At 43.5% G+C, this 72,089-nt stretch overlaps 2 protein-coding genes and 1 long non-coding RNA gene across 8 annotated transcripts; all 3 read right to left on the reverse strand.

Moving 5' to 3' along the window:
* Positions 1-424: 424 nt before the first annotated feature.
* LOC148865224 (uncharacterized) lies at positions 425-3,097 on the reverse strand. Its single transcript, XR_016110283.1, has 3 exons — positions 2,807-3,097; positions 2,629-2,723; positions 425-1,248 (listed from the first exon to the last, which is right to left on the reverse strand). It is a non-coding gene; the product is annotated as an uncharacterized LOC148865224 (long non-coding RNA).
* A 19,778-nt stretch (positions 3,098-22,875) lies between these two features.
* LOC148865225 (uncharacterized) lies at positions 22,876-28,124 on the reverse strand. The gene is made up of 2 exons (XM_088981635.1): positions 27,749-28,124; positions 22,876-25,041 (listed from the first exon to the last, which is right to left on the reverse strand). The coding sequence occupies exon 2, from the start codon at positions 24,789-24,791 to the stop codon at positions 23,013-23,015; it is 1,779 nt and encodes a 592-aa protein (XP_088837761.1). The 5' UTR covers positions 24,792-25,041; positions 27,749-28,124; the 3' UTR covers positions 22,876-23,012.
* Positions 28,125-63,531: 35,407 nt separating this feature from the next.
* LOC148865226 (putative F-box protein PP2-B12) lies at positions 63,532-70,936 on the reverse strand. 6 transcript variants are annotated; one of them, XR_016110160.1, is made up of 5 exons: positions 70,464-70,810; positions 70,219-70,337; positions 69,634-70,154; positions 63,858-64,459; positions 63,532-63,751 (listed from the first exon to the last, which is right to left on the reverse strand). XR_016110160.1 is itself a non-coding variant. In XM_088979115.1 (4 exons), the coding sequence occupies exons 1-4, from the start codon at positions 70,737-70,739 to the stop codon at positions 64,434-64,436; spliced, it is 942 nt and encodes a 313-aa protein (XP_088835241.1). In that variant the 5' UTR covers positions 70,740-70,822; the 3' UTR covers positions 63,532-64,433. The 6 variants fall into 6 exon arrangements, 4 of the variants coding, with proteins under 4 accessions (XP_088835241.1, XP_088835244.1, XP_088835243.1 ...); XR_016110162.1 differs by having other exon boundaries at positions 70,243-70,337; positions 70,464-70,795; XM_088979115.1 differs by having other exon boundaries at positions 63,532-64,459; positions 70,464-70,822.
* Positions 70,937-72,089: the final 1,153 nt, after the last annotated feature.

Here is a 72,089-nt window from a genome sequence, read left to right on the forward strand (position 1 = left end):
CCTATCCACACCTACTCACACATCACTACAGCTGCATATTGAGAACATCTCTTTATCTACATGTTCATGCTTTAAGATCCATGTAGAACATATGTTCCTTTTGTCAAACACATATTTTATGATTAAAGAATCTGAGGGGCAAGGGACTCTCAAATGAGTTAAATAACTTCTGCTATAACTAAGTTTTTTTACTCATTATTCCCACTCACTTTTATCTACGATTGTCTCTTGTTTTGCATTGGAAAAACCGTGGCTAATGAGGATCTGGTGATTCTGATACATATTACTCTTCCTTTAATAAGACATTTGAAAATATTCCCTTTTTATGGTATGTTTTACATGGGAAATTTAGTTTATATTTTTTGAAGAAGATAAAGAAAATTTTGAATTAATCATAGAAAGATGGGGAGCCTTCAAAACCTGTATATCAAGGACCTATTCATGGCACCCAAAAGCATATATAGAAAACATAAAATAATCAGTTAATTACAAAAAAAGGTATCGGGCTCAACCAAAGGCCCTGAAATCCCATTGTATGGATTACTCAAAAAACAAAGCCTAGTGTATGGATAGCTAGGATGTAAGTATTCCAATAGTGTTTCTCAATACTAACTCTGTTGATTGGCTTCTGTCCTTGAAAATTTTGCTATTGCTTCATTTTCGGATAAAAAAATTCTGCTAATGCTTTCTTGCCACATGGACCATGTGACTGTCAAGGGGGTAGTCCTCTTGAAAGTGGACACCTTCTGCTTAGGCCTTTTAATTTCTAGCACTTCAAATGATCCATGATAGAGTATGATAAACACCAGGAGACCCCAAAAAGTTTTATGCAGTGGGACCATATTTGTGTAGAAAATCTTCAGTCGAGCAGCAAAGTATTTATCATTTCCTCCATAGAGTCACAACTCACAAAGAGTGCATGTAGTGGAATCTAGGGTCATGCCTCTTCTAACCAGTCTGTTCCTAATAGGACATTTTCCCATATTGCACTTCAGATGAAGAAAGCAATTTCGGATGCAGCTACAGTTTTCCAGATGGATTTTGTGGAGAAACCATTTATGATTTATCACTGGGCCTTGGATCATGTTGAAAAATGAGAAAGCACCAGATGGGTCACCAGTCAGGGGTATTTGGATTCACATTACCTAAAGCTCTCACTTTAAGCGATCCACAAAACACCAAGAAGCAATAGCCTAGCCTTGAGCCTTCAACCAAGAAAAATTACACTGGAGTGTGGGTTTTGACTACCTTAAGCAAACAAAACAGAAATTAGTTAGGTTCATATGACCATTGCAAAGAGGTTAAAGGATTGAATCTGCGTACAATTGACCTGGCTTGGGCCTACTATAAGTGACAGAGATCAAGTAAGATATTCAAGTAGTTTTGGGGCTTGATCTGTGGTTATGGCCCAAACCTGTTAATAATTAATCTCCTTGACGTGACACTATGGCAGGACTAAAATGAATACATGATCTCCAAATTAAAATATACAATATACAAATCATACACAACAATTAAGCAAAACAGAGCAAAATGACATATTAGAAATTGCAGGCTACATTGCATTTGCATGCTCTTCACTAAGGGGAGTTGAAGATAAGTTTGTTGTTGGAAAAACCATAGAAGGCCTCAAAGTCTCAAACCTCAACACTTGCAATAACTTTCAACTAAGGGCATAACAATAATAAACATCCTTGTTATGTGGGTTAGCACTTAGCACATCTCATTGCACTCCAATATTAAACATCATGATTTTAAATAAAATTAAAATCTCTATGTGATAGATTCACAAAATCCCCTAAAACTCCTAGCATATCTCACAACACTCCAATATCATATAAATCATATAAAAATCAATAAATAAATAAACAACCACAAGTCAGATTCTTGAACCCGCTAAAACTCCTTGCCATGTGGATTAGCACATTCCATGACATTCCAAATATTAAAAAAGATGGACAAAATTAAACAAATAAAACTAATAAATAAACAATAGATGAATGGGCTTTTTTTGTGCCTGAAACAGAATAGCTACCACCTTATCATGGTTATAGATGAAGGGTGCAAGGAAAGGCCATTTGACAAGTGAAATCCTCTAGATTTGAGGTCTAGATTTTAAACGATCCAGAGTAAGAATACTATCAACAACAACCAGCATTGGGCTTTTTTCTTTTTGTTTGGTAGGGAGACTAAAAGAGAAATCTCTTCTTCTTCAGCAAGTTAAAGTTAGACTCTACCTGTTAATTAATATTATTGATTTAAAGTTTTTGTAACGCCAGGTGATTTGTCTTTTCTGGTTGTAGCTTGGCCATCCAAAGCATTCATCAGAAGAGGAAGGAGGTTATGATAGATGATTCCTAGGGCTACAAGCTCTATCAAATACTTCCATCGAATTATACAGGGAAATGCATATTGAAAACAAGGAGAATTCCTTTAGAATGTAGGCATTCACAGAAACCCTTGATCAATCCATATAAAATTACACAATCTCACGAAAAGAAATTGATAATGAAATCAAAACCCAACTCCGTAAAAGCTGACACAAAACAAGAAGCAACATTCGAATATAGTGCGATCAAACAAGCACAATGAAAAAACAGAAGAATCGATAAGGAAATCAAAGCGAACCTGTGCAATGTTAATGATTAACTGTCGGAACCTTGGGTGCAACCTGGCCTCCTCGAGCCTTGTGGCTGGGATTGATTTCGAATATAGGCTGGGATCTGCAATAAAGAGAGCAGATCAATGAGAGAGTGTGTGTGTGTGAGTGAGAGGGAAAACTGAGAGGGGGTGAGAGAGAGATTACTGGATATTCGGCGGAGAAGTAGCGGCACTGGCGAGAGAGCTAACGGAGTAGACGAAGAACGGAGCAGAGAGACACGCGAGACAGACAGGGTAGAGTGAGAGGAGTTTACGTCGATGATAGAACCGATGAGTTTTACATCGATAATTTTGATGTATAATTTACATCGATTATCGGTGAAAAGTGGAGTTTTACACCGATTTTCGGTATAAAATTACGTGCTTACCAAACATATGTAAAATCGAACCGGGGTGTAAAGTTTACCCCGGTTCGATTTTCCACCCAAACAAACGCAGCCTAATAAAAGACTTTTATGTAAATCAAATTATTGCTTTTTGAAAATTTAAAAGAAAATGAAGGGTAAAATAGTCATAAGATATGTTTAAGTTCATTTTAAAACCACAACGTATCTTTATGTCAATTTTTGAAAATTGAAGATATGTTTAAGTCTTTCACGAAATGTCTTTGTCATATAGAACTTTCAAATTCGAGGAATTTCAGATCTATCTAGTGTAGTGAGTATCACCATCGTCTCTTACCTCAATATTTGGTCTGCCCATATCACCATACCTCTCATTGTTTCAAACCCTCTTTCAAATTTTTTGTTTTTTTTTTAATTTTATATTTTTTTAATTCCACATTATTACCCATTAAACCAATAAGGAAATCACATAAGCTTAACTATTTTTAACAACCATAAAGAAAGAGTGATTTCCTTTTTTAATGTTTAGCCAAGTGTCACCACTTTCCCCTACTTCCTCCTAAATTGATTCTAATTCCTATTTATCTCCTAAATTATCTCTAACTCATATTTATCTCTTAAATTATCTCTAATTTAGTAGAGAGATTCTCTCGTAAATTATCTCTAATTCCTATTTATCCTCTCCCCCATTTGTTATCTATATCTATTTAAAGAAAGTTTCAATTAAGAAATTCAGGACTATTTAAATGTTATAGTATGAAAACTTGGTGACAACATTGTTGTACGAGAAAGAAACAATGAAGCTAGAAGAAGTTACTGTATCTCTTCTATCCAATGAGGTTAGGAGGAAGACCAAGTATGAGAGCATGCAAGACTCGTATTGGTTACGCTAGGAACGGATCAAAAAGGAAGGTTGTTTTAGAAGGGATATGAGAGTAGCATGTCTAAATCTAAGGCTAGGAAAAAGAGCAAGATACAATGTTATAGATGCAAGGAATTTGGTTACATGAAGAAAGATTGTCCTGCACAAAAAAGGAATGGGGATGAATCTAGAAACATGGCAATTGCATCTAATAATGATGGAGGCGTTCTCATAGTCTCTGAATGTATGTGCAATTTTTCTCCAAATGAGTGGGTTTTAAATTCTGGATGTTCTATGCATATTTGCTCTAGAAAGGAATATTTTGACACATTTCAAGAGAGGAAGACAAGTGTTGCCTCCTTGGGTGATGGATCTACGTGTAACATTGCGAGTGTTGGGACAATGAAATCAAAATGTTTGATGGAGTGGTTTGCACTTTGACTGGTGTGGCGTATGTCCCAAAAATGTGGAGGAATCTAATATCACTTGGTCAGTTAAACTCCAATGAATGCAATATTTTTGCTATAGTTAAAGCCATGAAAATCATACGCGGTAGTATAGTCCTGATGAAGGGAGAAAAATGCTAGGGTTTGTATCATCTAGTTGGGAGTACAATGACTCCCACCACGACAGGATGTTGGAAATGGAATAAGTAAGGTAGTGTGGCCACACGGAGGGTCTCTTTTGCGAATAGAGTGGAGACAACTACTGCAAGTTTCCAAGGTATAGGTGATGGTGAGAGGATGGTGAGAGGAAGGATCAAGGTCCCTCTCTGAAGTTAACTAGGATTATTAGCTTTGGTACAGTTACACAAGTACATTAGCCATTTTGTTTGGATCAAATGGAGTCAGGACCGAATGATTCATGTTATGTGTAGGTGGTGGTATTTTACAAGGCCAATGGATGCTTGCGGTATTTGTAAACAGGTGGAGGCACAAATAGTATATCTCTAAGGTGGTTGAAAAATAAGTGAAGCTGAAGATTATTGGGATTGTGTCTTATTTTTACAACAGTTGGATTAATTTTAATCTAACGGTTGGGGTTGTCTCTCTTTAGGTTAAAGAGGTTTACATATAAAAGCTTTCTTTTGAATGTAGGGTTAAGGCTTTTTTGGAGAGAACATGTGAGAGAAAAATACATAGTGCTATTGGTGTGAGAGTGGGTTTTTTTTTCTCTTGTTTTTGTTCGTCGGGTTGAGAGGAAAGAGAGAACAGGTGTACAAGGGTTAAGTGTTGGTTTGGGTTATAAGCCACAAAGTACTTATATTGTTTCTCAGTTTTCTTTCATAATGAAGAACATGTTTCATCTCACTCGTGAACACAGGTAGTAAGGCCGAATAACGTAAATCTTTGTGTTCTTTGTGGTGCTTATTTTTATTTGTCTTTGCTTGGATTTCATCATATTTTGTTGTTATTAGATTTCTTGTGGTTGTTGTGAGGCCCTAAACAAAGTGATATCAGAGCTCACAAGTTAGTGTTTACAATGTGTTTGTAAAATTGCTTAAGAGATAATGGCATCAAAAGGTACTGGTTCTTAGTTATAGATTTAGAGGTTTAATGGCAAAGGTAGCTTTACCCTATGGAAAAGAAGGGTAAAGAATGTCCTAGTTCAACAAGGCTTGGCTAGAGCATTGAAGGGAAATGATGAGAAGTCAGCAGACATGAAAGATGTTGATTGGGAGGACATCATGTCAAGGTGTGTTAGTACAATTCAATTGTTCATAGCTGATAATGTTATGGAGGAAGATTTTGTACTGGAATTGTGGGATAAGCTAGAGAAGCTTTATTTGGGAAAAAATTTAACTACAAAACTATAATTGAAGCAGTAGTTGTATGGGCTAGATGGAAGAAGGTGGGAATCTCCTAGAGTACCTAAAAGTATTCAATAGTATCTTGGATCAACTAGGGAAAGTTGATGTCAATGTGGAAGAAGAGGACATGGCTCTTTTGCTTCTTACCTCACTTATTGAATTGTATGAAAACTTGGTGACAACATTGTTGTATGAGAAAGATAAAATGGAGCGGGAAGAAGTTACTGCATCTCTTCTATCCAATTAGGTTAGGAGGAAGCCCAAGTACGAGGGCAAGCAAGACTCTATGTTGGTTACGTTGGGAACGGATTGAAAAAGAAGGTTGTTTGACAGGGGATCTAAGAGCGGCAAGCTTAAATCCAAGGTTAGGAAAAAGAGAAAAATGCATTGTTATAGATACAAGGAATTTGGTCATATGAAAAGAGATTGTCCTACACGAAAAAGGAGTGGGGATGAATTTGGAAGTGTGGCAATTGCACTTGATAATGATGGAGACATTCTCACAATCTCCAAATGTATGTGCAAATTTTCTCCAACCATAGATTCGGTCCAATCTGGTTCGAATGGGTCTAGGATTTGATTTTTAATTCAAGAAAATGATCTGAAATTAATTACTAACCAAAGACAAACAGAAATCAGTAACAAGGCTGTTCGCACATCTCCCAACCTGCAAAACAGATGTTAGATCACAGCTTGTAGTTTCATAAACTACAAATCACAAATAGCGATTTCCTTATCAGTGAATTCTCCTTCTCTCGCGCAGCCATCTTCAATCATGAAATAAAATAAATAGAAAAACCCTAATTTTCTATTAATATTACATTAGATCGAATTCATATATATTCAGTCAAGAAAATTAAAAATAATTAATTACAGAACAAAAGTAATAGAACTGCAAAATCGCAGATATCCTGCGCCAGTAAAGAATTCGATCTCCTTTGTACGAACAACCCATAAATCAAGAAAATTATAAAGAACAATTCTAAATAAATTTTAGATTTATAAAGAATTAATTTTAGATCATTCACCCTTGATCTGGGAAACAAATTCCCAGAAAAACCACAATCTGCGCAAATCGGGTAGAACGCCTTCTGTCCATTTGCGCAGGTTCATATCCGATTTATTTCGGTTCAAGATTTGAACCATGGCTCTGATACCACTGAAGGGATGAGAGATCCATCATATGGATATCCGAACCCTACAAGGGAGGGTCTCTTTTAGGGATAGAGTGGAGACAAGTGCTGTAAGTTTCCAATGTATAGATGATGGTAAGAGGAAGATTCCTGTTGGAAGAGAGGAAGGATCGAAGTCCCTCTCTGAAGTTAATTAGGATTGTTAGCTTGGGTACAGTTATACAAGTACATTGGTCATTTTGTTTGAATCAAGTGGATTCAGGACCGAATGATTCATGTTATGTGTAACTGGTGGTATTTTATAAGGCTAATGGAGGTTTGCAGTATTTGCAAATAGGTGGAGGCACAAGTAGCATATCTCTAAGGTGGTTGAAAAATAAGCCAAGGCGGAGATTATTGGGATTGTGTATTATTTTTATAACCATTGGATTAATTTTAATCTAACGATTGGTATAATCCCTCTTTAGGTTAAAAAGGTTTTACATATAAAAGCTTTCTTTTGTATGTAGGGTTAAGGCTTTTTTGGAGAGAAAGTATGAGAGAAAAATACAAAGTGCTCTTGGTGTGAGAGTTGTTTTTTTTTTCTTGTTTTTGTTCTTTGGGTTGAGAGGAAAGGGAGAACAGGTGTATAAGGGTTAAGGGTTGGTTTGGGCTGCAAGTCGCAAGGTACTTGTATTGTTTCTCAGTTTTCTTTCATAGTAAAAAATAGGTTTCTTATTTTCTATGGATGTAGGCAGTAAGGCCGAACCACGTAAATTTTTGTGTTCTTTTTGGTGCTTGTTTTTATTTGTCTTTGGTTGGATTTCATCATTTTTTTGTTGCTATTAGATTTCTCATGGTTGCTATTTTAAATACCTTGTGATTTTATATTGTGGGTGATTGTTGTAAGGCCCCAATACCAAGATTGTGCTCAAAACATAAGTTTAGATTTGAGTTTCATAGTCTTGATTTAAGGTAATCTCTCTTGATTTTTTAACACATTTCACTTTATAGTTTTTTCTTCACTATTCTATTAATAATTATTATTAAGTATCAGAATGAACAATTAAGAATTATATGATAAGATTTCTTAAAGCATAATTTAAAGGCATCAAATGACTCCAATGTAAAGAGTAACTTGAAGGATGGTTTAATTTTTGAGGTTGTTAGCAATAGCACTTGATGGAGCGCGATCCGACTGGTCTTAGCTGTCCACTGCCTTGCTTCCGAACGGGGTAGCAGGGATCCTGAAATGGAAGAGATGGGAAAGCTCCGGGGGGAACCCGGTGTAGAGGCTCCGAAGCTCAAGTTAGAATCCTTCAAAAGCAAGGTAATACCAGATAGCGCAAAGTTTGCATACCTCCGTTGTGGGGGGGCAGGGGGCTCTTATAGTCACTTCGTGTACTCGTCCCGAGGCCCTTGTCAGATCGGGTATGATTACCACTACGCTTGTCAACTCGGCCGTCGTCCCTTCTGCTGAGACAGAACCGTCACTGCCTAACCGTCTAACTGGAGATGGCGGCATCAGTGGCGGTGGCAGGTGGCCGTTTAGAGTGCTGCTGCCAAACGTCAGATCCCAAGTCAGTCAGGCGTGGCGCCCTCGGGCACGGACTTCCCTGGTGTCAGGCATGGTACGACTTGTTTGGCTTTGGTGCCCAGAAGATGATGCGAAGTGCTGAGCGAGGCGGTCTTGAGCTCGGAGGTATCCCGAACTGTTACAAGGTGGGTCAGTTCGGCGAAGTCTATCCCGAGCTGTTACAAGGTGGGTCAGTTCGGCGAAGTGTATCCCGAGCTGTTACAAGGCGGCAGTTCGGCGAAGTCTATCCCGAGCTGTTACAAGGTGGGTTAGTTCGGCGGTCTATCCCGAACTGTTACAAGGTGGCAGTTCGGCGAAGTCTATCCCGAGCTGTTACAAGGTGGCAGTTCGGCGAAGTCTATCCCGAGCTGTTACAAGGTGGGTTAGTTCGGCGAAGTGTGTCCCCTTGTTCCCGCCTAGGCTTGGCCCCTTTTGCCGAGCTGTCGTTTCTGCCACGTGTCTCATAATAAAGAGGTCGGGCCAAATCTTCCTTCATCAATTGCCCCCCACTCCTTGCACCGAGGGCCTTGCCATGGTGCGAGGAGTTTTCACGAGGTGGTTGTAGATTTGTCCCGTCCTTCAAACCTTCACTGTATGAGACGCTTTTGCTAGGGTTTTTTCAGTTTTCGAGAAGGCTGGAAATGTGCTTACTCAAGAACGCTGGTGGTTGTGACCGTGCGTTTTAAATTTCAAACCAACTCGCGCCGCTGGGACGTGACAGCGGGTCATTTCAAAAAGGCACACCACTGCTGTACGTGCGCCATTGACTGTCAGGGAGGCGTGCGGTGCGTCAGCTTCGAAAAGATGCGTGTCGAAGCGACGTCGGTTTCAAAAAAATGTGCTGACATTTCGCTTTTTTCGGAAAGACGTGCGCCAATCACGTCTCGACTTTAAGGGTTGTGCGGTTGGTAAGAACGTGGGCCGTTGGATCGTCTTCAGTCAGCACGGTCGATTCTTGGTTACTGTAGCTATAAATAGTGGGGGACCCCGGTTGGTTTGTCACTTCTGCGGTTTGTCTATCGAGTTCGCGTCCAACCTTTCAACTCGCGTCTAAGTCTTTTCCAGCTCGCGTCAAGGCTAGTTGTACAGTCTTCACGGTTCTTTGGCTTTGTTCTTCAAACTTTCCGGTGAGTACTTTCTTGAATCTATCTTTTCCCCAATGTCTAGCTTTGATAGCTCAGACGATTCTTCGAGTAGGGCCGACGTAGGTTCCACCAACCGAGCCGTGTCCCCAGACTGCCTCAGTGATCCTGAGGTGGAGCTTGAAGACTATGAACCAGTGGGCCGAGTTGCTTCGAGCAGTTTGGCGTCTACCTCCCGCCGAGGTCGGATGCTAGACAGGTTTGGTCCTTCGACCATGACGCCTGAGGGACTTCAATCCATACTTCTGTCTTACAATCTTCCTGGGGGGTACACATATTTCATTCCTTCGGGTAGCTTTCCTTGGGAACACGGTCCCGACGAGATCGTGATTTTTTGAGAGCAGCTCGCTGCAGGGTTGGGACTTCCTTTCCATCCCCTTCTCGTCGAAGTCATAAACCACTTCGGTGTTACCATTGGCCAGCTTCATCCGAACTCTATTCAGAACCTGGTGGGGACAATATCCCTTTTTTGCGAGTAGAACTTCCCCTTGGACTTAGAGATATTCTCCTCTATCTTGATGCTCAAGAGACAGGCGGGTCCTCTTCCTGGAGGGAGACGGGCGTATTACCTTACTCCTCGCCAGGGTTTTAAGCTTCTGCACGATCTTCCTAACAAGGTCCCGGCGTGGAAGCGGGACTACTTCGGCGTGCGAAGTGCACAAGGATGGCCCTTTCAGACCGGGTGGGGTGAGGCCGCTCCCGATTTGGGCGTAACTCTTGATAAAGAGACGGTGAAGGGTCTTTGGCAGTGGGCACGGCAAGGCTTAAAGTGCCACCACTACTTAACGGAGGCTAAGCTTTTTGCAGTCGGCCTAAGTTCGGGTAGGTTTCTGGCTATGCGGCTTTTTTTTTTTTTTGATGTCGAACTCGTTTCTGTAGGTGTGATGGATGCGGAGAGAACTCGCGGCGGGCGTTTGTTCCAAGGTATGAAGAGGAGGAAGCGGGTCGCCAAGCGAACTCGTAACGAGCTGCCCCTGGATGAGGAGCCCCAAGCCCCAGACCATACGACAGAGGATCTGCCCAGGGAGCCCGAAGTGACTCTACCGGTGCACGAGACTGTCGGGGCGCCTTTCGCTGAAACCACTCATACGGGCGCTCCTGCGTACTCAAGTGCTCCTCACTCCGGGTCTGCTCATACGCGGGCTGGGCCCTCAGGCTCGGGAGCTCAAGGGGAGTTTAGGAGCGTGTTGATGCCGAACTACGCTCTTCAGAAGAGTAGGGACGCTACTTTCCCCGAGGAGGTCGCGGCGTGGACCGATCTTCCCTTGAATCAGGTCGCTTGCCGCGCCATAACACATGCCATGGTGGTAAGTAAGATTCTGTCTTATTTAATTCCGTTGCTTCTGTTGTCTTTTTGCTCACTTGTTTCTTTTGGTAGGTGAATTCTTCGATTCATGCCTTGGCGGCCCAAGTGGAGAGGAGCTCGCAACAGGCACGAGCTGCTGAGGCTGCTGCTCATGCTGCTGAAGAAGCCTTCCGTGCTGCAGAGGCAAATACCCGGGCTGCTGAGGCAGCTGCTTATGCTGCTGAAAAGGCTGCTCGCGTCGCGATGGCCAGACAGGCGAGGTCTCAGCGTGACGCCGAGGCCATGGGGGTAGTTGTCAAGCACATGGCGGACTTGAAGTTGGATTTGCAGCATCAAGTCGAGTATCTTCAGGAGGACATTAGGGAGAGAACACAGATTTTTTCCCAAGGCATTGAAGACGCCAAAAAGAAGGCAGTTGAAGACTACATTGCCTCCCCGCGTTTTGACGATCTGATGGTGGACTCTTACAGGAGGGGGTTCAAGTTGAGCCGGTGGATGATCCGAAATACATACCCCGACCTCGATGTAAGTGCCATAACCACTTCGCGCATAACTCAGGAGATGGCCAATGCTGCCGATGGCGAGCCAGACTCTGAAGGAGAGGCAGGGCCTTCGGGTGTTGTTGAAGTGCCTTCCGATTGCGAAGAAGTGGCTCCGGGCATGTAAATTTTTTTTTTTTTGCCAATGTACTGTTTCTTGCAATGGAGTCTTTTTCCCCTTGCTCATCTTCCCCGAGCTGTTTCTTTGCCGGGTTTTTAAATTTCCGTGGCCTTTTATGCCGTAAACTGATTTTTGCCGAGCTGATAATGTGCTGAAGTTCCTCGGATTGCCTTATGGCACATGGCCTGATTTCGTCCACTTCGCTAGGTGGTTTATAGGTAGTATCGCCTCAAGTTCACGATGTTCCAAGTTCGGGGTACTCGTTTGCCTTCCAAGGTTTCGAGTTCGTATGCGCCCCCGAGCGCTGTTTTTACTTTTATAGGGCCCTTCCCAATTAGGTCCAAGCTTGCCGACGTCGGGTTCGGGCACCATAATCTTCCGGAGGACCAGGTCGCCGACTCGGAAGCTTCGTCACTTTACTCTGCTATTGTAGTAGCGAGCTACCTGCTGCTGGTATGCTGCTGTTCGGAAGTGCGCGAGGTCCCTTACCTCGTCCAGTAGGTCGAGGTTGGTGCGTAACTCGTCTCCGTTCGTCCGATCGTCGTATGTTTCTAATCGCAACGTTGGTATTTCGATTTCCGTCGGGATCACCGCTTTAGTGCCGTAGGTGAGGTTGAAGGGGGTTTCTCCCGTGGCTGCTTTTTCGGTCGTTCGGTGAGCCCATAAGACACTTGGTAGCTCTTCGGCCCACAATCCCTTAGTTCGATCCAGACGTGCTTTCAGTCCGCGCAGGATGGCTCTGTTCATTACTTCCGTCTGATCGTTTGCTTGTGGGTGCGCGACTGACGTGAAATTTTGCCGAATCCCCATGTCCTGGCACCACTCTTGGAACTTGATATCCTCGAACTGTTTGCCGTTGTCGGAAATTAGAACCCGAGGTAATCCGAACCGACATACTATGTTCTTCCAAAAGAAGTTCTGTATGTTTCGGGCCATAACAATTGCCAGAGGTTCGGCTTCTATCCACTTCGTAAAATAATCTACCGCAACAACTAAGAATTTTCTTCCGCCTGTTGCTGGTGGGAATGGCCCAAGGAGGTCGATGCCCCATTGTGCAAAGGGCCACGGGCTGGCGAGGTATTTGAGGTCGGAGGCAGGTTGATGGTGGATGTTAGCATGCTTCTGACACTTGTCGCATTTTCTGACGAGCTCGACAGCTTCTGCCTTCATCGTTGGCCAGTAGTATCCTTGTCGAAGTGCCTTTTGGGTGAGTGCTCTGCCCCCCAAGTGTCCGCCACACAGGCCTTCATGAGTGTCGCGGAGTACAAACTCGGCTTCGGTAGGTCGCAGGCACCGCAAATAGGGGAGCGTGTATGACCGTCGGTATAACCGTTCGTCTATTATGACATATTTGGCCGCCTGGCGCTGCACCCTCTTGGCGGCATTGCATTCTACAGGGAGGGTTCTGTCTATCGGGAAGCTCGCAAGTGGATCGATCCAGCTCGGCTCTGCTTCTAAGATGGGAGCGACCTCCTCTGTCCCCCCGAGAATACTAGGCCGAGGTAAGTCCTCTATGTACACAGTTCTCATATTGTTGTGACTCGTGCTGGCTAACCGGGACAGGGCGTCGGCCTCAGTGTTTTCGGACCTCGGGATTTGCCTGATGATGTGTGACCGGAAGTTGAGCAGGGCTTCTTTTACTTTGGCCAAATATGCGATCATGGAGAGATCGCGTGCTTCGTATTCGCCGGTAACTTGGTTTACCACGAGCTGAGAATCGTTGCAGATGACCAAGTGTTTTGCCTTAACCTTTCGCGCTAGGTCCAGCCTGGCGATTAGCGCTTCGTACTCTGCCTCGTTGTTGGATGCCGTGAACTCAAAGCGTAGCGCGTACTCTACTTTTGTGCCGCTCGGGCTGCACAAGACTATTCCAGCTCCGCTGCCTTGCCGGTTCGAGGAACCATCCACGTGAAGGATCCAGGGCTCCTCATCCCAATTCGCTCTTCGCCTGATCAGGAGAGAGGCCACACTGGGTGCTACTTCACGGGGTTCAAACTCTATGGGCTCAGGAGCTCCGGGTTCGCCGCAAATGGGGACCTCGGGCTCGACCTGTGGAGCTTCGTGGCTGAAAGTGCACTCGGCGATAAAATCTGCCAAAGCTTGGGCCTTGATAGCGGTTCTCGGTTTGTACTGGAGGTCGTACTCGCTGAGTTCGATGGCCCATTTCGTCAGTCGACCGGAGACTTCGGGTTTGAGTAAAACTTGTCTAAGAGGTTTGTCAGTTAGGACGATGATGGTGTGAGCCTGGAAGTACGGGCGGAGTTTCCGAGCTGCTATTACTAGGGCATATGCTAGTTTTTCTATCTCCGAGTACCTTGCCTCTGCTCCCTACAAAATTTTACTGACATAATATATGGGTCGTTGGACCCGGTCTGTTTCCTTTATTAGTACCGAACTGACCGCCTCGTCGCTCGCCGAGAGGTACAGTTGTAAAACCTCGCCCACCTCGGGCCGGGCTAAGGTTGGTATACTAGCGAGGTAACCTTTTAGTTCGTCGAACGCGAACTGGCAGTCCTGGGTCCATTCGAACCCTTTGCCTTTGACTGCCTTGAAGAAGGGTAGGCAACGGTCTGCTGACTTTGATAAGAAGCGGCTTAGAGCGGCTATGCGGCCGTTTAGCCTCTGAACCTCTTTTACTTTCCGAGGTGGTTTCATATCTAGAATGGCTTTTATTTTGTCCGGGTTGGCCTCAATACCGCGCCGATTGATAATGTAGCCTAGGAACTTGCCTGAGGTGACGCCGAAGACACACTTGTTGGGGTTCAACTTCATGCTAAAGTGACACAGGATTTGGAAAACAGAATCTAAGTCTTCTATTAACTCTTGTGAAAACTGAGTTTTGGCGACCATGTCGTCTACATAGCACTCTATCTTCGTACCAATCAGGGGCCGAACTCGGTTATGAAGCTAGTTTTTTCCTCATCGGATGGGTCCATCCTAACTTGGTTGTAGCCCGAGTAGGCGTCCAGGAAGCTTAGCAACTCGTTTCCCGAGGTCGAGTCCACTAGGCAGTCAATTCTGGGGAGGGGGAAGCAATCTTTCGGGCAGGCTCGGTTCAGGTCAGTATAGTCGACGCACATGCGCCACTTGCCGCTTGCCTTTTTTACCAACACCGGGTTGGCCACCCAGATCGGGTAGTGGACTTCCCTTATGAAGTTTGCTGCGAGGAGCTTCTCAACCTCCTTGTCGACCGCTCTCCAGCATTCTGGGGCTAAGTTGCGTTTCTTCTGTCTAACGGGTCTGACTACAGGGTTAGTATTAAGTTTGTGAGTTATCAGTTCGGGGCTAATGCCGGGCACGTCGTCCGCGGACCAGGCAAAAATATCTAAATTTTGAATTAAAAAACTCACCAGTTCGGCTCGTAGGGGGTCTTCGATGGAAGCTCCGATGCTTAGTGTGCGAGCTGGGTCCGTAGCTGAAGTCGGGATTGCGACTGTTTCCTCCATGGGCGAAGCTCGCTCCTCACCTTGCTCCGCCGGCCGCTCCAGCTCGAGGTCGTCGGCCGCCTTGGTTTTTCCCTTTAGGGCGGCAACGTAGCACTTGCGGGACTCGAGCTGGTCGCCCCGCGCTACCCCTATACCGAAGTCCGTAGGGAACTTCATGGCCAAATAGTAGGTGGAGACCGTCGCCCGTAGGACATGCGTGATCGGCCGCCCTATTATGGCATTGTATGGGGAGGGGGTCGCGACTACCAGGAAATCATGGTTGAGTCTGACCGCACAAGGCCATGTGCCAACTTCCACAAGGACAGTTATTTTCCCGAGGGGCCTAACTTCCTCTCCGTTGAAACCTACCAGGGGAGTGTTCGCGGGCTTCAGCTCGCTCCTCTTTAACTGCAGCTGGTCAAATGCCGATTTGAAGAGGATGTCCGCTGAGCTGCCCGAATCTATGAGTACGCGCCTGACCTCGAAATCGCTGATCCTTAGCTTAATGACAAGCGCGTCATCATGGGGGTAGTGGACTCCTCGTGCGTCGTCCTCCGTGAAAAAGATTGGCTCTTCGATCTTTGGTCTCTTTGGGGGGTTCGTTTCTTCGAGGGCCGCTTCACGAACTGAAGTCCGGGCTGCTGCCGAGGTACACCCCACTACCACCGATCCTCCCACTATTACATGGATGGTTCCCCGAACTGGCCTCTCTTCCAGAGGCTGCTTCTGCAACGGTTCGGCAGGTCTGTTGCTAGACTCGGGTGCATCCCTTTCATGCTCCCCTTGCCGACCTGCTTTATTATTGTTGTGTTGTACAAAGTTTCTCAAGTATTCGCGACGGATGAGTCCCTCTATCTCGTCCCGGAGGTTATTACACTGTTAGGTGCTATGACCATGGTCTCTATGGAAACTACAATACAAATTCTTGTTTCTATCGTTCGGATTTCCCTTCAGGCGAGGTGGCCACTTAACGTACGGAGCGCCCTTGGTCGTCATTAAGATCTCTATCTGCCTCGTGTTCAACGGCGTGTAGTCCGTCCGAACTGCTAGGGGGCCCGGAAGGACTGGTTCGGCTTCGGCTCTCGGGTCGGGTTTTTTCTACTCACCGGGTTGGAGAGCTCGCCTTCTCTCTTTCTTTTCTCGTTCCCGCCTTCAGTTCGTTGGTTGATCTCTTCCTCTGTCCTCATGAACTTATCCGCGAGTTTGAGGAATTCGGCCACGGTCGCAGGCTGGTTGGCCACCATGTGCCATTTGAACTCTTTGTGCGTCACCCCTCTTTTGGCCGCCGCGAGCTGCACTGCGGGGTCCAACTGTGGTATTTGCAAGCATGCCTCGTTGAACCGCTTGATGTAGCCCCGAATAGATTCTCCTTCTCTTTGGACCACTCCGAAGATGCTTTCCTCTGTTCTGGGGCACCGTCGGCTGGTGACTAAGTGTGTGGTGAAGACTTGCACGAACTGGGCCCAGCACTTTATCGACCCAAGGGCCAGGTTCCTGTACCAAGTGCGGGCCACCCCCCTGAGGGTGGTGGTAAAGGCCACGCACATGCACGATTCGCTAGCCCTGGCGAGGTGCATTTGCGACTGAAAGGCGTCAACGTGGTCGTTGGGGTTGAAGGACCCGTCGTACTTGTCCAGAGGTGGGAGTTTGAAGTCTCTGGGTAAGGGGACCGCCAGGAGTTCCGATGCGAGGGGGGAAGGAACGGAGAGAGTCGGGGTAGCACCTACCTCGTCCGAGCTCGTGGCTTTGCCTCTGAGTTCCGACAAGGTGCGGGTGGTGGTTTGGCGACTTCGCCGGCGCCTTCTCCGTTGAGCGGGCCTTGTGCTGGCGCTGCTGGCCTCCGTGTTACCGAGCTCGATGTGCCCGGAATGCTGGTAGTCCGCCGCCAGGGCACTGAATCGATTTTCAGTGAGCGGGAGCTCGGGCTTGGAGCGCCGGGGTGCCGACCTCGCGGGCGAGGTTCCCGACCCACCCGCGGGTTGCGAGGCGGGGATGACATTTTTCTCTCTTCGGCCTGGGGACGAGGCCTGGCTGTTGGGGTGGTTTTGGGGCCGAGAGGCCTTCGCCTGGCGGGGGCGCCCATCCTGCGGGGAGGCCTTGACCGGCCTCGGAGCGGGGTGGCGAGGTGGAAGTAGTGGTTGGTTCAGTGGCAGTTGGGGGAACTGCTGTTGATAGTGATACTGGGAGATGTTGTGCAGCACTTGGTGCTGGTGAAGCTGGTGTTGCTGGAACTATTACATTTGGGCTTGCATTGCCCGCATGCACTGCATCAGGTCCTCCAATCGGTCTTAGCTAGCTGCCAGGGGGACGGCAGTTGGTTCAGTGAAAGTTGTCTCAATGGGGAGAGGAAAGGGGACGTTTGTGGTAGGAGGGTTTACGGGTTCCACTGCTTGTGGCGTGTTCAGGATGGGGATCCCATCCGCCGAAAGGGGGATGGTGAACTGTCCAACGCACACTACGGGGACCTGAAGTTGCTCCCCGGTGGCGTTTGTCTCCGTGCCGCGTCCGGTGTTGCTGGAAGAGGCCATGAGTGTTGGGTTTTTTGAAGAAGAAAGGGGGTATCGAAGTTTGGAGGGAGGCTTTTTGAAGTGTTTTCCCACAGACGGCGCCAATTGATGGAGCGCGATCCGGCTGGTCTTAGTTGTCTGCTGCCTTGCTTCCGAACGGGGTAGCAGGGATCCTGAAATGGAAGAGATGGGAAAGCTCCGGGGGCAACCCGGTGTAGAGGCTCCGAAGCTCAAGTTAGAATCCTTCAAAAGCAAGGTAATACCAGATAGCGCAAAGTTTGCATACCTCCGTTGTCGGGGGGCAGGGGGCTCTTATAGTCACTTCGTGTACTCGTCCCGAGGCCCTTGTCAGATCGGGTATGATTACCCTTGCGCTTGTCAACTCGGCCGTCGTCCCTTCTACTGAGACAGAACCGTCACTGCCTAACCGTCTAACTGGAGATGGCGGCGTCAGTGGCGGTGGCAGGTGGCCGTTTAGAGTGCTGCTACCAAACGTCAGATCCCAAGTCAGTCAGGTATGGTGCTCTCGGGCACGGACTTCCCTGGTGTCAGGCATGGTACGACTTGTTTGGCTTTGGTGCCCAGAAGATGATGCGAAGTGCTGAGCGAGGCGGTCTTGAGCTCAGAGGTATCCCGAACTGTTACAAGGTGGGTCAGTTCGGCGAAGTCTATCCCGAGCTGTTACAAGGTGGCAATTCGGCAAAGTCTATCCCGAGCTGTTACAAGGTGGGTCAGTTCGGCGAAGTCTATCCCGAGCTGTTACAAGGCGGCAGTTCGGCGAAGTCTATCCCGAGCTGTTACAAGGTGGGTTAGTTCGGCGGTCTATCCCGAACTGTTACAAGGTGGCAGTTCGGTGAAGTCTATCCCGAGCTGTTACAAGGTGGCAGTTCGGCGAAGTTTATCCCGAGCTGTTACAAGGTGGGTTAGTTCGACGAAGTGTGTCCCCTTGTTCCCGCCTATGCTTGGCCCCTTTTGCCGAGCTGTCGTTTCTGCCATGTGTCTCATAATAAAGAGGTCGGGCCAAATCTTCCTTCATCATCACTTAAAGCTATGGATATGCATGGTTAGTATTTTTATTTCATAAATCTAATATTTGTGTTTCATTGACACAAAAACAAGATTTGGAATCCAATACATGTTCAATAGTCTATAATCTTTGAAAACAAAATTTGACTAAGGGACCAAATTGCCCTGATTTATGGAAAATGAATTATGGAATGGATAAATTTTACCAAAATTTGATGGGGGTCTCAAAGGAAGCACCTCGAAATAGGGTTTGGTGTTTTTAAGAAATGGGATCAATGGGTTAACCTATTGTTTTTTCTTTTTTTTTTTTTTTGTGTGTGTGTTTTATGTTGTTTCTTCTATCTCCTTTTGTTTGTTTGTATGACTGGTGAACCCTCATCGCCCTTTATAATGTATCCCTTTTTTCCTTTTTAATAAAAATTTCTTGTTAATTTCATCATCATCATCCATGCATGCCATATCCCAACTACATGGGGTTAGCTACAAGAATCCTGTTTTGCCAATCCACTCCATTTAAAGCCATATCCACTGTTAAATTATTAATGCTTAAATCATTTTAAACTACTTCTACCCATGTCCTTATTGATCTACCCTAAGCTCTTCTAGCCCCTTCAGTGGTCTTCTATGCAATGCTTTCTTTTTTTATGTATTATTAAAAAAATAGCCTGACTTACAAGACAAAAAGGAAAATATAGACTCACAAGACACATTTATACAGAAGTATGTATATTAAAATAGTTCATTTTTTATGGATGGAGTTGGACTACAAGACATGTCCAATAGTTAACTTGGAAGACAAAAACATGGAGTTAGACGCACCTTTCTAAAAACATATATATACTTTTAAAATAGTTCATGTTTTGAATTCTAATATTACACATCTACAAAAGAACAGTTTTAATTAAAATGTTGCATTTGTTACTATGTAACATTTGATATGAAAAGTGGCATTTGTCTTGTATATTAACTTTTCATTTGGCTGCATTTGGTAAGAGTGCAAATGCAAATATATATGGTTAATGAAAATGCAAACTTGGGTTTGTTTTATTGATAAATGTTGTATTCTTACCAAACATATTTGGTTGTAATGGGTATAAATACGAATTCTAAGACTAGAATCTATCCTTTTAGATTGAGCAATTTTGAATGTAAAAGTTTGCTTCTATTTTGAATGGGAGCAAACTTTACTCCCATTTTGAATGCAAATATGTCAGAAAAACAAATTTACTTTTATTTTCAGTACAAAAGTGCATCCTTATCAAATGCTTGCAAAACTGAACTGGTGCAAATTTGCTTTAGTTCAATGTTAGCATTCTTTGCAAATAGCTTTATGTCAAATAAATAATAAGCAAATACCACTTAGATTAAAAGGAAATTTTCATAAAACAATTGTAAGACCAGCTATGTTGTATGAAATAGAGTGTTGGACAGTCAAGAAACAACATGTCCAAAAAATGAATATGGAAAACATGCATATGTTGAAATGAATGAGTTGAAGTCATGCGAAGATACTATGAGTAGCTGTAATAAGTAATACAATGAGAAAAAATAGACTAAGGGTCCATTTGGTTCGTAGTCGGAATTGGAATCGAAATCCTCTGGAATCGGAATTGGAATGGTCCATTCCCATAGTCTGTTTGGTTCAAACAGGAATAGGAATGGGAATTAAAATCAGTAGGAATAGGATTTCATTCCCAAGGGAGGAGCAGGGAATGGCCATTCCCTCAAATGGCGGAATGCCATTCCAGCAGGAATGGGAATGGGATTTTGATTCTGTCCAACCAAACAGTTGGAATCGGAATAGCCCATTCTGATTCCGATTCCAAACCCATATTACTACAAACCAAACAGACCCTAAGATGGTTTGGTCACATAGAAGACCTTTGATAACACTCATAAGAAGTGATTTGTTACAAGTTGCAGGTAGAGGTGGAAAGTGGGCCGTGCCATGGCCCGGCACAGCCCAAGCCCACGTGGGCCCGTGCCGTGCCATGGGCCAAGCCTTGGCCTAAGTCGGGCCATGGACTGGGCCAAAGTTATTTTTGTCTATTTATTTAAAAAAAAGTGAAAAAAACTTAAAATTTTAATTTTATATGAATTTTGATGTATACAATTGCTTATATATACGATAATTAAATAAATTGGTACAATAAAATAAAAAAATATTTATTTTATTAATATATTATATACTATATCTTATTATATAATTATAATTTATATAATATATTATATATTATATATAAATATTATGTATATATATAAATATATATAAATAGTATATATGAGTTGTGCTGGTCCATAGGCGGCATGGTCCGCTTGATCGTGTCGTGCCATGCCAGCCTGTGGACTTCAAACCCCAGGCCCAGCACGACACGAACCATCATGTCAAGCCTAGCATAGCCTATGGGCTATTGTGTCGAGCCACGGGTGGCCTGGCTCGATTTACACCTCTAGTTGTAGGGGCTAGAAGGATAAGGAACTAAGAATAGACAGAAAGGGACATGGGTCAAAGCAATAAGAATGATTTAAACACTAATAATTTAGTATGGCTTATAGTATTGATTAGAATGGAATGGTGAAATAAGATTCATGGTGGTGACCCCATATGGTTGGGATAAGGCTTAGATGATAATGATGAAAAAGCTAGGAGATAAAGACATGTCATGTATATGTGTCCCCTCAAGAATTTGTTAACTATCAGAATCTAACACATGTCTGATGTGGACATAGTCCATTTAGAAGAGTCCATGCAACGCTACCTGATATTAATCTCAAAAGAGTCTTGTGTTCAAGATGCTCTTTAAATATCGAAGTATAAATCAATGCCTAAGGAAATTTTGGTTCATACCAATGATTTAACAGGCACGCCTAGGCGCACAAGCAAGGCATATTTTAGCATAGGCACCTCGCCTAGGTCTAGGCACAGCTTTTTCAAAAGGTGCATGCCTAGTGCGCCTTGCGCCTCAGCCCACACGTGCGCCTTTTGAAAATTTGATGCTTTTTTTATTTTTCTTTTTGTGCTTAGCAGTTGGGGCAGGGGCTCCGACTTCGGATCCCCATGCTACGTCCCCCGAGGCAAGCCCAATCAAGTCAACGTTAGGTCTTAAGTTCTTAGTTCCCACACAAAAAAAAATAATGATTTTATAGTTTTAATTGCTTTTTAAGAAGATATTTTATTAGGATGAATGAATGAACAACATTGCCTCGAGGGTTTGGCACAAATGCGGCTTGTAGAATCAGGAATGTAATATTTTTTTAAATTATTTTATTATTTTATTTTATTTTTTTTACACCTTGCTTTAAAAGGCACATGCCTCTCCTTACGCCGGTTCGACTATGATATGGAAAATATAATATATCTGAAAATTTTCTGACCAATCAACTGAAATCACAAATGTGGTAATCAATCAGGTGTTATTTATCAAAATTCATGGGTGGTTTTGATTGGTTAAAACTCTTCCCATGCCATAACTTTTCTGCATCATAGATTTTCCCCCTTACGCCTCAGGCACAAATTGACACCTGCGCCTTGCATTTTTAAAACACTGGTTCATACTAATAAAGATGGTTAAGTGGATTCGGTAAATGAACTAATGGAAGAACTGAGGGAAGAGCCTGCTGAGAACAAGGTAGTGTTGGATGAAGTGTATAAAATAAGCAAGCGGATATCAATAAGTTGGTCAGAAAAGTAATTGAGGTCAGTAAGAAGTTGGTTTTGAATGCCAGGAAGGTGTTAGAATTAATAATTATACATATATAAACTAAGTTTCTGATGTTTAATCAGGAAGCAAGGGGTTTGAGACTTACAGAGGCTTTCATTTGAAGGTGCAAGGATAAGGTCTGTTTTCAGAGTAGATTTTTGTCTTGAGAGCTAGAGTGTAACAATATTAGGGGCCGTGGTTGAAGATGCTAGGTAAAGGACTGTTCTCAGAGTGATTAGGTCAGTTGGTAGGGAGAGGGGGTTGTAATTTGGCTTGCTCTTCTTATCGTTTTGTTGTTTGGATGTATGAAGGGTTGATAGAACAAGGTGGTTTGCTTCTCTCTGTATGGTGATATCTTATCACCTGATATTGTACTTTTTTTTTTTAGGCTCAAAACCTTGCTGTACATATTTTGTATTAGTACTCTTTTCAAACTGAGCCAAATAATGAATTTTCCTTTTCTATCTAAATAATCACAAACCATAATGATACTATAGAGCACTCAATGTTGATAATTACCTACAGGTAAATACTGCGCCATTGTCGCTGATAATTTCTCCTAGTTACAAAGAACCAGACTTGCTTTGTTCTGGTTATAAAGTGCTCCTTCTAAACTTTCCTGCAGAAAACAAGCCACAATAACAAGTGGATGCAAGTACGAAACAGAGGCGGCTCCAGTTGCAAAATTGAAAGACAAAGATTGTCACCAGGACAATGATCACAAGCAGTTGGAACCTTGCAAATGGAAGAAATCCTAAACCACAAGAAATAATTAAAACAATGTAAGAATTACAAACCACACTATTAACTCTATTGCCATTGGGAAATGGTAAGAAAAAAGAATACAAACTTCCCCAAATAGCAAATTCTAAATAGAGTATCAAACTTGCATTGTACATTTCTTTTGAGAATGTCCTAACATATGGCAACGACCACATTGAACAACCCTCTTTGGGCGCTTAAAGCTCTCTATCCGAAGAACTTTCTTTTTAGGTCGGCCAGGTGGGCGACGAGTCCTGGGTGGGCGGATTATGATATCAACTTTGGCACCTCCACCCTCAGTTCCCTCACCAGGATCTTTCCAGGTACTCTTGTCTGGAATAGGATTTATCAATTGAGAATAGGCTTCACGATAGCTTGCTACTGTGAAACAAGGCTCAGCAAATAGATGAGCATTTTGCCCACAGGATATGAGAGCAGCAACAGCATGTGCACATGGTAAACCATAAAGCTGCCATCGACGACATGAACACTGCCGGCTACGTATATCCACAATGTTTGTCCGCTCAGTAGACACAATCTCAAATTCCACTTCATTTGCACGAAGCACTTGATAACAACGAGAATCAGCAATAGCTTCTAAAATTCGCTTCTCAGCAGATGGTACAAGAATTGAGTTCCAGGTCATGCCTATGTTACGTCGCTCAGTGAACCAAGATGTCAACTGATGACGGATATGCTCCATCATCTGTACAATAGGAAGTTCATGACCTTCTAGGGCCCAGTTGTACAACAGCTCTGTGACACCCAAGGTAAAATGACCATAGCGTACGCCTTCAAAATATGCTACTGCCCAAAGTTGAGGAGGAAATCGCTGAAACCATTGCATAACATCTGGTGAAATCTCTACCATCTCATTGATTTTGGCTTCAAATTCAGCAGCAGTGAGGGCATAAACAGCATTCCAGAATATGTTCACCAACTTTGTATTCTTAAACTCATCACGGAAATTTTCACTCACATGTCGCAGACAAAATCCATGACAAGCACTTGGAAAATGTGTTTCTACTGCTTCTACCATGCCTTTTATTCTCTCTGATAATATTGTAAGTCGGGGCATATTATCAGTATTTACTCCAAGAAGTTTCCGCAACTCCGACAAGAACCACATCCAATTTTCATCACTCTCCATATCAACTATGGCAAATGCCAATGGAAACAATGCGTCATCAGCATCAATTGCTGCAGCACAAAGTAAAGTACCCAGGTACTTCCCTTTCAGATGTGCTCTGTCAAGTTCCAATAGTGGCCTGCATGCATTTATAAATCCATAGATTGATGCTCTGTAAGAAATAAAGAGCCGTTGGAAGCAATTCTCTTGGCCAGTAGCAAACACTAATGCAATACTTCCTGGGTTCATTCTTCTGATTTGCTCACAGTACACAGGAAGAAGGCTATATCCTTCCTCAAAGGTTCCATGAACTGCAGCCATGCTGCGTTCCTTTCCACGCCAAGCTTGCATATAAGAAACAGCAACTCCATGTTGTTCACGAATGTCTTGCAATATTTCCTTTGGTTTGTACTGTGGATTATCCCGAATCCGTGCTTCTACAGATCTGGCAACCCAACCAACTGAAGCTTGCTGATGATGGAGGTTACGAACTCCTTCACAAGTATGGTTTCCATGCAAGGTTCTAATTGAAAAGGTTGAAACACCAGGACGCTTTGCCACATGGACACGCCATGGACATCCTTCCTTGGAGCACTTGGCGATGAATCTGCTCCGATCTGATTTCACTATCCGAAGATCAAAATGCAATGCAATAGCAATCTCTTTTAGTGTCCTTCTGCAGGCTTCAACATCAGGGAATTCTTGTCCAATGACTAATGAATGGTCAGCCACTAGTTGATCAGAAACAATTAAAGAATGACTGGCCATAAAACAAACAAAATAAAAAGCTCCAACTATTCAGCAACTTAAAAGCTTCCAGTCATGCCATTTTTATCGTGTATACTCTCAAAACATGTACTTCTCCCACATAACTATTGCATTAAACCTTTCAGAGAAAACCTCCAGAGTTAATTCTAAAAAATGAGAACTCTTCATAGTAGACCAACCACAATTCTGACAATTGGAGAGCTTGTTTGGGCCACCGCCACTGCCACTTTCACCATAAGACATTTAAATGCTGGAAAATAATTGCAAATTGTTAGAGAAACAAATAAAGACACAATATGCTAGAGTGAACATCTCAAAGGAAATTTAGAATAACGAAGCCAGATAAATTGGTTGAACCATATCTACTAAGTTGTAGGTTTGGATCAAAAGATATGAGTTTCCATCACCAAAACTCCTGTCTTTCAACAGTAGAGAATGCTGGATTAGACCTTTTCACTTAGAAGATCAACTTAATACATCACAATTTACATTAAAGGTTAAAGGCCCGCATAAAAAAAATCTGTTCTGGAATTTTCTGCCCCAATTTATAGAAGTTATATCACTGGTCATTGAACCTCAGCCCATTTTATCGATCTCATAGATCAAAACTATCAATCAAATGGTTTTAACCTAAGACAAACAGCCACTTATATCCCACCTAACTATGATGCCACCACAACCCGTTCTGAAAATAGCTGATGGTAAATTCCTTCTAAAGCTGATATAGTGAATAAAGGGAGGATGCACAATGCCCACCATGAAAAGAACCAAGTGGAAACCACTGAATACCTTCTCCTTCACATAGCAATATCTGTTTACTGTTTTCATCATAACAACATTTAAGATATTTAGATAAGATCAATTGTAGGGCCTAGTTGTAAAGGCAACAAGGCGCCCTTTGAGGCTCGCCTCACCTAATCGCCAAGTAGTTTTGTACTATGTATTATAAAATACTTTTTTATTCTTTATTTTTTGACATTATAATTATAAAATAGGCACTATTAAACTAAAATATTCATTTTGTGTATTTATATACTAATTTCTTTTTATTATTTTCTTGTTTGTTAGGATTTAATCAATACAAACATTGCTAAATTCTGTATTGAACCCTCAAAGACTTTAAAACCTGAACCAATAAGTAAGGAAGAACTTAAAATTTTGTCTAATCAAGACATTTTCTTCTTCTTTTTCTCTAACAAAAATAAGGGTTCAGCTCCTATATTTTTTGAATTTTCTTTTCCTTCTTCTTTTTCTTCTCATTAATATGTTGATTTTTTATACTTTAACATGAACTCTATACTTTTGTTGTGAAAATTATGAATAATTATTAAGGAAATATGGCTATGCTACCTAGGGAACTACTCTAGGATCTATATTTTCTACATAAAAAATTAGAAAAGTATGGACAGGCCTAATGCAGATTTCTGAATTCCCCTGCAAATCTATAAACATTCAAAAGGTCAAAAACCCACACTCTATGCACCCATACCCGCCCGTGAATTGGCATCAATTCCGAGTTGGCACCTACCCCAACTGTACTTTAGGCCTATGAATTCTGACCCTGGGCTGAACAGTCATTCTTCCTAAAAAAAATACATCACCTAGGCGACTCCTAGGCGGGTGACTAGGCAACAAGGCGCCCCCTGTCACCTAGCCTCGCCTTGGCGCATTGAAAACTATGGCCGATAGTTGGTGTAATGAAAAAATCTTGGGCTGGAAAGCATGAGAACGCAGGTCTGAGTCTGTGGCCATCCACTTTGTGCAAAAAATTCCAAAGGTTAGGACTGTACCCAGTCTACCCCTCCCAAGACCCCAGATAGCTGGAACCAACATTGGGTCATGGCCTTGGGTAAGGTCAATTGTTTAATTAGTGAATCATCACATCTTATATTGGATGTCTGCAATGCAAAACCTAATATGGACCACGAAAAGTGTTTTGGATATGAGACTGTTCAACCACTTTTGAAGTAAAGTGTTCCCAAGAAGATTGTGAAGTCAGATATTTAGTCAGGAGAAAAATGTTATGTACTTGGTGTTCTTAATAGCTCCTAGGAAGTGAAGTACAAATAGTACACACAAACACAAACGAGAATAGACGAGTTTATCAATCAGAAACTACAAGAGAATGACAGGAATATATTATATACTAATGGTGATGCTTCTTCTTCAATGGTCCTAATAGGCATTTAAGGACTTATCATGGATGAAGATGTACAGTTATTGTTGTTTTCTTGAAAATAATGGAAAAAGGTTCAAAAGGAGCTCGTGAACCACAAACTACTAGAAACAGCCTCAAATTTGCCACAGGGTGTGGTATATGAAATTAGCAGCTAATCAACAGATAGAATCAGCCTTTGCAGATGCCTTGCTGAACTATCACGATGCATTTACATCTTGGTTAAACGTTAAATACAACATGTTCCTCCAAGGCAGCAAACAAAGTGCAAATTCCAAACGTCTTTGGAACATCAAATTGATCAACTGGATTATAATTGGTTCATACATACAACAGAGCAACCACGCTGTTACCTCAGTCCTACCAGACTGCTGGTTCATTAAGTGGCTTCTGACGCATGTGAGAGTCCAAGCAGTTTTAATGAAACATACAAAGTCTAGCATAACCAAAACTAACATATTGAGAAAAGATTCTAGTCCATACCAACCAGTGAACAAAAATAAAAGATTTAAAAAGAAAAACATATGCGACACAGTGGATGAAAGAATTTATTTCGCACCAACAGAAATACAACTCAACAAAATTCATAAAATGAAACCAATTCAGCTCAAACCCGCAACTTAGAACTCATTGCTCTAATTCAACAACCACCAAACGGTCTCGTTCAACCCTAAACTCAACCTCATCATTTTATCCCACAGAAGACCCTAACCAAATAAGAACCGAACTCCCCTCTGGAATAACACATATGCAGACAAACAAATCAAATGAATTAGATTACCTCATCGTGAAGCGGCTGTCATCGGACGAGGAAGAACCGAATAACTAGTTCGAGACATAGATGTTCTTATTCCCACTTCAAGAGAGAAATCCGAGCCCAATGGGAAATTTAGAAGGGATTCGGTAAAATCAGATTGGATCAACAAATTTCTTCTTATTATTATTATTTTATTTATGGAATGAGTTTATAATACAGTTCCTGGCTTGAGAAGAACAGGTTTGATCGAAACCCTTGATCCCCTCGTTTGGGTACATCCGGAGAGAGAGAGAGAGAGAAGCTTCAGAAACTAAGCGATGGAAAAAGTTGGAGAGTGGAAACCATATCCAAATTTCAGTAATTTACGAAAATGCCCTAACTCACACTGTGCTCATCTGGCATGTGTGTTCGACACATGTAAATGGCTCCATACGGACAGTCTATAAATAGTGTTCTAGAAACCAATGTTTTAAAAAACGACTCGGAATAAACCGTTTTGGCCACCAGTTTCCGATGATGGTTTAACTGTTTGGTCCGAATAAATGGCTCATTCTGATAAAAAAAATAAAAAAATAATTAAATAATTAAATTTTAAAAATGGCTAAAAACCATTGAACGGGTTAAACAAATCAACGGTTTGATTGCCCAGATCAATGGTTCGTTGACCGATTCAATGATTTTTGGCTAAGGACCGAGTTTAAGGTAAAATGGAACCAATTGCTTGGACGGTTCTCAGGCCAATCGTTTTTCCCTATGAGTCACAGGTCACCAATTTAGTGGTCTAGATTAAATGGGTCAGACTATGTCATATCAGCAAATATAATATATATTATCAATAAGTAATGCATAATTATATTTTAAATGTAATATATGCATTATTTTATATTTTTATTTTTATTTATTTGTAAAAAATACTACAAATTGTGATTTGAGGCCAAAAGGAGGCTTTTTAAAAGAAAAATAGTGGGGGTAAAGTACGTTCCTTTGGTTCCTTGGGTCACATAGGTCTCGAAAAATTATCCAAAACAAAAAAAAAAAGAAAAGCACCCTAATTAAACATCAAAGTGCAAAGTCATGACCTCTAGAAGTTTACATATACATTTATTATGCAACTCATGACCCAATGACCGGGTCGAATTGGTCAAAAGTTCAACAACTTGGGCCAGACGATTTTTGACCAAGTAAACATTTTTTTCACCAAATACTAGGTTTTAGCAAAACTTAACTCAAAATAAAGATGAAGTGAGTTCAAACTTCAAACAATTCAACCAGCCAGGTCAATACAGATTGAAAGCATTGCCTATAAGGAGTTTAGATGCTTAAACATCAACTACTCCACTTAAGTAGCATTAGGCTAGTGCTATTGCAAGTGGAGTAGTTGATTTCTCCAAATTTTGGATTGGTTCTCCACGGAACACATCCCACAGCACAAGACAACTCAGCATGGTCAGGGCCCATACTTGTCATGGAGAGATGTTCCCAATATATGGTGAGAATATATTGTGGGGCGCATGTGAGGTGCACTTTGTGAGGAGTCGATGTGAATTTTTGCCTATAAGCTATCTTGGTGAAAAATCTGAGAGCCCAAATCAGCTGTCTATATATGAGGCTGTTTTTTTAAGGTTGTCTACTTCAACTTGGTTAAATTTTCAGCTTAATCTTTTCAAATAAACCTTGAGCCTGAGATGCTTATATAGTATGTACTTGACCAATATGTCAAAAGCCTTTCAAACTACGGGTATGCATGGAAGACAAGACGTTTAACTTTTAGGACCCTAACATTAACTCCATCATGCTCCCACAACCAATGTCTCAACCAAGGTTTTAAAAGGTTAAAGGTGGAGGCGAGGTAGTTGGGTGTGAAAGGCTTAAGCCTCGAACATAAAAATAAAATAAAACCTATGTATTTATATTTATTAGAAAAAACAAATGAAGGAAATATTACCTGACCCAACCTGAATTTGACAGATCAAGCTAACAAATTTTTTATTAAAAAGATAATCATATATCCAAAGTGCCAAATTTTTTATTTTCTTTTCATTTTATATTTTCTCTAATACTTTTTCCTTGGGTTTTTTTTTATCTCATTATTGTTTAAAAGCATGGAGGTTGGTTTATTCTTTGTAGTTCCATTGGTTTGTTTGACTTTTAATTTTAGCTACATAGTCCATAAAGAAGTTATTTGGATGAGGTAACTTAGGGATCAGTTGATAATAGTTGAATATGCTCAATTGAAAACGCTTAATGCTTTGTCTTTTAGTGAATAAGTCCAGGTTGTGAACTCCTTAATGGATAACTCCCATTAACAATATTGTCAAAAAATGTCCTTATTTAAGCCTTGTACATCACAAGGCTAAAGGCTTAAAGGCATAGGCCTCTAACAACTCAAGGCTTAAGCCTTGGCAATGGAGAGAAAGGCTATTGAGGCCAGACCATTTTGGTCAGCCTCCCTTAGTAGCCTTTTAAAACCGAATCCAGATCTCCTGCCCACAACTTTCTACCCACATCCCTACCCACGCTATAAATTATTGGACACATGTCCACTAACATGTGACTCTTCTTCACATGTGCAGAATTGCATGTGAATTCAAAAGGATGTAATGGGACGGAAGTTAAGTCCATCCCATCAGATTTCACGCATTAACCCAATTAATTTTTTTAATCCAAAAATAATTACTTTACCCTTCCCAAGAACCTTAATAGTCTCGTTCTCTCCATTCCAATCTCTACAACCTACTATTCCAAGCAACTTCATAGGCAACTGGCAACTAGCAACCGACGATGTGCTCACCGGTATCTTATTATCTCCATGCTCAGTTGGTTAACCTTTTTCTTCTATTCTCCATAACATCTTGTTCGAAGTGATTTCACCGACGTCCGGCAATCGAGGACGTGCTCACCGATACACCGGTAGATAAGTAACCTCAACCAATATAAGAAAAAATTGAGCATTATTTTCTTATAGTTCTTCCAACCAGGTTCTTCTCACCGATAGTTATGTTCTGTTTTATTTGATTCACTTATTTTTTGTTTTCTTTTGGCCAGGCACAATAATCACCTCAATTTATTCGCACATTATTTTTTTCCATATTGATGGTTTTCTTGTATTATTGCAGGTATTCCAAATACAGGACTTAAAACTATGATATTGATAGTTTTGTGGTTCGAGCAAAGAGTTTTATTATATGGGTTGTTACTACATTTTTCCATGACTTACTACCTAACTATTGGAGTTTTCTTCTTGTACTTGGGAAGAGGACACACTGCTGTTGGAGACAAGAAAAATAAGGATAAGCAATGGTGGAGGAGCATGTAGAGAATAGGATGTCAATGAGTACGTCCTCGGTTGCCGGTTGCCGGATGTTGGTGGAATCTCTTGGAATAGAACGTTATGGAGAATAGAAGAAGAATGTTAATCAATGGAGTACAGAGAGAATAAGATGTCGGTAAGCACGTTGCTGTTGGTTGCTTGTTGCTGATTGCCTGTGAAATTTCTTGGAACAGTACGCTATAGAGACACATGCTAGTGGATATGTGTCCAAAATTTATGGCATGGGTAGGAAGTTGTGGGCAGAAGATCCCGACTCTTTAAAACCATGGTCTCAACAGTACCATTTATAGGCAATTCCAATTCTAGCTCATTGGTGATTTGAACTTGAGATATGATGGTCGGTTCTAATACAATTTGTTAGAGGCTTGCACAATAACACCAAAGTCCTTAAGATTGTTAGAACACGTCAATAGTGAACTGCGTTGAAGAAGACAACCAAAGAAGCTTCACCTAGAAAAGTTAAAACTAAAAGCCATATCTCTTGGCTGAACTGAACAACAATATATTTGGGCTTTCTGGAAATTTCACTAAACATAGTTTAGTTTATAGGCCCTATAAATGGTTTTATTTTACTTTGCTCCACATGCACTAATCATACATTTCTTTTTTTTTTTTTTTGGTAGAAATAGGAATAGCTACACAATACGTTTACTAACTTGCTAATTAAATACTAATTAAATACTTGAATTTGGCTCCGACATTATCAAGTCAAGTTAAGCTTTACTCAAGTTGAGTTTGAGCGAACCTAAAGTTTCTAATAAAATATCATTTTCAATATATTTTTATTTATAATATAAATAAATATTAGATTTTTTATACTAATTTATTTATAATATAAAATAAATAAATTTATAATCAAGTTTTATAATATATTTTTGTTTATAATATTTCATAATATTGATTTACTTGTAATTTTTAATAGCAATTACTTATAATTGGTTCAAGCTCAATCAAGTCTGAATAGATCATGAGTATTGATGAAGGAAGATTTGGCCCGACCTCACAGTTACGCAACACGTGGCAAAGGCAACAGCTTGGCACAAAAGCACGCCTAAGGCATGAGCACCAAGGGGAGAAACCAGCAGTCCAAACTCCCTACTAGGGGCCCGAACTCACCCTTGGTCCCAAACCAGATAGTAATCCGAACTAGCCTGCATGTAACAGTTCGGGACATACCTTGCCGAACTGGCATGCCTTGTAACAGTTCAGAACACACCTCGCCAGACTGGCCTGCCTTGTAACAGTTCGAGATACACTTCGCCAGACTAGCCTGCCTTGTAACAGTTCAAGATACACTTCGCCGAACTGGCCTGCCTTATAACAGTTCAGGTTACACCTCGCCGAACTGGCCTGCCTTATAATAGTTCGGGATACACCTCACCGAACTGGCCTGCCCTATAGCAATACAGGACATACCTCCGAACTCAAGACTTCGCCTCGCTCACCACTCCACCACATCGCCCTCAGGACACCAAAACCAAACAAACCGTACTATGCCTGACATCGAGGAAGCCCGTACCCAAGGGCGGCGCACCCGACTAACTTGGGATCCGACGCTTGACGGCCGCACTCCAAACGACCACCTGCCATCGCCTCCTGACACCGCCATCTCCAGTTACAGAGACGGTTCTGACAAAAGGCGGTGACAGTTCTGTCCCAACAGAAAGAACGACACCCGAACTGACAAATGCAAGGGTAATCATACCCGACTTGACAAGGGCTTCGGAGCGAGTGCGCGAAGTGGTTATAAAAGGCCCCCTACCCCCAACAACAAGATATGTGAACTTTGCGCCATCTGGTCTATACTTTGCCTTTGAGAGAATACTAACTTGAGCTTCGGAGTTATCTCACCGGGTTCCCCCCGGAGTTCCCTCATCTTTCCCGTTTCAGGCTCTCCGTCGCTCCAGCTCAAAGGTGAAATCGTTGACAGCTAAGACTGGCCAGATTGCGCTCCATCAATTGGCGTCGTCTGTGGGGAAAGCTTCTAAAAGCCTCCCTCTAAATCTCTCTTACCTACCCTTCTTTCAAAAACTCCAACACCCATGGCTTCCTCCAACATTGTCGGACATGGAACAGAAACAACCACTACCGGAGAGCAACTCCATGTTCCAGCAGTGTGCATTGGGCAGTTCACCATCCCTCTTTTAGTGGATGGGATCCCCAGTTTGAATGTGCCACAAGTAGTGGCGCCCCTAAACCCTCCTTCGTTGAACATCCCTCTTCCACTCCCCATTGAAACGAACTTCGCGGAACCAACTGTTGTCCCACTAGCAACCCGCCAGAACCAGCTGGATGATCTAATGCAATGCATGCGGGCAATGCAGCAATTCCAGCAGCACCAACTCTAACAACACCAGGTGCTGCACCACCTCTCCCAATAACATTATCAGCAATAGTTCCCCCCGCTACCCTTAAACCAGCCACTGCTCCCCCCCGGCACCCTGTTTCGAAGTCGGTCAAGGCCTCCCCTCAAGGTGGACGGCCTCACCAAGGAGAAGCTTCCCGACCCCAGAACCCCCCAAATAGCCAGGCCTCATCCCCAGGCCGAAAGCAAAGAAAGATCACCCCCGCCTTTCTGCTTCCCTTTCCTACTAGCCTAGCCTTATAGACTAGCCACTGTAGCTTCCTTACATCAGTGACCTCCTTAATCAATTGTACTAATAGCTGTACTAATACCTTCTTCCTTACCGACTAGTAGCTTTAGTCTTATCTACTTAGGAGCTGTCTTACTAGTAGCTATCCTTGCTTTGCCAATCCAGCTAGAGAAGAGCTCTTTCTTGCTTTACTAGGAATAGCTGTCGGCTGCCTTACTAGCTCCTAGACTTCACTTTACTTAAGTTTAAAGATAGGGGTCGAGCGGGCAGTGAAGGCGGGCGCTCCAGGCCCGAGTTCCCACTCACGGAGAGCCGGTTCAGTGCCCTAGCAGCAGGCCAACATTCTGGGCCCATCAAGCTCGACAACACAGAGGCCAGTAGTGCCAGCACCAGGCCCACTCCAAGAAGGCGTCGGTGAAGTCTCCGAACTGCTACCCCTGTCTTACCCGAGCTTAGAGGCAAGGAAGAGATGAGCTCGGGCGAGGTAAAAATTGTCCCAATTCTCTCAGTTCCTTCCCCCTTTCAATAGAACTTCTGGCAGTCCCCTTGCCTAGAGACTTCAAGCTTCCATCTCTGGACAAGTATGATGGGTCCTTTGACCCCAACAACCACGTCGACGCATTCCAGTCGCAAATGAACCTCGCTAGGGCCTGCGAGTCATGCATGTGCGTGACCTTCACCACCACCTTCAGAGGGGTGGTCCGCACCTGGTACCGGAACCTAGCTTCCGGGTCAATAAGAAGCTAGGCCCAGTTCGTGCAAATCTTCGCCGCACACTTTGTCACTAGCAAGAGGTGCCCCAGAACTGAGGAAAGTATCTTCGGGGTAATCCAAAGAGAGGGAGAACCCATCTGAAGCTACATCAAGCGGTTCAATGAAGCATGCTTGCAGATCCCTCGATTAGACGCCATGGTACAGCTCACCGCGGCCAAAAGAGGGGTGACGCACAAAGAATTCAAATGGCACATGGTGGACAGCCAGCCAGCAACCGTAGCCGACTTCCTCAAACTTGCGGACAAGTTTATGAGAACAGAGGAAGAGATCAACCAAAGAGCCGAAGGCGGGGTTGAAAAAAGAAAAAGAGAAGGCGAGCCCTCCAACCCCGATGACAGAAGAAGCCAGAACCAAGAGGCGAAGCCAAGCCAGCCGTCTCGAGCTCCCTTAGCAGTTTGGATGGATTACACGCCATTGAACACAAGGCGGATCGAGATCTTGATGACGATCAAGGACGCCCCCTACATAAAGTGGCCACCTCGCCTGAAGAGCAACCCAAAAGAAAGGAACAAAAATCTATACTGTAGTTTTCATAAAGATCGCGGTCATAACACCGAGCAATGTAATAATCTCCGCGACGAGATAGAGGGACTCATCCATCGCGGGTACTTGAGAAATTTTGTACATTATGACAACAATAATAAAGCAGGTCGGCAAGGGGAACATGGGAAGGATATCCCCGAGTCGAGTAGCAGACCGGCCGAAGCCTTGCAGTGACCTCCCCCAGAAGAGAGGCCAGTCCGGGGAACCATCCACGTGATAGTGGGCGGTTCGGTGGTGGCAGGATGCACTTTGGCAGCAGCACGGACGTCAGTTCGCGAAGCAGCCCGAGAGGAGCTGAACCCTCCCAAGAGGCCGAAGACAGAAGAACCAATCTTTTTTACAGAAGACGACGCGCGAGGTGTTCACTACTCCCATGACGACGCGCTCGTCATAAAGCTAAGGATCAGCGACTTCGAAGTCTGGCGCATACTGGAGAACTCAGGCAGTTCGATGGACATCCTATTCAAATCGGCGTTCGACCAATTGCAGTTGCAGAAAAGCGAGTTGAAACCCGCGCACACTCCTCTGGTGGGCTTCAGCGGAGAGGAAGTCAGGCCTCTAGGGAAGATAACAGTACCTGTGGAAGTTGGCACATGGTCGTGCGCGGTAAGACTCAACCACGATTTCCTGGTGGTCGCGACCTCCTCCCTATACAACGCCATAATAGGGCGACCAATTACGCATATTCTGCGTGCAGTGGTCTCCACCTATTATCTGGCGATGAAGTTCCCAACGGACTTCGGTGTGGGGGTAGTGCGGGGCGACCAACTTGAGTCCTACAAATGCTATGTTGCTGCCCTAAAGGGAAAATCCAAGGCAGTTGACGACCTCGAACTAGAGCGTCCTGCGGAGCAGGGCGAGGAACGAGCTTTGCCCACTGAGGAAACAGTCGCAGTCCCGACCTCGGCTACAGATCCGGCGCGAACACTACAGATCGGTGCTTCCGTCAAGGAGCCTTTGCGAACTGAACTGGTAAGTTTCTTACTTCAAAATTTAGATATTTTTGCATGGTCCGCGATAGATATGCCCGGTATTGACCCCGGCCTTATAACTCACAAACTTAACACTGACCCTGTAGTCAAACCCATTAGACAGAAGAAATGCAACTTAGCCCCGAAGCGCTAGAGGGCGGTCGACGAAGAAGTCGAAAAGCTCATCGCAGCGGACTTCATAAGGGAAGTTCATTACCCGAGCTGGGTGGCCAACCTAGTGCTAGTGAAAAAAATGAACGGCAAGTGGCGCATGTGCGTCAACTACACCGACCTGAACCGAGTTTGCCCAAAAGACTGCTTCCCCTACCCCGAATTGACTGCCTAGTGGATGCGACCTCGGGACATGAGCTGCTAAGCTTCCTAGACGCATACTCAGGCTACAACCAAATCAAGATGGACCAGTCTGACGAGGAAAAAACCAGCTTCATTACCGAGTTTGGCATGTACTGTTACAAGGTCATGCCATTCGGGCTAAAGAATGCTAGGGCGACCTTCCAAAGACTTGTAAATAAGCTTTTTTGGCCCTTAATCGGCACGGAAATAGAATGTTATGTAGACGATATGGTCGTCAAAACACAATTCTCGCAGGAATTAATAAAAGACTTGAATTCTGTCTTCCAAATTCTGCGTCAGTATAAAATGAGACTAAACCCAAACAAGTGTGTCTCCGATGTCACCTTGGGTAAGTTTCTAGGGTACATTGTCAACCGGCGCGGTATCGAGGCCAACCCGGACAAAATAAAGGCCATCCTTGATATGAGACCACCCTGGAAAGTAAAAGAAGTTCAAAGGCTAAACAGCCGCATAGCCGCTCTGAGCCGCTTCATGTCCAAATTGGCAGACCGCTGCCTGCCTTTCTTTAAGGCAATCAAAGGCAAAGGGTTCGAATGGACCCGAGATTGCCAGCTCGCGTTCAACGAGCTAAAAACCTACCTCGCCATTGTGCCCACCTTAGCCAGACCCGAGGAGGGCGAGGTCTTAGAACTGTACCTCTCGGCGAGCGACGAGGTGGTCAGTTCGGTACTGGTAAAGGAAGTAGATCGGGTCCAGCGGCCCGTCTATTACGTTAGTAAAATTCTGCAGGGAGTAGAGATGAGATACCCGCAGATAGAAAAGATAGCATACACACTAGTGATTTCGGCTCAAAAACTCCGCCCGTACTTCCAAGCTCACACCGTCATCGTCTTAACCAACAAACCACTAAGACAAGTCTTGCTAAAACCCGAGGTCTCTGGTCGGCTGACGAAGTGGGCCATCGAACTCAACGAGTACGATCTCCAATACAAACCATGGACCGCAATTAAGGCTCAAGCCTTGGCAGATTTTATCGCCGAGTACACTCTTAGCCTCGAAGCCCAACAGGTTGAGCCCGAGGTCCCCAGTTCGGGCAAACCCGGAGCTCCCAGGTCAATAGAGTTTGAACCCCGTGAAGTGGCAGCCAGTGTGGCATCTCTCCTGGTCAGGCGAAATGCGAACTGGGATGAGGAGCCATGGATCCTTCACGTAGATGGTTCCTCGAACCCGCAAGGCAGCGGGGCTGGAATAGTCTTATGCGGCCCGGGCGGCACAAAATTGGAATACGCACTACGCTTTGAGTTCGCGGCATCCAACAATGAGGCAGAATACGAAGCACTGATAGCCGAGCTGAACCTAGCGCAAAAGGTAAGAGCAAAGCACTTGGTCATCTACAGCGATTCCCAACTCGTGGTCAACCAGGTTACGGGTGAGTACGAAGCACGTGAGCTCTCCATGATCGCATACTTGGCGAAAGTAAAAGAGGCTCTGCTCAACTTCCAGTCACACTTCATCAGGCAAATCCCGAGGTCAAAGAACACTGAGGCCGACGCTCTGTCCTGATTAGCCAGCACAAGTCACAACAACATGAGAACCGTGTACATAGAGGACTTACCTCGGCCTAGTATTCTCAGTGGGGCAGAGGAGGTCGCTCCTATCTTCGAAGCAGAGCCGAACTGGATCGACCCACTCGCGAGCTTCTTGCTAGACGGAACCCTCCCTGTAGACCACAGTGCAGCCAAGAGGGTGCAGCGCCAGGCAACTAAATACGTCATAATTGACGAACAGTTGTAGCGACGGTCCTACACGCTCCCCTACTTGCATTGCCTGCGACCTACCGAAGCTGAGTTCGTACTCCGCGACACTCATGAAGGTCTATGCAGCGGACACCTGGGGGGCAGAGCACTCACCCAAAAATCACTTCGACAAGGATACTACTGGCCAACGATGAAGGCAGAAGCAGTCGAGCTCGTCAGAAAATGCGACAAGTATCATAAGCACACCAATATCCACCATTAGCCTACTTCCGACCTCAAATACCTCGCCAGCCCGTGGCCCTTTGCACAATGGGACATCGACCTCATGGGGCCATTCTCGCTAGCAACTGGTGGGAGAAAAATCCTTGTGGTGGCAGTAGATTACTTCATAATGTGGATAGAAGCCGAACCTCAAGCAATAGTTACGGCCCGAAACATACAGAACTTCTTTTGGAAGAACATAGTATGTCGCTTCGGGTTACCTCAGGTATTGATCTTCGACAATGGCAAGCAGTTTGAGGATATCAAGTTCCAAGAGTGATGCCAGAACATGGGGATTCGGCAGAACTTTACATCAGTCGCGCACCCGCAGGCAAACGATCACCTACGGCGGAAGAGCTAGATCGAGCTAAGGGGTTGTGGGAAGAAGAGCTACCAAGTGTTCAATGGGCTCACCGAACTACAAAAAAAATGCCACGGGAGAAACCCCCTTCAACCTCACCTACGACATTGAAGCAGTAATCCCGACGGAAATTGAAGTACCAACATTGCGACTAGAAACATATGACGATCAGACAAACGGAGATGAGTTACGTACCAACCTTGACCTATTGGATGAGGTAAGGGACCTCGCACACATCCGGACAGTGGCCTACCAGCAGTAGGTAGCTCGCTACTACAATGCCAGAGTAAAGCAGCAAAGCTTCCGAGTCGGCGACCTGGTCATTCGTAAGATTATGGTGCCCGAACTCGACGTGGGCAAACTTGGTCCAAATTGGGAAGGGCCCTATATATAAAGTAAAGAGAGTGCTCGGGGGGGCATACGAGCTTGAAACCTTAGAAGGCAAACAAGTACCCCGAGCATGGAACATTGTTAACTTAAGGCGATACTACCTATAAACCGCCAAGCGAAGTGGACGAAATCGCTACAAGGGCCTTAGGGCCATGATGCAGAGCCAACAAGAGGAACCTCGACGTAAGCAAGCAAAGAAAAGTCAGGCATATTATCAGCTCGACAAAAAAATCAGTTCACTACAAGAGCCTTAGGGCCGAAACAGGTCGCGTGAGTACAATAAACCGGACAAGAAACAGATTGGCATATTATCAGTTCGACAAAAAATCAGTTCGGGAAAAAGAACACTTTAACCGAAAAGATTGTCTATTCCGTTGCAAGAAAAAGGAGAGTACATTGGCCATCAGAAGGCACTTCCAAAAAAAAATTTTTTTACATGACCGGAGCTAATTCTTCCCCATCGAAGGCACTTCAACAACACCTAAAGGCCCTGCCTCTCCTTCAAAATCCGGCTTGCCATCTGCAGCATTGGCCATCTCCTGAGTTATACGCGAAGTGGATATGGCACCAACATCGAGGTCGGGGTATGTGTTTCGGATCATCCACCAGCTCAGCTTGAATCCCCTTCTATAAGAATCCACCATCAGGTCGTCAAAATGCGGAGAGGCAATATAGTCTTCAACGGCCTTCTTCTTGGCGTCTTCAATACCTTGGGAAAAAATCTGCGTTTTCTCCCTGATGTCCTCCTGAAGATATTCGACCTGATGTTGCAGGTCCAACCTCAAGTCCGCCATGTGCTTGACGACTACCCCCATGGCCTTGGCATCCCGCTGAGACATCGCCTGCCTGGCCATGGCGATGTGAGCAGCCTCTTTGGCAACATAAGCGGTCGCCTCAGCAGCTCGGGTATTCACCTCGGCGGCATGGAAAGCCTCTTCGGCAGCATGAGCGGCCACCGCAGCAGCTCGCGCCTGTCGCGAGCTCCTCTCCACCTGGGCTGCTAAAGCGTGAATAGAAGAATTCACCTACTAAAAGAAAAAAGTGAGCGACAACAGCAAGAAGGATAGAAAATGAAGAAGGCAGACGAAATCTGACTTACCACCATAGCATGTGTTACGGCACGGCAGGCGACTTGATTCAAAGGAAGATCGATCCATGCCGTGATCTCCTCAAGGAAAGTAGCCTCCCTACTCTTATGAAGAGCGTAGTTCGGCGTCAACACGCTCCTGAACTCCCCTTGAGCTCCTGAACCCGAGGGCCCAACCCACATATGAGCGGACCCAGAGTGAGTAGGAGCACTGGAGTAGGCGGGAGCACCCATGTGAGTGGTCTCAACGTAAGGCACCCCGGCCACTTCATGCATCGATGGAGTCACCTTGGGCTCCCTGGGCAGATCTTCTGGCGTGTGGCCTAGAACTTGAGGCTCCTCATCCGGAGGCAGCTCGGTACGAGTTCGCTTGGCGACCCGCTTCCTCCTCTTCATGCCTTGGAATAGGTGCCCCCCACGAGTCCTCTTTGCGTCCATCACACCTGCAGAAAAGAGTTCGACATCAGAAAAAACAAAGGAACAAAGCAAATAAGAAACCTCAGAGCTAGAAACCTACCTAAACTCAGGCCGGCCGCAATAAGCTTGGCCTCCGTTAAGTACTGATGGCACTTTAAACCTTGTCGTGCCCATTGTCGGAGGCCCTTCACCGTCTCTTTATCGAGAGTGACACCAGAATCAGGAGCAGCCTCACCTCACCCGATCTGAAAAAACCACCCTTGTGCACTTCGCACCCCGAAGTAGTCCCGCTTCCACGCCGGGACCTTATTAGGAAGTTTGTGCAAAAGCTTAAATCCAGGGCAAGGAGACAGGTAATACGCGCGTTTTCCGCCAGGAAGAGAACCCGCTTGTTTCTTGAACATTAAGATAGAGGAGAATATCTCCAAATCTAAAGGGAAGTTCTGTTCACAAAAAAGGGAGACTGTCTCCACCAGGTTCCGAATAGAGTTCAGATGAAGCTGGCCAATGGTAATGCCAAAGTGGTTTATGACCTCGACGAGAAGTGGGTGGAAAGGTAGTCGCAGCCCCGCAGCGAGCTGCTCTCGAAAAATCACGATCTCATCAGGACCGTATTCCCAAGGAAAACTACCCGAAGGAATGAAATAGGCATACCCCCCAGGTAGGTTGTAAGAAATAAGTAGAGATTGGAGCCCCTCGGGCGTCATGGTCGAAGGACCAAACCTGTCTAGCATCCGACCTCAACGACAGGTAGACGCCAAACTTCCCGAAGTGGCTCGGCCTACGGGTTCGAAGTCATCCTCAAGTTCCACCTCAGGATCACTAAAACAGTCGGGGGATACGACTCGGTTCGTAGAACCTACATCAGTCCTACTTAAAGAATCGTCTGAGCTATCAAAGCTAGACATCGAGAAGAGGTGGATTAAGGAAGGTACTCACCGGAAGAAAGTTTTGAAGACTGCGGAGACTGGAACAACCCAAAAACCTTGAAGGCGAAGTAACAAGCCTAGACGCGAACTGAAAGGCCTGGACGCGAGCTGAAAAGTTGGACGCGAGCTCAAGAAGCAAACTGCAGAAGTGACAAATTAACTGGGGTCCCCTACTATTTATAGCTATAGTAACCAAGAACTGCGGTGCATATCAAAGCCAAACCCGACGGCCCGCATTCGTGCCGACCGCACGTCCCCTGAGATCGAGACGTCATTGGCGCACGTCTTTCTGAAAAGAGTGAAACGTCAGCGCACGTCTTTTTGAAACCGAAGACGCGCTGGCGCTCGTCTTTCAAAAGCTGACAGCACACCACACACGTCTCTGCAACTGACAACTGCCAACGCACGTCTCCTCAAAACGGCAGTGGCGCATTTTTTTCAAAATTAAAAGATCCGCTGTCACGTCCTAGTGGCGCGATTTTTTGAAATTTAAAATAAACGCATGCTGCCACGTCTGTCAAAAGCAGTAGGCATGTCTCTCGCCTTTTCGGACGCTCCAGAAAACCGGAGAACCCTAGCAAAGCACCTCGTGCAGTCAAGATTCGAAGAACAGGACAAATCCACCTACCACCTCGCAAAAACTCCCCGCGCCAGGGTAGGACCCTTGGCGCGAGGAGTGGGGGGCAATTGATGAAGGAAGATTTGGCTCGACCTCACAGTTACGCAACACGTGACAAAGGCAACAACTCGACACAAAAGCACGCCTAAGGCGCGAGCACCAAGGGGAGAAACCAACGGTCCGAACTCCCTACTAGGGGCTCGAACTCACCCTTGGCCCCAAACCAGATAGTAATCCGATCTAGCCTGCATGTAACAGTTCGGGACATACCTCGCCGAACTGGTCTGCCTTGTAACAGTTCGAAACACACCTCGCCAGACTGGCCTGCCTTGTAGCAGTTCGAGATACACTTCGCTGGACTAGCCTGCCTTGTAACAGTTCGAGATACACTTTGCCGAACTGGCCTGCCATATAACAGTTCGGGTTACACCTCACCGAACTGGCCTGCCTTATAATAGTTCGAGATACACCTCGCTGAATTGGCCTGCTCTATAGCAATACAGGACATACCTCCAAACTTAAGACTTCACCTCGCTCACCACTCCACCGCATCGCCCTCAAGACACCAAAACCAAACAAATCATACTATGCTTGACATTGAGGAAGCCCGTACCCAAGGGCAGTGCACCCGACTGACTTGGGATCTGACGCTTGACGACCGCACTCCAAACGGCCACCTGCCACCGCCTCCTGACACCACCATCTCTAGTTATAGAGACGGTTCCGACAAAAGGCGATGACGATTCTGTCCCAGCAGAAATGACGACACCCGAACTAACAGATGCAAGGGTAATCATACCCGACTTGACAAGGGCTTCGGAGCGAGTGCGCGAATTGGTTATAAAAGCCCCCCTACCCCCAACAACAAGGTATGTGAATTTTGCGCCATCTGGTCTATACTTTGCCTTTGAGAGAAAACTAACTTGAGCTTCAGAGTTATCTCACTGGATTCCCCCGGAGTTCCCTCATCTTTCCCGTTTCAGGCTCTCCATCACTCCAGCTCAGAAGCGAAATCGTTGACAGCTAAGACCGGCCAGATTGCACTCCATCAAGTATCGATTTTACTTGAATTCAATTATGAAACTCAAAACTCGAACGAGCTCAAATTGACTTTCAAACTCAAGGTTTTGAGTCGATTTCGAACTCAAGCCACCCAAAACTTGATTCAATATGGCTCGATTACACCCCTACGAGAGATTACTAAGGCTGCGTTTGGTAGCGATGTAAAAACAAAACTCCATCGATGGATATAAAAAAGTGCTCAAAAGTATCAGGGTAAAAAACAAATCGGCCGAATGCATGTTTTATAGTCGTGTGTTTGGCAAAACGGTGTAAAATCATCGACATACAAGTATCGAAGAAGCCATTTCAGGAGCCACTGGAGACAAGGGAAGGGAGGAGGTTGAGCAGATTTTTCTGGAATTTGTTGTCGGAGGTAGATAGGCGATGGGCGATGGGACGATGAGATGCCTTAATCGACTGAACGTCCTCACATAGAAGGAGAAGAAGGCGTTTGAACCTTGAACTTGGCACAATGAGAACAAAGAGAGAGAGAGAGAGAGAGAGAGAGAGAGAGAGAGAGAGAGAGAGAGGGTGGGAGGGTCATACGAGGATTGAAACCATGGCAGAAACAGGAGGGTCCCGACGAAGATTGAAACCACGACGTTGAGGGTTATACGTTTCCGGCGAAGATTGAAACAATGTTGGAGCCGGTGATGAAGTTTCTGTTGAACCGATTCTATTTTTGCCTCTGTTCCCAAGCGAAGGAGGCAGATGGTTGCCGGAGCCGGCTATGAAACTTCTGCCTCTGTTCCCATGGAACTGTTTCTGCTGAGCCGGTGATGGTTGCCATGGAGGCGGTATCCATGAAAAACGTATGTGGATTCAGATCTGCCAAGAGAAGAAGAAGAAGAGAGAAGGAGAAGAGAGAGAGAGAGCGAGTGAGGGAGCGAGAGAGGAGGAGGAGAAGAGAGAGAGAGTAATATCGATATAATTCAATGGTAACATGTTTAGCAAATGCTTACAACATCGAACCGGAGTTTAAAATTTACCCTAATTTGATTTTACACTTTTACCAAACGCAGCCTAAGTAATTATGGTTTATGGCTGGTCCCACTTCTCGTAAAACAGCTATCAGTCTCAGTTAATTCACTTTCTATAGACCGACATGAAAACCCTCCTAAACAGACTCGGCTTCGCTGTTCGAAGAAAAAAAAAGCTGACTGTTCAGAAACTTCGTTTATTTGTCTTTTAATGAAAGGAATATTGATTGCAATTGATTTTTTAAACCACACCATGCTAACGTCATATAAATGAAGGATCAGTTTAGAAAAAATACAAATACAAATATATACAAAATAATACATAAAGTTTTGTACTCTATATATTTGCTTTTGTACTTGACCCGTTTCAAACAACCTAGTTGTTCTTTTTTTTTCCAAATTAAACAGCCCAACTTTACCTCTCCCAATCGAGTACTACACTACTACTGCACCAACCCTATTGGAAGGAGTACGGTGATCCCCAGGTGTTTGCTGTTAAACATCTTATTCTTAAATTCTAATTACAAGAACGTGGAACACAGTGGGACCACCTGTTCATAACCTCGGGGAACAACTTATTACTCTTTCTCATAGTGTTTGTACTAAATATGTTGTCATAACATTTGCCACGTGGCGGGATTTTATTGGGTGCAAGTTTACCGTGTCATCACTTAACTGATTCGGCCTTGAACAGTCATGGGTATTGCAGATCATCAGGCTTTATAAGCTGAGGCTTCATCGTCTCTAAAGCCCCAAATTGAACCTTTTTTGGTTCAAAGACAAAGAGGACAAAGAGCTGCTCCAAATTGAACCTTTTTTTGGTACTGAGCTTTAAAAGTTACCATCTGTGCAAGTTTGTTCTGTACTCAATTCAACTTAAGAAAGCTTTGTCTCAACCATATGGCGTTGCCTACATGAATCCTGTTCATCATTTCATTATAGTATTCTACTATGGTTGGTGCCATTATTAAATTATGGGACCCTCACTCATCTGCCATTACTTTAATCCATGTTCCTTTCACTCTTTACCTGCTTTTCTAGACCCTTCGTGCAATAGTCTGTTTCTTAAATTTTCTTTAGGCCGGTGGAAAATCGAATTAAGATAAACTTTACACTCCCGTTCAATTTTACACCATAAAATCAGTGTAAAACTCCACTTTGAATTTTCTTTACACGTAAAATGTACATCAAAATTATCAATGTAAAACTCATTGCCTTTTATTATCGAAGTAAAACTCCTCTCACCCCTCTCACCCTAACGCCTCTCTCCTCCATTCTCTGCCTACTCCGTCGGCTCTCTCACCGGTGTTGCTGCTTCTCCGTCAAATATCTGCTATGAGATATTCTCTCTCTCACTCCCTCTCATATATCCCTCTCATTCTCTATTCTCTATTGCAGGTTCGAAAGTTTGCTCATACAGAAGACGCTGTGCATCATCATCCCTATCTCGAGACGGACATGGTATAAACACTATTTTGGCCAAATGAAGCTAGATCTATACATTTGTCATCGGATCTGAGCAAATGTTGCCAATCCGTCTTAGATCTGTTGACAAATCATCTAAATAGAGGTTCAATGTACAAATCTCGTGATATTTTAATTTCTAGAATGTAATGCTCGGTGTGATTTGGACATTGTTTCGTCTCAAACATTGCTCTGCGTCTCCGTCACCTTAAGAGATTTAGAGGTTGTGTTCATTCTCCCTTTCGGATCAATAGAAGAGGTAATCCAGGGCTCAGATTCCTTAATCCCTTTCTGACAAACCATCTCTCTGCCCATGTGTTTTTCTTTGGGAATGTAATGCTTGGTGTTTGTTGGTTCACTATAATTTGTTCTCGACAAACCACTTCTGTTATCAAATTCATGCTCTGATTTAGGTTTCCAACAATTTCAGCGTACCCCACTTCTTCTGTATAGCATTAGAGCATTTTTTTATGTTCTATGAAGATTGTTAGAAAATCCAAATAGTTGGTGAGAGCAAATCAACAAAACCCAAATATTTGATGAAAATTTGAAATCAAATGTTGTTATTGGTAAAGTTCCTTTGAGGTCGTCGGTCTGTGTGTGTTTAATAGAATTTTTAGCTTCTAGAGTAACACTAGTCATCCTCATGCTTGGAAAGATGCAACTCTCTTTCTCTCATACCAGCTTTTGCTTAATTAATTCTTCCTCTTCCCCAAATGGGATTCTTGATTCAATAGCATTTTTTAGCTCCTGCATTAACACTAAACATGCTTCATGCTTGAGAAGAAGCATCCATATTATCTGTCTAACTTTGGTTAATTCCTTATTTAATTAATAGCATTTTTTAGCTTACTGAGTAAACACTAGTCATGCCCCATGCTTGGGAAAGAGTAACTACTCTCTCTCAAAACCAGATTTTGCTTATCCTCAATATACAATTGAAGACTTTGGAAGCAACCATCCGTACTGATGATGACCAATAAAATACTTTTGTATAATTAATTTGGGATGTGTCCATTTTTTGCATGCATCACTACTATTGCTTAGATGCTCAAGATCTTTTCCTAGTAGGATGGCGAATTGCAAATTTAAGAGGTACAACCTTGTATATGTTGGATGGTTTAGTATCCATCATATGAATGGCCGAACCATGCTAGATGATTGGGCGAAAGTTTAAAAATTTCATAATCCTTTTGAGAATCAATTTTCTTATGTTTTGAAAAATTGCATTTTTTAGGATTGGTCTTGCACTGAACAAGACAAGTTTTGAAACTAATCAAAGAGGGAAGTTCATGCCCAAATCTGTCCTAAAACCAGTCTCCACTAAAGATGGCGTAGTGTATTCCTAAAGCTGGTTCAACAATATAGTTTTCAGTAAAATTGTAACTCAACTACTTAGATCGAACTAGGGAAGTTGAGCCTGATATCCCCTGAATTTTTCTTGCAAAATTCAAAGGATAGACTGATCTATATCAATCCTAGATAGTTGAGATCGAACTGGGAAAAACTAAAAGACAAAAGGGTGTAGAGAGAACCAGAAACTGCAAAAATATGAAGTTGTCTTGGACTGTTCTATGCCCTCCTCTTTTATAATATCTTAAGGAGCTATCTTCTAATCTAATTAGGAGATACTCCAAATCTAAATCAGCTCAGGACTCTAATTAGAGATATACAAAATCTTCTTATAAGATTAGGTGCTCTATACCCAAATTCGCCCTATGTTACATGACAACTTAAACTGTCATTTGTCAGCTTAATTAATCATTATTAGTTATGGGCCTTAGGCCCATCATAAGGCTGACGATCCAAGGGTGTTGCATGGCTAATTTAAGCCTGATTTGTATGGCGTGAGACCCCATAATGACCTTATATAAGTATACATGGGTTCGGTCCAACCTCTGTGAAAAGGCTTGGCCAAATTCACTACTAAACGTAGTGAACCTTTGAGCACAACACTATGGGCTCAATATGGACCCAACATTTACACTTAAATGATCATTGAATTCAACCATCCTATAAAAACCCAAGGATAATGAATTTAAGTAAGATAAAGCCCATAAGATAATCATTACTTAATGGTCTCTTACACTTAAGCTTTTAGCCCATAATAATCAAACATTATCCGACGGGGAAGGACCTCTCCCTTGTCTGCAAGGTATAGTGTTACACTCTCTTCTAGGATGGATCCCATGAATTAAAACATTTCACAAACAAATTTTCATAAAACACACACACACACACACACACACACACACACATACACACACACACACACACACACACACACATATATATATATATATATATATATATATATTGTAAAACCAAATTCAAACACAGTTGAATCCACTGCTGGTAGTTTAGGTTTCCATCAGAGAGAGTGTAAGCCCTATCATTCACTTTGTCCGACAAAAGAGCTGATCCTATCACTATGATCACCCACTCAATCAGAGAGAGTGTAAGCCATATCATTCACTTTGTCCGACAAAAGAGCTGATCCTATCACTATGATCACCCACTCAAGTGAATTCTCATACTACCCCAACATACCCAGGTTTTGACCCTCAATGGATCTCACTGATTAACATATCATAGACAACTCAATCTAACACATAGTGTAGTACCATAATCAAATATAAGGGTTATGTGTAATTTTTCAGTTTTATCTGTCAATCTCTAAGGTCCAGGGCATAATTGGAAAATTGTTTGGGTTTAGTGTTTTAACCAAACACACACTACATGTGCTTTGGGTTTAACCCTACTAGTTGAGGCAAGCTACCCCAACTTTTTTGGCAACACATCACTATCAGCCTTGGCAGAATAAATTCCTCAAGTCTATCCAATGGCTAAGAACATTCTAAACTAGCACGAGTTTCATAAGTGTCCAATTTAAGGGGTAATTTCACAAAAACATACCAATATCAGTATGAAACGTAATATACTTTTATTCATTTACAATAAATGTATTTGTACATTAATTTGATTGGAGCTAAGGACATACACTGTCTAACAATTCTCACTTGCACTTAGGTCAAATTGGGTACAAGCCTCAGTCACATACTATTCACGTGTTTCTCAAATACTTTTTGTGTGAGTGGCTTATTCAATGCATCTGTCACATTTTCTACTGATACTACCTTCTGAATCTAAGTGTCCCCTCTACCAATAATCTCCCGTACATCTAGTGTTATCACACAACAGTGGAATGGGGATATGGTAAGACTCTAAATTCCAAGATGAATTTCTTCATCTATACTATTTATTAGGTAGTCTCACTTACGACAATGTGCTTGGTCTCGGTTATAGACTATTTTTCCTACTACTTAGGGTCCCAAAGTATTTAGATATAGACTTTCTATCATTTGGGTTAGGTTAGAAGTCAGCATCAGTATACCCGACCATCTGTAGTGAACTATCATCAAAGACAAGACAATAATCTTTAGTCCTTCGTAAGTACTTTAGTATGTTTTTCACAACAGTCCAATGCTCTTGTCCTATGTAAGATTGGTATCTACTTACAACACTAACAACTTGAGCAATGTCTGGTTGAGTATACAACATAGCATACATGATGCTCCCTATGACTAAGGCATAGAAAACTTTTCTCATGTTTTCTATCTCCTCAAGGGTCTCAGGTGATATTCCTTTGGAGAGAGTGAATCCATGCCTAAAATGAATGAATCCATTCTTGGAGTTCTGCATGTTGTATCTGTTGACGAATTTGTCAACATAAGTGGATTGGGATAATCTAACTATCCTCTTTGATCGACCTCTATAGAGTCAAAGTCCCAAGACATAAGAGGCTTCTCCAAGATCTTTCTTGGAGAATTGCTACGGAAGCCATACATTCGTTGTACTTAACATTCCTACATCATTCCTAATGAGCAAAATGTCGTCTAACAAAATCATAAATGTATCCTTATCTCCCAATGTCTTTCTATAAATACAAGGTTCATCCGAATTCTACTCAAAATCAAACCGTTTGATTATTGAGTCAAATTGGATGTTCCAACTTCTGGAAGCATAGCCATAGGCGAGAAGAACTCTTCATAATCGACTTCTTCTTTTTGAATGTACTATTTCGCTACAAGCCAAGCTTTATAGGTCTCAACCTTTCCATTAGGTCCATTCTTCCTCTTGTAAATCAATGTGCAACTGATTACTTTCACCCCAAGGGGTGGGTCTATTAGAGTCCAAACTCCATTGGTTTTCATTGAGTCCATCTCGACTTTCATGGCATCTACCCACTTTAGGGTTTCTATGTCCAACATAATTCTATATAAGTTATAGGATCTTTCTCACTATTTGTAGCTTTCATCAAGTAACTTTCTTAATCATAATCGCAACAAACTAAAGGTCTAGAAACTCAGGTAGATCTTCTAAGATGGATATTATTATCTAGAATATGTAGGTTATTTCCTACTACTCCTAAGCTCTCTTCATCAAGAACAACTTCCTAATGATGATTGCTCAGGATGTAATCCTCCAAGAAGTAGGCATTTTGACTAACAAATAGTTTTTGTTTTCATGGGTCATTAAAAAGATACCCTACGGAGTTCTTAGGGTAGCCTACAAATAGGTAGTGACTAGTTTTTGGATTCCAATTTGTTCGCACTTGTTTTTTGGCGTGTGTTGGTCAATTAGATATGGTTCGATCACTCATCATCCATTCAGAGTTACCCATATCCTTTTGGGGGCATGCATTGGAGACTACAATTTATGTGTTGAACCTGGTTCCAACTAAGTCAGTCCTAAGACTCCTTATGAGCTATGGACCGGCAAGAAATCAAGTGTAAGACACTTAAAAACTTTGGTGGAACCATCCCATCGGGCAACTCCTAGCTTCTAAGCGCAGAAAGGCTTGTCCTGGCCTACCTTGGCCTGGATGCCGCACGGGTTTCTTCCGTTATAGAACTACCCCCATGACAGTTGGTACCAGAGCAAGTTGGCCAATTGCAGTTGCAGTTGGTTTTTAGCAGATTAGCCCAGAGTCAGTTGAAGTGGTCATTTTGATAAGCAACATTTTGTGGGGTGCGGTTCCTAGGCACTTCCACCCAGGATCGAGCAGAATTCAGATCAGACCTGGTAAGAGGCCATTCATTGTTCGTGTCCCCATTCCAATGACACTAAAACAGCTTCCCTTGCGAGGGCAGACGCATTGGTTGTTGTCCTCATGCGGGGGCAGACGCGTGAGCCTTGATAGGAATGTGGGTATGCCGTCTGAGCAGATTGTTTATCAGGCCTAGCAAGAGACCATTCAATGTTCGTGTTCCCATTCCAATGACCCTAAAATAGCTTCCCTTACGAGTGTAGACGCATTGGTTATTGTCCTCATGCGGGGCCAGACATGTGGGCCTTGTTAGGAATGTGGTTCCGCTAGCCGTTGGAGCATGGCTGCCCTACACCGGCAAAGTTTCAGGTAGACATGCTCAGTTTTCAGGTAGAACACTTGCAGCAGTAGAAGCTCATCACAAGGCAAGTGCATGTTCGGCATCTCATGGGTAAAAGTTGCCACACTCGCACAGATTGTGGTCAGGTCTCCTTGAGGTAGCAGCAGTGGGCCCCCCTCAGAGTGAAGATGTAGCCCAAATCGGCGAGGTGAAGCGTAGTTTCAAGGGCCAAGAGAGCATAAGCCATAGCTAGGTTTGAGTAACTTGAATCGGCGAGGTGAAGTCTTCAAGCCAGCATGGTGAAAGGGTATCCAGGTCATTGCCAACATGAGGAGTAGACCTATCAGCGTGTTCGGTAGCATCATTGAAAAGCTACCAAGAAGATGGTTGAGCCTTGAGATAAGATGATACATGGGCGGACCTCCATGAAGCAACACACACATTTCTTCGAGGGCCCTTCTTTCACAGTTCAACGGCATAGCCATTGTGCAGTTTGAGTAACCTCAACTTTGGAGGGGTGAAGTCCAGGCAGGCCAACATGGTGAAATGGTTTTGTCCCCATAAATGGACACCAACATAGGCAAGACCCGGGCTAGCCAGACGGGCCCTGGAACTGGTAAGGAAGTGGATGGCGCGGGACACAGATGCCCATTCACGAGGAAGACCATTGTCGAGGATGACAATGGATTGAGTGGGGGATCCTGTGACGGTTCAACACAGGCTTAGCCTTGCCTACGCTTGGTAGGCTTACGTTAGGGACATGCCTGTCATTTTCGCTTGTAAGATTTTTGGGAGAACTGATGTCATCTTCAGGCAGACCACCAAAAGCTTAACGTACTCTTTGAGGAGGGGTGGTCGACCTCCTTGGGTGCCTAACCTTGGCACTCCTAGACCTTCATCCCCTTGCGAGGCAGCCCTGGTTAACGGCTAGCATGGCTACAGGGTTCCTCATGGGCGCACACTTGCTCATGGGGACAATGTTGGACCGACACTACGCTACCGATACTCAAGGGAGGCTTGGCATGCGGGCCTAGCTCAAGCATGACCCTTCACCACGCCAGCCCTTTGCCCAAGCTGAGTGAGCTACCCCGTTGCCTCTAGCGCACGGGTGTGTTCCGGCCCAAGCGGTTGCGTATCATCATGGCACACAGGTGCCTATCATCATCAGCATACAGGAGGCCCTTCATATCGGTGCCAAGTCACCTCATCGGTGCATGGTCGCCTTGCATTATGGTTGTCCCCCTTTAGCACGTAAGCAACACCTCCCATGGACCGGTCTGAGCCAGAAGAGTGCCCCGACCATTGGACTTGAGGTCATGATCCAGTGCTACTGACTTTGGTGGAGCCATCCCATCAGGCAACTCCTAGCCTCTAAGCGCAGAAAGGCTTGTCCTGACCTACCTTAGCTTGGATGCCGCACGAGTTTCTTTCACTGTAGAACTACCCTCGTGACAATTGGTATCAGAGCAAGTTGGCCAATTGTAGTCGTAGTTGGTTTTCAGCAGATTAGCCCAGAGCCAGTTGAAGCGGTCATTTCGACAAGCAACATTTTGTGGGGTGCGGTCCCTAGAAACTTCCACCCAGGATCGAGCATAATTCAGATCAGGGGTTAATCGACGAGGCCCCATGCAGTGCTTGATGGGGTCGTGAAATCCTACGAATGCAAGTAACAACACACAAAAGGCAATAAGAATGCACACAGATTAGACAAAGGTAACTTGTATTGCATTAATCAATGGTAAGCACAAGCACACAGTACAGTGTCGAGGGGATCTCGTGCTTAACCTTTACACGCTTATGAACTCACTCGACTACCTACCTCCCCTCAAAGAGTACGTTAAGCTTTTGGGGGAGTGACAATAAGAAACATCAAAATGATGAAAATTCATACTATGTATTTACAATAATGCCATTGGTGGTCCCCCCTTACAAAATACATGCGTAGCCCACCCATGACACACATGCTGATACCTTGAAGGCACGCGGTTGGCACTCTGATGGCTCATGGTAGGTGCTTGATGGCGTGGTGAAGGAGTCACTCGTGACATTCTCCCCCACTCAATTCGATCTACATCCTTGGAGATCGGCTTCGACTAGTCCCTTAGAGTCACTATTGCGGAAGGAAGGTTCTTCTGCTACTCCCGAACCTGTTGTCATCCAAGGCCGAGGTGTATAGTTTGGTAGCATGGTTGGGTTGGCCTATTCTGTTGGGGTTTCCTAAGGCTAAGTCCTTTCCTGGTGGCCTCAAGGTATGTTAATGGCTGATTCAACTTGGTTATAGGGTAGGTTTGGGCCAGGTAAGGGTCAAAATGATGGTTTGGATTGTTGGGGTGTTGGTTCCCATGAATTTTTCCCCAAGGGTGACTTACAAGGCTATTACGTGATTCAGTCTGAGGGATGGTGCAAAAGTGGTCCCTAGGTGGCTTGGGTGGCACTCGCTTTCCCCTGTGGTTGTGGTAGTAGGTGATGTTGAACTTGGACACGGCCTTGGGTCTTCTACTTTGCTTGATGGTTGTCGACGTGCACGAATTCTATTATTGGAGAGGTGTAGATGGTTGGATGACCTACTGTTTCCTGCTGCTGCTATAGTTGTTGGCTCGAGGTGCGGCCTCTTCAGCTTGTGGAGTGGGGAACTTCTCTGTTTCCTTCATGTTGGCGTTGAACAAGGCTTCTCCATGAAAAAGTTGTAGTGCAGAAACTTGCTTTCCATGAACCCTGGTAGAAGTTACAACTGGTACCATGCAAGGGGAGCGCTCGTCCAAGATCCACAGAGAATTGATATGAGGCAAGAGTGCTGCTTTTGCTTGTCTCATGAAATCCATTCCCAAGACAACTTGGAAGTCATCCAGGGGTACCACTGAAAGACTAATCTTGCTTGTCCATGGCCCAACTTGGATGTCAACCCCATGAGCCATGCCTTCAATCGCCTTTGCCCCGGAGTTCATGGCCTTGAGCCACCCTATCTCTTTCACAGTGTTCAGATTGAGTCGCTTGGCCTCGACAACTGAAATGAAGTTGTGGGAGGCCCTTGTATCAACAAGGGCTTGAGTCAGCTTCCCGTCGAGGATGATGTCTACATACTTCAGCCCCCTTTGGGCTTTCTTTGGCCTTCCATGATTGGCCTCTTTCTTCACCATGGCGTTGGAGAGTTGAAGGGCACCCACTCTTGGCACCTGCACAAACTTTTCCTCATCACTTTGCTCATTATCATTGAGCTTGGCAACAAGGGCATTGATCTTCTTCTTGGTTGGGCAGTTGCGAACCAAGTGATTTCCCCCACAAAGGAAGCAAGAAATTAGGGACCCAGTGGTTCTGGGCTTGTAATGGTGCTAAGGACCTTGCTCTCCTTATGGCTTCTTCCCATAGTCTTGTCTTGCTGGCTTGTTGAAGTTGGAGTTGTCATATGGAGGGCGTGAGGGATTTGCTCTCCCACTCAAATTAGGGGAACACGGGCTTTCTGGCTTAGGGGCTTCTTCATCTGACAAGCTGGTCTCATTGAGTTGCTCCGCCACTGCCATTGCCGTGGCGAGGTCCTGTACGTTGCGGCGTTGGAGTTATAGTTCGGCCCATGGCTTCAGTCTGTTCATGAAGTTGAACAGTAGATCCTTGTTGGACATGTTCGTGATCTCCAAGGTAAGGCTGAAAGCTCCTTAACATAATCGTGGAGTGAGTCCCCATGCTTGAGTGCTTTCAACTTCTTCCACGCCAGGTACTCCACGTTCTCTGGGTAGAATTGCCGCTTTAATTCTCGCTTGAAATCAACCCATGTCTTAATGGTGCACGTACCCCATTCGATGTCTTGGCATCGCCTACGCCACCATAGCATAGCAATGTCAGTTAAATACATGATAACTGTACGAATTTGCATTAGGTCCTCATCAATGCCAACGACATGGAAATAATGTTCCATTTGCCACAAGAAGTTGTCAAGTTCTCTAGCATTGTGGAGGGGCTTGGAGTGTTGGCCACTAATCTCTTGAGGAGCATCATGTCTCCTCTTAGTTCATCCATTTGAGTCTGGAGGTCAGAAGGAGAGGCCATGGCTACTTTCATGGCCATCCACTCAGCTCTCATCTCATCCACCTGGTCTTGGATGTTAGATCGAGGTGAGCTCCCTTCTTGCCGAGATTTTGTTCCAAGGACTTCCTTGAGGGTTCTATTCAGGACGTCTTGAACCTCGTTCATAATGCCATTTAAGCGAGCTTCTAGCTCCACCACGGAGCTCTCAATTGTTTCCACATTCAAGTGGATTTCCTCTACTCGGTCATGCATCTCCCCAACAGTCACTACACAGCAGCAGGCGTGTCAACTGATTTGTCAAGCTTGCTTGTTTTGGATGTGCGACCCCTCGGGGCCTTCTCTGCAGCAGCTTCATCGCCTAGAGACTCATCGGTCTCTCTCGCATGGGCAAGGCCATGCCCAATCTCGTCGGTGAGTTCCTTGTTGTGCTTCATTGCGCCACCACTAGTGTTGCTGTGCAAGGGTCACGAGCGTTGAGGAGCAACCTGCTCTGATACTAATTGTCACGGGGTTAATCGACGAGGCCCCATGCAGCGTTCGATGGGGTCGAGAAAGCCTACGAATGCAAGCAACAACACACAAAAGACAATAAGATTGCACACAGATTAGACAAGAGTTAACTTGTATTGCATTAATCAATGGTAAACACAAGCACACAATACAGTGTCGAGGGGATCTCGTGCTTAACCTTTACATGCTTATGAATTCACTCGACTACATACCTCCCCTCAAAGAGTATGTTAAGCTTTTGGGGGAATGACAATAAGAAACATCAAAATGATGAAAATTCATACTATGTATTTACAATAACGCCATTAGCGGTCCCCCCTTACAAAATACATGCGTAGCCCACCCATGACACACATGCTGACACCTTGAAGGCACGCGGTTGGCACTCTAATGGCTCATGATAGGTGCTTGATGGCGCGGCAAAAGAGTCACTCGTGACAAGAGGGCGTTAACAGCGTTGGTATATGGCTAGGGGCAACGTGAAGAGGTGTTGCCATCTAGCAACTGCAGCAGTCGTGTAACTCCGGTCGGGTTGGCCCGCGAATAGGCTTTTCACTCAGCTGTGGCGTGCGGCTACTCCATCAGATAGGCCGATCAGCTACTCGTTAGAGGCACATAGGTAGTCGATCCGAGAGTTCGAGCATCTAATCGTCAACGACACGTAGGTAGTGGATCGGAGATTCCGAGCAACTACTCCTTAGTAGCGCGCGCATGGTGCTTTTCACTACCCCATCCATCTACTCTGTAGCCCTTTCGGCAGATTTGCAGCGGCACCCCCAGCCTTACATCATACGATTCCTTCCTTCTATGGTGAGTATGAGAATCCTTATGTTTGCCATTGATCTTCTGATAGTGGGTAGGGGGGAGGGGAGGGGCGGTGGGGTTGGCTGCAACCTGTGTCTAGAACATCACTGAAGTACAGCACACCTATCGGTCACAGATCAGGTATTCGATCAAATGCCTAACATAGTTTATTTACGATGACAGTTGAAGTTGTACCTTCTTGGTTATCCTAGACACCTTATGGTTGTCGTGCGACCACAGTATTGGGCTAACAAGGGGTGGGTGGCTAAACCCATGACCTTCTTCCTACACATGGAAACCTCCCCCAAGTATACAAGGTGGAGTTTGACCTCCCGTCTGAAGATTATGTTTTATGGTTTTTTATGGTTTACTCCATAAGTTTGAAAATTGTTAAATTAGTTGTATTTCCGTCACCTAGTGAAGGAAATAAACACCACAGCCCCTATGTGTTTTAATTACTGAAAATTCACCCACGCAATATTTCCAACAGTCGGGTGGTTGCGACACAATATTTTCCTTCTTGGTTTTAGTGCTCAGTTCTTCAAGTACCCAATAAGCACTCATCCCTAACCTCCATTTATAAACTTGAAGCATCAGTCCTAATCCAGATTTCATAAATGATGAAACATAGACCCAAAGATTATGAAAGTTTGCTTTATATGCCTGTCAACTATAGAACTGATGTATCTTAGTAATTGCAGAAGCATTCTAATTGTTAATCATTGCAATGGATGTTGGAGCTGATAAAATCATCTTGTGTATATGCACGTATAATGGACTCCGGATCTCGCCCACACCTACCCACAATACACTATCCCCGTAAATTGGGAATATCTCTCCCTACATAATACTATGCAGAGGTTGAGATACTCTCCATGTGTGGCTGTGATAAATGTGGACAGAGTTCTCGTGGGCAGGAGATCTAGACTCCGTATAATGGCGCTTCTATTGGTATACTTGTCACCGTAAACACGGAGTACGGTGGACTAATCAACGCCATTTGCGGTAGGCTTGCACTGAACCCAAACACAATCAAGATTGAATACACAATTTAATGCAAGCAAACATAGAAAATCCGGTTCGAACAACAGAGTGACATCTAGCCGCTTGTTAGATACAATACCATATCATCAAATGTCAATGTATCTTTGGTTGGGGAGAGCAATAGAATTTCCTACATATTTCTATGATGTGGAATCCGTCGAAACCGAAAGCATGCATACATATATTGGTTCTAATGGATCAACCAATTGTACCACAATGACAGTAAAGACAACCTAATCCAACACCTAATGCAGTACTATAATCGAGTAAAAGGGTTAGGTGTAACTTTCTAATTTTTTCCACCAATCTCCAAAGTCCAGGGCATAACTAGAAAATGGTTTGAGTTCAGTGTCTCAAGCAAATACACACTACATGTGCTTCGGGTCTAATTCTAGCAGTTGAGACAAGTTACCCTAACTGACTTGGTAGCATATTAGTATAAGCCTTGACAAGGATAAACCTCTTTAGATCTATCAAAACAGTTGTGAATATTCTAAACTAACATGAGTCTCATAAGCGTCCTATTTAAAAGTAATTACACAGAAACACACCAGACATAACATGAATCAATTATGTACTCTTATTCATTTACAATAAATGTTTAATATATTGATTGGAGCTAAAAGCATACACTATCTAATAATCCAAAACCTCTGTTTTGCTCTATTAAACTAACCTATAATTCTGATCAGGTTGTCATTCGACCCTAAGCATTATGGGACGATACCCTACCACATCCTCACGGTTTTGTCGCCTTCCCTAACTCTAATCCATAGTGCACCAAATGTGGCCAAACCCACTAAGTTTCCCTTGTGTGGCATGTGGACCGGACGGTAGGTGTGCTAGCTGGAATAATAGGATGGAAAAATCCGGAATGTCCTGAGATGCACATTGGACAAGAACGGTACGCGTAAGTGTTGACAGCCTTGGCCGATGGTGCGAAACGGATGTTTACCCAAAACTTCTGTTTTGCTCCGTCGACTAAACCCGTAACTTTGATCGAACTGTTATTCGACCCTTGGCACTGTGGGATGATACCTTACCACAACATGGTGGTTTCGTGGCCCATCCCTAACCCTAACCCTAACCCTTAATCTGCCACATATAGGCTAACCCACTAAGTTTCCCCAGTGTGGCATGTGGACCGGACATTAGGTGTGTTGGCCGCCAGGCCGCGGGAAACCAGAATGTCCCGAGATTTACATTGGGCAAGATTGATACACCCAGTTGATGATGGCCTTGGCCTACGATGCGAAACGGAGATTTACCCAAAACCTACATTTTGCTCCATCGAGCTAACTTGTAACTCCAATCGTACCATCATTCGACCCGTTGTACCGTGGGATAATACCCAAAACACTATGCTTGTTCATCGACTCATTCCTAATTCTAACCTCTACTATGCCACACATGGCCATATCCACTAAATCACCCTTGAGTGGCACATGGAACGGATCAGTGGTGCATTGGCTGCCAAACTGGGATGGCGGATTCCACAATGTCTCGAGATTCACATCCGAAATGACCGACACGCGTGATTGCTAACAGCCTTGGCCGACGAAGGGTAACGGAGGTTGACTGAAAACCTTCGTTGTCGGACAACACCTTACCACGTTGTTGTCGTTCCATAGCCCATCTCTAACCCTAAACCTTAGTGCGCCACATGTGGCCAAATCCACTAAATTGCCCTCAAAGGCACGTGGACTGGAGGGTGGGTGCGTAATCGGGATGGGTGACTCCACAAACTCCTTGTAGCCGGCTTGATCGGGATGCCTAATTTACGATGGCCTTGGCCAAGGGAGAAAAAAGGAGGTTTACACAAAACTCTATTTCCCTCCACCTAGACTATTGATAACTTCTATCGGGCCACAATTCGAACCGTCGCAATGGGGGAGAATACCTTACCAAACGACCAAAGGTATGGGGCACATCTTCAAATGGATACCACAAAGCACCACGTGTGGCTGAAGAAGCATACACATAGATGTGAAGAATCTCCTTCTCTCACTGATATACAAGCGACCACACCAAAACCACACGGCCAAATAGATGACAAACATGGTACTAATGGATGATTGGTGGTACAGAAAATGAAGGATACTGATACAATCAACAAACATGGATTCCACCCACATAAAGATAAGTCCATAGAGAAAAGTTCCTCCCCCTCCAACCCACATAACAACACCTAAATTAACAAAATAGCGGGAGGACCACAATAACAACCAATCCTTAAGCTGAACCCATCTGGTCTAACACTACATCAATAACATGTAAGAAAGGAATACAAGGATCAACAAAAGAATAACGAGTTGTCCAATTCTACATACACCTTCGATGGCCACCTCCTATGCTTTTCTCAAACACTCGACTTGCCTATGACAATCATGTATGGAACGTTACAGATCTCCGACATGGTTCAAAATACCACCATTACTACCGGGGGATGTAACCTCATCCATATATCCTATAGAAACTGCCCACTCAAAAAATTTGCATCCTTAAAGGTCTATTGGCAGGGTTCTCATATACCCCGCCTTCATTGAACGTGTTCTCCTACAAGTATGTGAGTACATGTAAGTTGTAATGAAGATGACTATTGGGACTTCTGAAAACAATGTTATTCTACTAAAAATTTACTTCAAATTTAACCCGAAAGCTGTAGAATAGTTTCTGCAGGTTTTGGATTGTCATAGATATACGAAGGATACACTTCCTTCTTCAGTAGCAATACTTCGTCTTGTATCACAAATTTGAAGGGGAGTGATACTATTTCGTTAAAGAAAACTAACATAGAATAATTCATTACCCAAGATACCTAGCGAACGTTTTCTCCTTTAATAGAGTACTTAATAAGATGGTTATTATGGTTGGGTCAATGAAAGAAAAATATAATGCCATAATACTCTTCTAAGGACTTTTATAATGAATTCTGGGATGTGGCAAGGTTAGTCAAATTTAATCATTTACAACCCACTGCACTCAAATGTTGTCACACAAATATGTACTGCACTCTCAAATGTTGTCACACTAATACAGTTCTGTTTATACAAAGATAAGAACCAATGAACTAACTTGTAATGGATTACGAAGAACGGAAAAACTATAGTTGTGCAAATGAGTTTTCATTGTTAAAATCAACAATTACTGAAAACAAAAGGGAATTACCAAGTCACACCAAATTTGAGAATGCAACGGAACCTACCATCCAGTAAAAAAGGATCCACTGCACATATTGTAGTGCTTCACCCAATAGGGATGGGGATGTAGGTAAGACTAAAAACCACCGAAAACAACCGCCAACAAATTTTCGGAGCTCAGGAGGATGGAAACGCATCGGGGAGCAAAACACACAACCTAGTGAGAAGTTAATTATTGGATTGGAACCAAAGGGATTAAGAGACTAATACGACCTTGTTCAATCAGGGATAATCGAAACTTACGAACTAGAAATGAAGGGAACGGGATAAACTAATGGGACTTATCTGAAATAAGGGCGTACTAGAGAGATTAAGGGAACTTTGCTCGTAGTTACGGACCCATCAACACTGGAACTAGGGGGAGAAGACTGACAAAAAATGAACAAGCACAGGGGAATACACGAGGCTTGTACCGAAGTGGAGAAGGATAAGGTACGGTAACACAGAGGTTAGGCGAGAGGAAGAAGGTACGGTAACACAAACGAAATAGGTTAGGGGAGAAGACGAAGATATGGTAACAGAGAGGTTAGGCAAGAATCTCGGGAGTTGAGGGGTATAGTGGGAATTTTATTATGGGTCGAGCTGACGTGTTAGGATGAGTGGAGCTGAACACAATTTCACATTTTATAACTGGAGACGGCAATCAATTGGCACGCCGTACAAGGACATTTGGATTTCTGAAGTGGAGTAAACAATGAAAACCCCTAAATTTTCAATTATTGAAGGCTTGCGATAAACCTGTGTCAGACTGAACCCTATCCAGCTAACATTTGACTTCCTACATTTCTTGGCCGATCTGATCTTAGGCTCTCAGCAATTGCCAACAGAAGAATCAGCAGAATAGTACGATGGGAATCACATTTAGTTTCCTAACATTTGGTTTCCTACTACCATGCTGAGCTTGGCGGAATTTGGAAACAGGAGACTAAACTTCTCGTTCTAGGAGTGGCTACTCCCGTCCTGTGTGTCCATGCTGGTGGACGATGAGTTCCAACTTCCAAATGAGTTCAAGCCCTGATCCATCAGCTAGGGCTTAGAAACGCTGCCAATATAGTGATTGGCAATGAAGGCCACAGAGGTATCTCAGGCGGAGGAGACAGCAATAATCTGATTCTTATCTTTCTAAAATTTTTCATCAGTTGAATTATATTTTGAAAATTTGAAAAATAGTAAAAACCAAATAAAACAATAAGGAGACAGCAATAATCTGATTCTTATCCTTAGCTAAACTAAACTATAAGGATAGTTTAAAAAATTTGCCCTTATATTTTTCCTCGTTGATTGTTAGCACTTGATCTTTGTTTTGCTTGTTGGTATTGTTATATATCCACTATACAACCATTCAAAATGGAGTTAATTAATTGGTGGGTTGCTGGAGGTGATGAAAAAGAGAGCAGCAGGCGAAGCAATGCTAGAAGCAAAAGGGCTTATTACCCTGTCTGCTACGGTAGAAACAGCAATAGCCACTAATGGTGTGACACAAGAAATTTCATTCTACATTTGAGTCAACAATCACCACCACTAGCGAAGGTGCTGTCAACAAGGATCCCGTACCTGGGGAAATACTCTATTTATGCCATTGAGGAATGTGTAAATTTGTGCTTGTTTTCCAGTGTTCGGATCTGGGCATACACATCCATTTCCAACATTAAAGGATATGCTTTTGAACTTTCACTTGCTAAAATGAAACAAAATAATTACTTAACAATAATTTGCCTCGTACCCTTTATTCCTGCCTTTCTTTTCTTCCCTTTCATTTTCTTTTTTTTTTTCTTTTGCCTAGTACTTACTTTCTGTTACTTGTATGTCTTGTTAGAAAGAAATTTCTCTATAGTGAATCTATTTGTTCAAAGACAAAATAGTTGCTTGATGGGTTTTAGCCATTCCAATTACAAAATTGTTTCCTGATAATCTAAAGACAAAATAGTTGAACTAAAATAATATTAAATATACAAAATAAACATTTTTCTCAGGGGGCATTCTTCTTTTTTTTTTTGATTTTGAAAGAGAGAAATTGATTCCCACTGACTAAGAAACCTGTATTTTTTTTTCAGATTTATGTGGGGATCAAAGAAAATTAATTTTCCCGGATACCTATCTCCTAAATAAGTAAATAACTTTTCCACCCGAAGAAAAGTTACCCCTTTTAATAATAGATTTTTATGACTAAAATAGTCATTGACTTTATTTACATGAGAAATAAAAAAAAAACATGAGTAAATACACTTATCCAAATATTTCTTGGAACACTTGCCTAGATAAGTAACTTGCCGAAAAACAAACAGGGCCTTGGTTTTAGCATTGACTCCTTGACGTATAGGTTCTCAATTGACACTTAAATGTGAAAGTAAATTAAAAAAATAATATTTATCAAGGCTCATTATTATTTCATTATGTATGGTCCAATTGCTTGGGTGATGGGGCCAGACTTCCGCTTCTCTCTCTCTCTCGGACAACCAATGAACCCCTCCCCAACCCTAGTGGCAGCGGGATTTGATCCCAAGTAAAGGTGTCAATGGACCAGTTTTGAATTAGACCCCGTTCAATCCAAAATCAATTTGGACAGATTGGACGGACCAACAAGACATTGGATTGGACCAATCCAGTCCAAAATATTTATTAGAATGGATTGGACCTGTTCCGTCCGTAACAAATTTATATTGGATTGGGTTGGATTAAGCCAGTCCTTTGATATAAGAGGAAAATATGCGTGAATGGACTAGGTTTGGGTTAAAACCAATCTAAATCAAAATGAATTTGAACAGATTGGACAGTCCAGACATTGAATTGGACCGGTCCAAATTGGTCCATACCATTCATTGGATTGGATTGGACCTGATCCATTTATAATGGACTCACATTGGACTGGATCGGATTGGACCAAATCCAGCCCAATTGACACCCCTAAATTCCCAGGTCTATACTCCAATTGGAAGATTGACAGTTCTGAAATTTGGGTTTCTTACATCATACAAATCTTATCCTAATGGAAAATTTAACTCGAATATTTTAGCATTAAAAATTCTTGGTCCATTCCAGACACCATATTGATCAACATCCATATCAGTTGTCAAAAGAAAAACAAAATCAATTATTGATCAACATCCAGGTGCTGGGAAGATATGCGAAGAAGAGAATTGTATTGATTCTGGTGGCTCCTTCAATCTTCTGCAACTCCCAGGTCACAACCATTAATTTGGTAAGCTGTCATTACAAGACACAGGAAGAAAATGGGAACACAAAACCCACTTTCAGACTTTCAAGTAGAAACTAGAATGGGCCAAGATTTCAAAAGGAGTTAAGTACTTACCTTGCATGATCGATCCATGTCTGGACTGCCTTCTTTTACCTTAATTCCAATCTACTAAATTACAGAATCATCGTTGAAGTGAAGAGGTCCATAACTAAGATGTCCTCATAAATAATAAGAGCAAAGGGGCTTTATTTTGTTGTGGCCTGAGTTCAATTCCTTGGATGATGAGGCCAGACTTTCCACTAACCACCTCTCACCTCCATGAGGCTCATCTCCACCTTCCCATCTACTCCCTGGTCATTAAAGAACTCGTCCAGCTCAACTTCCACCCACCCGTCTCCTGGTTGCAAGGGAACCGTTCCTCTTCTTGTCACAATAACTGGGATAATTTCACAGCTGCCACTCTGTGGACCATGTCAAGGAGATGTTTCTCATGACCCTACTAGCCAATTGTTTTGCCAGGGTTTAGATGCAAATTATGTTGTCCACCACCAACAAACCTCAGACACCTCTGCCAGGTGGGTGTCAAGTCACGTGCTCCCTCAAAATTGAGAACGAGAAAAGCTCCATAATTTGTTTTACTAGACAGCATTCACATCTCCACTCTGCGACAGATCTCAAGCCAATGCACATTCAACAGCTCTGCCACATTCGAGAACCTGTACATGTCAAATTCACTAACTTAAGATACCTATTCACAAAACTATAAAATTGTGAGAAGAGTCTCTCTCTAGTCTCCATACAATTGAAAGTTCCATAGCTGCTATCATATAACAGTTCTGCATTTATCCAATACAAAGCTCCCTTTCAACAAAACAATATCTTTGGTTACAATTCAAATAAATTTGCCACCTGGAGGCCAACCTAGCAAATCCAATTAGCTAGTCTATTTGTAGGGACTTGACACTGGATTAACCTCTTAAATGGAATGAAAATCTGCCACTTTGTTTCATATTTTTTGGTTTCCTTGTTGTCGTGGTCTATGAGAATGGGATGATTGCAAAGACGGAAAAAGATATCTTTTTTTAGATGAGAAAACAATGGGAGGCACTGATCTTGACAGTATGTCCCAATAATTGGAAGGCAAAAGTCTCTCCCACACATTTTCTGATTCCGCCACCAACAGAAAGACCAAAGATACTGATGACGATCAGCATACATCCCAAGGAGATGTGAAGAAAAATGATGTTGGATATGCAAAATTCTAATGAGATGTAGAAATTCACAGTAGCAGTAAGAGAAGGAGAAGCAACAGCATCACTGCTACTACCTTCTTCCCTCTCCCCCCTGTGTCTGTCTAAAGCAGTGTTTTAAAAGGCATGGGAGGCAAACGCCTGGAGGCACTCCCAAAACGCCCTGAGGCATATGCCAGAGGCGCTGACACCTCTTAGGCGTACGCCTCAGGCGCAAGAGGTGTTTTTTCATGAGGCGTGCAAGAGGCGTACGCCTCATGCACATCTGATATAAAATGACAGGAAAAAAAAAGAAAAAAAAGGAAAGGAAAGGAAAGGAAAGGAAAAGAAAGGGAAGGGAAAGAAAAAGAAAGAGAAGAAAAAAAGAGAAAAGGAAAGGAAAGGGAAGGGAAGAAAAGGGGAAAGAAAGTGGTTTGCCCCCTGCCCCTTCGGCTGGGGGGCTTCGCCCCCTTTTCAATGCAGCCCAATTCGTTTTCTTTTTATTTATTTATTTAGGGGGTCTTGCTCCGCTTCCGCTTCAACAAGACCCCCCCCCCTTTTCAACTAATGTAATGCATCTTTATTCTTCTTAATATAAAAGATTTTTATTAAAAAAAAAATGAGATCCCCCCTTCCTCTTCATCCTCCTCCTAACCCCCCTCCTCTTAAGGAGGCTTACGCCTCTTGTGTTCGGGAGGCTTATGCCACTTGCATTCTAAACTACACCTCACACCTCTAGGTAGTGGAACACCTCGCGTCACGCCTCTGCGCTTTAAAACATTGGTCTAAAGCTTCCTTAATAAGATTCTTCCGTCTTTCTAGAGTTTGGTGGAAGTCAAATGAGAATAGAAAATTAATGAATTGTCCACTAACAAGTGTTGGACTATTTTACTGTCTAAATGCACTTAGCCAAGAGTTTGACCATTTTTCTCTTTGCTAAATCTAAATTGTAATGTTGGACCATGGCAAGCTGACCATAGAAGTGATGAACTGATGAACAAGTAATTTGGTGGTGGCCTTGCAAATTCATCAGGAGTTGAACCAAATTTTCTAACAGTCCCAACTCTCCCCTCCTCTCAAACCCACGTTTACCTAGCAAAAGGAGAAGAATAAGGCTCAGACAATCTAAGAAATTTCAACAAATTTGTTTGCCTTTAACTCTTAAACTTTCTTCATTAAGGCTCTACTTGGCTGCATATAAATTAAATAAAAATAAATAATTTTCTGAAAATGACTAGAAAATGAACATTTATCGAATGTCATTTTGTAAGATAATTATTAATAGACACGACTTAAAGCATCAAGTACTTACATGCCTATATCCACCTACCACTGCAGGGAATTCTTGAGACTCCTACCCGTCTCCCTCTCTCTCTAGTCTCCCTCCAAAGAATATCCTTGAACCCTCCAAGCATTTCTTCCTTCAGCAATGACTGTTTACAATTACTCATATCTTGCCAAAATGCTTTTCCAACGTCTATACTGAATTGACAGCCTGAAATGAAAATCTCCCAACAATTTGATGACTGACCACTTCATTGCATCATGCATCAACAGAAGAGGGAAAATCTTTTGTTCTTGTACACTATCCACATATTCTTCAACACCAGGTTCAGACAAAAATCAAATTAATTAGAAAATATAAGCCATTCCAAGAAAGAATAAGGACAGATTGTCATTATCCCTTGTCGAGATCTGTCTCTCCTGTGTTAGTGGGTGGGGGTCTTGATTTTGCATCTCTTTCCCAACCATTTTTCCCTGTTGGATATTGTACTCTCAGTGCAGGCTGTGCAGCTACATGGAGTAAGTCAATGGATAATGCAGAAGTTGGATAGAACCACAGATTAAAGAAGCAGCTGAAGCCAAGTAAGCACCAATGTTTTAAAACGCAGAGGCATGACACGAGGTGTTCCACTACCTAGAGGCGTGAGGCATAGTTCAGAACATAAGAGGCATAATCCTCCCGAACATGTCTACTTAAGAGGAGGGGGGATGAGGAAGAAGAAGAGGAAGGAGGATCTCATTTTTCTTTATTTTTAATAAAAATCTTTTAAATTAAGAAGAATGAAGGTGCATATCACTAGTTGAAAGGGGGGCTTTCTTTCATTTTTTTTTCTTTCCCTTCCCTTTCTTTTCTTTTCCTTTCTTTTTTTTTTTCTTTTTTTTTTTTTGTCTTTTTACTTGAGGCACATGAGGCATACACCTCATGCAAAAAGCATATGAGGCATATGCCTCTTGCACCTGTGGTGTACGCCTCAGAAGTGTCAATGCCTCTGGCATACGCCTCAGGGCATTTTGGGGGCACCTCACCTAGAGGCACACCTTTTGTTGTACGCCTCCCACACATTTTAAAACACTGGTAAGCACCATGATTTATTGCCAAAGCTGCTATAGTAGTGACACTGGAAGCCGCTGGAGTTCCAACTTCATAAATTTCATCATCTCTGATTCTCTATTTGATTCAACAATCACCACTACCACTGCCGAAGTCAGTATTCAGTGAAAATAATCCAATCCCCTTATCTGGCTATTTCAACTTCTTGAACAAGGTGATAGCCTTTTAGAACTGTTTCTTAAAGGTTCATAGCCAATCTAAAAACTAGCCAGGGGACCACATTTCTTCCATTTCTATATCAACTTTGTAATTCAGATTTCTTTTTGTTCTTTTTGATTAGTAAGAAGCATTTTAATAAAGATTAAATAAGAACTATTGGAGGATACAGCATAAAATATCCATAAAGAGGCACAAGGCGGCCTCAAAAACAAAAGAAGATTACAAATGATCCCAGAATAAACGACTCCTATGCACCCCTTGATTAGCTAGAAAGTCTTCCAGCCCATTAGCTGATCTCCTCTTCCAGTCTCCCACTGAACTCTCACTAATATGTTGGAAGTTAGCCATTTGAATCTTCTCATCGCCCCCCTAAAGAACCAAGTTACAGTCCCAAACTCCTTCAACCACCAAATACCAGTTTAGAATCATCTTCAATTAACAACCTCCCAAAGTTCAGATCTCTAGCAATATATGCTCCTTGTAGAATTGCTTGAACCTATGCACCAACAATCATCGCCCACTTCAATTGGACCAAAAAACAAGGCAACAATCTGACCCTCTGCATAAAGCTTTCTTCAGAGGGCTCCAATCTGTTACAGGCTTGTTCTTGACTAAAGAAGATTTTGCAACCAATTCCCAGATTCTCCAAAGACCATCAAAGGAGAATTGTGAGAAAAGATCCAATGAATTACTTACATCAAATGATAGACCTGCTCGAAATGCAACCCCAAATAGTAGCATCATCCCTTTCTTTGTCATTAAAAATCCTAGCATTTCTTTCCTCCCAAACAGTCCATACCAAAGCAGTCCTAGCACATCTCTACAACACTCTCCCTCTTCTCTTACACCACCTGAAGGTAGTTGGGTCAAGGAGTCCACCAATATGGAATGGCACTGTCCACCTACATCCAAAATGACCAGAAATCTTTTCCCAGTGTTGTACAACAAAAAGGGCATGAGATTAGTAGGTAGTAATAGCTTTCTTTATTAGCTTTGCAAAGGAAACAACAGTTTGGAGATATACTAAGGTTAGGTCTTCTCTTCCCAAGAGAGACTTTCCTAACAAAGGGCTCCCAATTCAGTGGGGATGGATTTGGACCAAATTTCATTGCAAAAGAAAGGTTGAGGGTTAGGGACAGGGTATAACCAAGAGAAAAAAGAAGCACAAGAAAACAAGCCCATCGATTAGGAGTCCAGTACAAGCATCAGGTTTAAAGTAATCTAAAAAAAAACAGAGTTAAGAGTTTTGAGAAGTGAAGCAGCTTGATCAAGCTCTAAATCTCTCATATCTCTTCTAAAGCCCAAATTCCAATTGTGCCCAAAAGTTTGAGAAAAGAAGACAAGCTCTGAATGGGCCCATTTCTAAATAGGGACAGAGAACACATGGAGGGAAAAAGGTCCCTGAGAGTGGAGCTATCATGCCAGACGTCCTCCCCTTATCCCTATACGCACATCATACCTAACAAGGCTTAGGAAATTGGGAAGAATGTCACGAATAGCCAGCCTTTCACAGAGAATTCAAAGTGGCTCGTCAAGAAACACAAGCATCCCAACTGTTACCTACACACCCATGAATACTACCTATTACCTTATGCCAAAGTCTTTCCCTCTCTAAAGGCTATCTCTATAGCCATTTACCCAACAAAACTATATTCTTCTTTCTTAAATTGTGTAAGCCCAAGCCCCCTTGCTTCTTACTTCTGCACACTAACTCCCATTTCACCAAGTGATCCTTTCTTTCTTTTCTTTCTTTATCAACCTCCCATAAAGGATCCCTCATTATCTTCTCTATTTTTGATACCTCCTTTTGTGTTATCTTAAAGACAGAGGAAGTAAACTGGAAGTTTTGCTAAGGTAGACTTTATCAAAATAATTCACTCCCCAAAAGACACATAATTCCTCTTCTAAGCTAACAGCTTCTTAGCACAATTTTCAACAATTGGGTTCCAAACAATTAGATAACAAAAGATGAAAATCAAAACATACATTACTCATATCATCTTTTTTCTAGCTATCGATCATTCCATCTATGTCAATGAAAACAGAAAAAAATAATAATAATAATAATAAAACGAAGGGGAATGGGTTGGAGACTCTGATTAATTACTCTGTTTAGGCCTGAGCTCAATTCCTTGGATGATGAGGCCAGACTTCCAATTACCACCTTTGACCTCCATGAGACTCATCTCCACCTCCCCATCTTCTCCCCAATCGTTAAAGAACTCACCCATCTCTATCTCCATCCACCCATCTCCTCGTTCCCGTGGGAACAGTCCATTTTGTCGTGACAAAGACACGGATGGCCGCACGACGGACGGTGTCAACATGAACTGTCTCAGATTGTGGAAAAGTTCCTGAAGCCGATCTCGTGGCGTCCAAGTTTGATTTGAAATATTGCCTTCAGGGTCCAGATAGACATTGCGAATTCCTTCATCAACAGCCCCACCCCCACCTCCGACGAACCTCACTGACACCTCTGCCGGGTTGACGTCAAGCCCTCGTCTGACCTCCTCAAACTTGAGCACGATGTAAGCTGCATAAGTCGTTCTTGGTGATAGCATTCGCGTATCCATCTTCCCATGCACTTCGAGCCAACACACATTCAAGAGCTCAGCCACCACCGGGAACCTGTTTATTCCAAAATCACATTATACCAAGAACGAGAGAGAGAGAGAGAGAGAGAGAGAGAGACCTGGAATCAGGAAGGGAAATCCACCTCCAATACCTAGGAGTATCTCCCCATACGATTGAAAGCTCCTTAGCTGCTATCATATAGCATTTGCTTCCACTGCTTTTCTCCAACGCGAAGCTCTGCAATCAACAAAAACAACCAGCGGTCCTTAATGTTTTGCTCTTCGTTCTTTTTGTCTATTACACAGATTTTCTATGTTTCTAAGAAGATAATATTAGTAGAAAACCAGGGGTTTATTATATTACCTTGTTCCCGCCGTCAATGATGATGGGATGATCGGTGAGATAGAAATAGAGATCTTTCTTAGATGAGAAGGCGATCGGAGAGACTGATCTAGAGAGGATCTCCTGGTAATCAGACGGCAGAAATCTCTCCCACACGGAGTCCGAATCTACCGCCGATCGGAAGACCGAGGAGACCGCCGACAATCGGCAAGCATCCCGAGGTGAAGTGAGTGAGATGATGTTGGAGATGCAACCCTCCGGCAAGACAGAGAAATTCACCGTAGTACCTTTTTCCATTTCCTATGCTAGCCTCTTCTTCACCATTTCTGTAACTCTATTTAAGAATTTCTCTTATCGTTAGGTCGGTTATACTGCATTAAGATACAGTACTACCCCTTGACATAAAACAATATTACAGAAGAGAACCTATGCCCATTGGTTGTTCCCTGTTCGTAGTCCATCCAATCTAGGGGAAATTCTTATCTTATTAAAAAACAAGGGGAAATTCCTCAATTTTGGGCTTAGTCCACTTTGATGCTTATAGGTACCGCCATTAACCGGCTGTTAAATGATATATAAAAAATATAAATATCCTTCAAGTAGTTTTTAAGTTTTTTTATAAACCATATGTTCGGGCCATGGCTGAGCTGGCCCTACGAGATATGTGGCCACCTAGTTATCGCTCTGCCACATCATCCTAACTCGTCTACGTCAATTTAGTATGGCCGAGCTACGCTACCATTGTGGCCCCCCATCTTATCTTTCCAGTCACATCAACTACACGTCATATGGATGAGCACAACTACAAATAAGGAGGAGTAAGGAAGATGACTCCGCTGGGAAATGGGACTCTATCTCGAATACCTCGGTGGCTAACCTCATCCCGACAACCCCGGAAGCCTAGTCGAACTAGGATACGGATCTTCGGCTATACAATGATACTCCATGCTTGAGGTAAAGGATCCAGCTTTTGACACTCTTACTAACTTGAGCATTGGAGTGCTTACCCGGGGGTAACTCCTCGGGCCTCTGACATTTGTTTCCTTTGATCATCGGTCTTTAAGCGCGGTCTCGTCCTTGTAGCTTGGCCGCCCTACTAGCAAGGACTATCTGGTTGCTCTCTTCAGTTCGTGCACCACCTCGGATTGAGCAACATCAGATTGGTGCCGTCTGTGGGAACCGCACAAAAAGCCCTTCCCGAAAATCCTTCATTATCGCGCAATCAAGAAAGCGATCAAGATGCCCAAGAACCAGCCCAAACGTTCAATAGGCCGATCCCCATCTCGGGAGTCTCACCACCACAATCCTCTGCATCAAGAAATTCCACAGGCTCCAGCTGCGCTTGATCTTGAACAGTTCCTATCAATGCAAGACAATGTTGATAAGATCTTCGAAATGATGTGGAACCTAGGACCCGTGGCATCGCCCAACAAGATCGTCCCCCCTTATGCACCGAGCAGACAAGGGCATAGCGGGGTCCAACCAAGAAAAGCTGGATACAATAAAAAGGTTGGCCCCCTCCATCCACTCTTGTAGCAAGACGCACCAAACCTCACGAATCCCTACCAAGGAAAGGCTCGGTAGACGAACGCAACCTCATGTGGTCTCCGTTGCCGAATCCAACTCCATGAAAGACCGTGCGGTACG

Source organism: Nelumbo lutea, chromosome 3 (assembly GCF_056320005.1).
Source record: "Nelumbo lutea isolate HS-2025 chromosome 3, American lotus-T2T, whole genome shotgun sequence".
NCBI classification, from domain to species: Eukaryota; Viridiplantae; Streptophyta; class Magnoliopsida; order Proteales; family Nelumbonaceae; genus Nelumbo; species Nelumbo lutea.

Excerpts from the sequence above, each read along its gene's own strand:
- LOC148865225 (XM_088981635.1), bottom strand. The coding sequence starts at position 24,791 with ATGGCCAGTCATTCTTTAATTGTTTCTGATCAACTAGTGGCTGACCAT.
- LOC148865226 (XM_088979115.1), bottom strand. The coding sequence starts at position 70,739 with ATGGAAAAAGGTACTACGGTGAATTTCTCTGTCTTGCCGGAGGGTTGC. Across the intron at positions 70,338-70,463 it reads TCATTGACGGCGGGAACAAG|AGCTTCGCGTTGGAGAAAAG; the intron begins GTAATATAATAA and ends TGTTGATTGCAG. Across the intron at positions 70,155-70,218 it reads ATTTCCCTTCCTGATTCCAG|GTTCCCGGTGGTGGCTGAGC; the intron begins GTCTCTCTCTCT and ends TGGAATAAACAG.